Source organism: Pogona vitticeps, chromosome 3 (assembly GCF_051106095.1).
Source record: "Pogona vitticeps strain Pit_001003342236 chromosome 3, PviZW2.1, whole genome shotgun sequence".
Taxonomy (NCBI): Eukaryota; Metazoa; Chordata; class Lepidosauria; order Squamata; family Agamidae; genus Pogona; species Pogona vitticeps.
In genome coordinates, this window is record NC_135785.1 from 186,970,138 (window position 1) to 187,042,226 (window position 72,089).

The following is a 72,089-nucleotide window of genomic DNA, read 5'->3' on the forward strand; positions in this document are numbered from 1 at the left end:
TCATGAATCATGGAAGTATAAGCAAGAATTTTTTAAAATTACAAAATAATAAACCCCTTCTATTATCTGGAATATTATTTTGCATACATTCATTTATATATGAATTTACCGTACTTCATGGATCACATGCACAGGCACACATGGTGTGTGGAACCCGATAAGTAGACTGGGCTAGTTCTGGGGGGCAGGAATGGACTGCAGTGGCAGTTGCGCTGCTGTGCTTCATATTCAAATCCCCTGGATATTAATATTATGTACACATTTCTAGTTCCCAACCTTGGGTACCCACATGTTCTTGGACTACAACTACCAGAAATCCTGGCCAGGAAAGCTAGCAGTGAAAGGTGGGGGGGGGGTTAGTCCAAAAACATTAGGGAATTCAAAGTTGGGAACCACTGCTCTAGGATCTCCTTTCTTTGTTTTGGAGGCAGCATAGATGTCTGTCCTATGGAAATGCCCAAATTACAGCAGGCCTGTTGTCAAAGCATGTGCCTGATTGAATCCTAGAAATTGTCACATGAATACGAAATTGACTAGTTAATTTTACTTTCACAGATGTCACTTCTATTCAAATATGCTTCAGTTTGACAAAAGGGAGTGCTGAGTTAACTGCAAATCATGACAGTAAAACAGTGACATTGAAAATCAACTGAAGAGGAAAACTGCTTTAAAAATAAAGGTGCTTGAAAAAAGGAATGTATTCTCATGCCAACATTCTGTGCACTTCTTGCCTTCTACTTCTGCTGTTTTTCCTTGTTCTATTTCTTCCTTAGTCCCACTTTTTCTCTCAGGTCACATTGCCTCTATCTTGTTCCTTCTTTTTCCTATGCTCTCATGGCCTGGTCTGTTCCATGGAGCCCTTTCAGATTAGTTCCCATTCTTTGCTGATAAAAATAGTGAAAACATTAACTGGGTTATGACAGAGCAGTTAAGTGCCTCAGCAAATTCTCCTTCTTATTTCCTCTTTGTTCTATCTTTACTTCCTTTGCTGCTTTTTGAATCTTCTTACAGTTTGCCCCCTTTTAGGCTTCTTGATCTTTCTGTTCTTCTTCCCATGTCCCAGTTTGCCTTTTCTATAATTTTATCTTCTTTAGGTCGAGCAGCAGTACCTGATGGAGCTTGTAGCTTCTGAGCTGTCATTGTCACCACCACCATCACCACCACTATCTATGTGGGACAACTCTACAAAATATTCTACAAAGATTAAGGTAGAGTCAAATACCCTGTTTCCCCTAACCTGAAAATAAGGCCTAGTATGATTTTTCAGGATGCTCGTAATATAAGCCCTACCTCAAAAATAAGCTCCAGTTAGGTAAAACCGCACCCTCCACCATTGTGCAGCCACCAGAAGAAGATGACATGACTGTATTTGTATAAATGTAGATTGTTGTACATGAAAAAGAATAAAACATCCCCTGAAAATAAGCCCTAATGTTGGTTTTTTTTTGGAGCAAAACCTAATATAAGACCCTGTCTTATTTTATGTGAAATGTTATGTTTCTGGACTACAGCTCCCAAGATCCCACAGCCAACCTAGCCATTGGGTATACATAATTTTATAATTTTAGTCCACAAAATAATTCCTCCCTCCTGTAGCTGGAATTGGATGCTGCACTGCAGTCATTTCACTTTTCTGTGCTTTTACCTCTCTTACTCTTTTCTACTGTAGCACTGTAGCTGCCTACCCTACTTCCAGCTCTTCCTCCATTGGCTAGTACAGGGTGAGATGAAAATATTTTGCTGGCCTAGCTGAAAGACAAGATGATACTTTTGCCCATTCTGTGAGCAAGAGCCAACAAAACTGATGGTAGAATATTTTTTTTCAACATGGGTAATGTAATAGTATATGAACAATGGAGCACAGGAAGCTGCTTTGTCCTGTGTCAGACTATTGGCCCATCCAGCTCAGTACAACCAGTTCTGACTGGCAGCAGTTGCTGTCCAGGATTTCAGCCCTATCTGGAGATCCTTGGTGTTCCCTACTGGTCCCCCAGTTTCCTTTTCCTTTTCTGGATTCTAAATTATCCCATTTATTTCCTTTCTCCTCAACATTATTACATTGATATCTATGGACTATAACCACTTCTTTATATCCTTCCTGTATTTTCACTGCTCTGTAGCAATTTTTGACTGCAGGCAAGTAAAAGTACCCATAAAGAGATTTGGGAACCTGGTACTGTGGGTTACAGCTAAAGCAGTATAAAACTAAGGAGTGAATATGTCAGACTTGCGCCTTCTAAAAATAAGTTGGGTCGAACACTCCCCCTTAACTTATGTTTTTGTCAATAACAAATGAAACATGGTTTTTAATTTGGAGCTCAGCAGCTCAAGGCTTTCTCTTAAATTATCTTTAATTACGGCCAGTCTGAGAGTTTTCCTTACGATCCATAACTTATAAATGGCACTAGTAAATAAATAAACTGATGTGTTTCCAACTCTAGTCTTTAAAGCACATTAATTTACGGCTGTAACGCAAGCAGTAAGTCAACTTGATATTAAAGCTTGTGATAACCATTTTAAAAAGAAAAAATGACATTGTTTTATAGTAAAAATTGATCATCTCCTCTGACCTGAGGGACATCAAATGCTTCCTTAGTGCCATGGAAAACATTTCATCAGGGCTATAAATGTATCAAGCTGTCAGTTCACAAGCAGGCAAGAAAAGCATGATCAGGCTGCTAGATGAAGGACAGGGAATCTGGACCATGGTAAACTCTGTTTTCATTTATCATCATCATTTATCATCATCCTTGTCATCAATAAATGCAACATTTTCCTCTAAGGCATGCATTCTATTTGCTGCACCATTTTGGCAATTTGCATGAGCTACGAATTTGTATGCGATTTATATTGTGACTGTAGTTTATCATGATCCTTGGAACAGAAATAAGATAAATTTGCAATCCTGTGCATAGTTTACTGTAGGAGTAAGTCCCACTAATATACCTCTGAGTCTATATGTACAAGATTGCTTCTTGTACATATTTACCTGTGTTTATGTACCGGTATATGATTATGCATATTTACCTGTCAATAACTACTAAACACAGTAGGACCTATTTCTGAGTAAGCATATTTTGCTTATTTGATTTTAATGTAATCACTTTTACATAAGGCAAATTCCACTGAAGGACCTCCACCAATGAATGGCACTATCTGGTGCAAGCAGCATGGGGTAGTCCTTCTTCTTTACCACAGCCTATGTGCACACCAAAGCTGGCTACTGGGGCTGGGAAATCTTTTGGAGTTGTTATTAGGTAGTGTAGAGGATTGAAAAGGACAGAAATTGGATTTAGCCCATGAGTTCAAAAATCTTACAGCAATTCAGTGACAAAAAAGGCAATCTTGTATTCATCAACTCAAATGTGTATTAGTGGGACTCACTCCCATAGTAAACTGCGCACAGGATTGCATGCTTGAAATGTTTGCAAAGCAAATATTTTGAGGCAACATCGACCATGTTCTACCTGTGGAATGACTATGCAAGGTACCCTAAATTTTAAAATAAATTGGACCTAAAGTACAGTAGATGAAGTGAAAAAGTGTGCTACTGGAGTGCCTTCAGTTTCTCCTGTTGTACAACCAATTGCACAACCAGGTATCTGCAAACACAGTTGTCATTTGCACTTGCAAGTGACACCTCTGGCTACTAGCCTTTATATTTCAATGTGCTTGCCCATGGGTCTGATGCCGAACAGAGAAAACAGCAAAATGTTGTATACTGATACAATTCTACTAGAAGGGGCAGTATGACCAAATGTTGGGCTACTCTTTCTCTGCATGCTCAGCATCCCTGTCCTCTTATTATTTTGTATGTGTTGTAATGTTGACACAGGGCACCAGTGTCAGGCTAATCTGCAACAAGGGAAAGTGAGCTAAGTGCTGCTGACTATTGTTCTTGTGGAAGAAACACTTCTTTTTAACATAGCAGCTCCAACAGGAAAGAAAGAATTGAACATCTGAAATGAAACAACAACAACAACAACAAAAACTCTGCCTTTCTTTACTTCAACTCCTTCAGCAGATCTCCCATATGTACCCATTCACATATGTCCCTCTCTTTGCTTTTCTGGATGGTATTTGTGATAGGTATTGCCAAGTCCATCTGTTCCAGTATTCACTGTCATCCTTGGTTGCACGAGATCCACACATACTGTGAAATTTTCTGGTGGAACAGTTAGTTTCTCCTCAGCAGTAGTCTTCTTTCATGCTGAATTGATTGGCTCCTGCCCATCTCTGAAGCTGTGACCTTCTGGACAATCACAGAACCGTGTATATATTCCTTTCATTCTTTTCCTGTATTTGGGTGACTATGCCCTTCAGTGTGGAGGCAAACTGAGACCACTAAGAAGTAATGCTGTAGTTTGTACGTACTCAGGGAACTCCAAATGTATGTAGTATAAGCATGAGCAGATCTGGGCAGCCCAGTTTCACTAAGGATTTTGATCTCCCACTGTGCAGATGACTCCATACAAGTTTCCCTGACATATATAAATCCATGTGTATGTTTGGGGGAATTTTCCCTAAATGCATATTTTTCTACACATTTTTCAACATGTACAAAAGCATATCAATCCACATCTTAGGAATTATGTGCATTTTCTATACACATTTTGCAAATATACACATGTTGGCAAGCTCTTTTTTTAAAACTCCAGATAATGCACCATAACCCTGGAAATATGAGGACTTATTGCTGCAAATTCTGTCCAAGTTATGCTCAATTCTGTCAGGTGTAGATTGAGTAGATCTTAAAAAACAAAAGCATTACGACAAGAAAAACCCCAACAGAGGGACCTTTTCACACATCCCTAATATAGTATTAACCAAAATGTCATGATAAAGAGCTATATGTTCTGTGGCTTTGAACAGTTGGGAGCTAGGGAATGAGGATGGGGGAAAAGGGGCAGAACTGACCTCTTGAATTTCTTTACTGCTTACACTATCAAGAAATTATAACCAGATTCAAAAAGGGAACATGCACCATGAAATTAAGACATCTCTGCCCTTTCCTACATTAGAATGTCTGAAGAAAAAGGAAGAGATTTAATTTGTATTCCGTACTTAGAACCAACTTCAGTCATTAGGTGGCAGACCTCAAAACCAGTGGTGAGGGCCATAAGGCAGACCCAGTTCCATCATGGGCACAGCAGGAAGAGTAATTGGCTTGGTGGGACTTTTGCTTCCTTCTGCAGTGCACGCAAGCATTTCAAAAGCTAGGAGGAGAGACAGAAAGAGCCCTGTTATCTGCCAGCAGGGAGAACTGCTTTATCTTCATCCACTGAATGAGACCTGCAGTGGATGAAGATAAAGAAGGAAAAAAGTGTGGCATGAGAAAGGAAAAAGTAGAGGGAAAGAGAAGTACTATGGTGTAGGGAGGGAAAGATCATCCTAGTTGGGGGGGGGGAGGTAGGGGAAGACATAAGAACTACCTAAGAATAAGAACAGAAAAACCCCCTTGTTAACCAGTTGTCTTTTGTGATTTATATTAAGGAGAATGATAGCTGGAAGTAGCAGCAAAACAGTGCATGTTTACCATGGCATTCCACTAAGTGGTGTCCTAAGTGGGTAGTGTTACATACAGCACTGATGTTACCTGTCTGTCATGGGTTTGGAGGGAAAGTTCCATCCTATGGGGAGTGGAAGGCGGGACATCAGGAGGAGGGGCTGTACTGTATATATATGTGGAGTTTGTGTGGAGAAGTTAGGAGAGCTGAAGGAGGGAAGAAGAAGAAGCTGGAGTGGGAGTCTGTGTGTCAGACAGGGTACTACTGTGTGTCAGTCAGTACCAACCTGATAGGTTCAGGTGTCTGTATGGTTAGCCAGAACTGATAGGTTCAGGGTCTGTGCTTTATTGAAAGGTGTTCTGTGTGAACCAAACTGGTGTATGTATGATTGAGACTAAGCCACGTTACTGTATCTTATTCACTTGATCATTTTATTTTTCCCTGTGTGTTATTTAAATAAACCTTATTCCTTTATTTGTTAAAAATCCATTCCTGGTCTGTGTGACTCCTTACAGGGAATGGTTGGTGGCAGCTTAGTGAAACTGTGGCATGTCCCAGTAGGTCTGGGGTTGTCACATTGATTGGTGTCCAGCGTGTGGGATACGACTGGTCCAGTTGTCCAGTGGTCCAGCAAAGCCTTGGCAAGTGTGCCCAGAGCAAGGGGGATCTAGTCAGGGAAAATCTGAGAGCGCGTAGGTAATCTTCTAGGCTTACCTCACGGGGAGGTACGCTAGTGGAAGAACGTGCACACTCAGATTGGGGACTAGATTAGGGAGCTGTGAGGCAACCTGTTTTGGCGGGAAAAGGCTGAGGCAAAGCTGAGTGAAGTAGCAGTGATCTAGCTTGTCTGCTGAGAGGCCTAGCAGAGGGGGGTGGACTCTGGCTGGCAACAGTTGCAAGTTAGTGCTGAAAGAACAGCAGCAATCTATAGAAGGCTGGTTCTGAGGCAAAAGAGAAAAAAAAGTGGTCGCTTTATTTTGAGGCTTGACTTTTGAAGGCAGCCTGTTCTGGGGGGGGATTATGCCCTTGACTCGAAGCCAAATGGCAGAAATGGGTGAAGTGAAAGACCCACAGGTGGACCAAGGTTCTGAGGATGAATTTGGCTCAGTGCAGGATGAGAGCACGGGAGAACAGAACCCAGAACTCAGGAAAATGCTCATAGCCCAACAGCATGAACTGAGGGTGAGGGAAATGGAGGAAAGATTAGAGAGAGAAAGAATGGAGGAAAGGGAAAGAGAGAAACAAAGGCAATTTGCACTAGAGAGAGAGAGAATGGAAAGAGAAGAAAGATTGGAGAGAGAGAAAATGGCGTTTGAGTTAAGAAAATTGGAACTGATGAATCAGAACAATAATAACAATAGAGATTTTGGAGGGAAAACCAAAACAAGATGAGAAAGATTCAAAATACAGCAGAAAATGTTATTTCTGTCAAGGAAAGGGCCATCTAATCTCAGAGTGTGAGAAATTAAAGCAGCTAAAAGGAAATGTGCCTCATGATTTGAGTGGAACCAAGCCAAAAGCTGTGTTCTGTGTCCAGAAAGAGCAAAGCTCCTTGTCACTGAGGGAGCCTGTTGCCATGGCTACTCAATCTGGAACAGTTACATCTGCTGATCAGGCTGGGGAAAATGGTCCTCTTGTGGAGGTCAAGCGCTGCTTGCTAGTGAGAACAGATTCGCAGTTGTTTGAAACCGCAGGAGTGGACGTAGGAATACTTGACCATCAGTATAGGGGGCTAAGGGATACTTGTTCCCAGGTGACCCTGTGCCATCCAGATATTATTCCTAGGGAGTATATAATCCCGAATGAGAGCCTAAAGGTGGCAGGGATTGAGGGACAGGTGATCTCGCTGCCAGTAGCTGAGGTACCTGTGAACTTTCAAGGCTGGAGGGGAGTTTGGCGGCTAGCGATTTCATCGACTCTGCCAGCAGCCGTGCTCGTGGGAAATGACCTGGCTGAACATGTGAAACGGGTGCTAGTGATTACACGCTCACAAGTTACCACGGGGACAGTTCAGGGGGGTACTGTTGAGCCCGAGACGGAAGCAGAGGGGAGTTCAGAAGCTGTGGTGGAAACCTTAACCACAGACAGCAGATTTGGCCAAGAGCAAAGGGCAGACGCCACTCTCCAAAAGTGTTTTGAACAGGTGACAGACGCTCAGCTAACACCTGAAACCCCAGTGAGATTTCGAGAGAAAAAGGGAATTTTATATAGAGAGACCCTGAGGAATATCTCAACAGGGGGAGATGGGATCAGAAGTCAGCTGGTGGTACCTGAAAAGTATCGCCCCATGATCTTAAAAAGGGGGCACTCTGACATGTTTGCTGCGCACTTAGGGGTGAACAAAACACAACAGAGAATTACACAGAATTTTTACTGGCCTGAAATAGGGAAGCAGATCAAGGAGTTCTGTAAACAATGTGATGTGTGTCAGAGGCAGGGGAATAACCGTGACAGGACCAAAGCAAAGTTGTGCCCTTTGCCTGTGATTGACACTCCGTTCAAATGTATAGGGGTGGATATTGTGGGACCTTTGCCCAAGGCCACAAAGAGGGGGAACCGGTTCATTCTCACCATTGTGGACCATGCCACGAGGTACCCTGAAGCCATTCCCTTGACTAATATTGAAACTAACACAGTGGCAGATGCCTTGGTGGGGTATATGTCCAGGATGGGATTTGCCTCAGAAATAATCACAGATTTGGGCGCATCGTTTACATCGAAGCCCATGAAACGGTTATGGCAAATCTGTGGAATTAAACACAAGGAAACCACTGCCTATCACCCTGAAAGTAATGGGTTAACGGAGAAGTTCAATGGGACTCTAATGCGCATGATTAGGGCTTACTTGGCAGAGAATCCAAACAATTGGGACCAGAAGCTGCAATCCCTTTTGTTTGCTTATCGATCAGTGCCACAAGCCAATACCGGGTTCAGTCCGTTTGAACTTTTGTTTGGGAGAAGGGTGAAAGGGCCACTCGATTTAATCAAACAAAATTGGGAGCAGATCACCCAGGATGACCCACAAGACGTTGTGACGTACATAGACTCTTTAAGGAATGACCTAAAGAGAAACCTAGAGCTAGCAGCAGAGACCCTGCAAGCTCAAAAGGTCAGAAAGAAAGCTTGGGATGACCAGGAAGGCGGGGAGAGGCACTTTAACCCAGGGGAGGAAGTGCTTTGGCCTAAGCCCTGCAAAGAGAACAAACTGCAGCTGGGTAGCCCAGAAATAAAATACTTGGGTCACATGGTAGGGGGAGGAGTGATCAAACCCCTAGAGGCCAAGATAGAAGCAGTTCGTGATTGGCCCAGACCCAATACCAAGAAAAAAGTCAAATCATTTCTTGGGTTGGTGGGCTACTACAGAAAGTTCATCCCGAGGTTTAGCGAGATTGCGGCTCTGCTGACCGATCTGACGTGGAAGAAGACTGATGACCACATCCCGTGGACCAGCGACTGTGAGGAGGCGTTCCAGAGGTTGAAGGAGGCCCTCATCAACTATCCAGTGCTGCGTGCTCCCGACTTCGACCGGGAGTTCATCATCTACACCGATGCGTCTAACAGCGGGGTAGGAGCAGTTCTTTGCCAGGAGGATGAGAATGGTGACCAGCATCCAGTGTCCTACCTGAGTAGGAAACTCCAGAAAGGTGAGAAACATTTGGCAACCGTGGAAAAGGAGTGCCTGGCCATAGTCTACGCGATCCAGAAGGCCAAGCCTTACATCTGGGGAAGACATTTTGTTCTGTGCACTGACCATTCACCACTGCAATGGTTAAAGACAATGAAAACCCACAATAGTAAACTTATGAGGTGGGCTTTAAACCTGCAAGACTATGACTTTGAAGTGAAGGTGGTCAGAGGGTCAGTGAACTGTGTTGCTGACACCTTGTCAAGAAGACCCGAAGAATGAAGACGGCGAAAGAAACATGGACTATGTATATATTTTGGTGACCAAAGGTTAAATGTATCTGTTTATTAAATATGCCTGGTTTGTATGAATAAAGGTAACTTGATGTATTGTAAATGGTAAATGTTTAAATGCCTAATTGATATGTTTATCCTAGAGTAAGTATGGTATTGTATGTTAATGTATAACTGTTTTTGTATGTTTTGGATCCAGGTTGTTTTTTGGAGAAGAGCACTTTAGCTTTCCCCCTACAAAACAACTTATAAAGAGGGGAGGTGTTACATACAGCACTGATGTTACCTGTCTGTCATGGGTTTGGAGGGAAAGTTCCATCCTATGGGGAGTGGAAGGCGGGACATCAGGAGGAGGGGCTGTACTGTATATATATGTGGAGTTTGTGTGGAGAAGTTAGGAGAGCTGAAGGAGGGAAGAAGAAGAAGCTGGAGTGGGAGTCTGTGTGTCAGACAGGGTACTACTGTGTGTCAGTCAGTACCAACCTGATAGGTTCAGGTGTCTGTATGGTTAGCCAGAACTGATAGGTTCAGGGTCTGTGCTTTATTGAAAGGTGTTCTGTGTGAACCAAACTGGTGTATGTATGATTGAGACTAAGCCACGTTACTGTATCTTATTCACTTGATCATTTTATTTTTCCCTGTGTGTTATTTAAATAAACCTTATTCCTTTATTTGTTAAAAATCCATTCCTGGTCTGTGTGACTCCTTACAGGGAATGGTTGGTGGCAGCTTAGTGAAACTGTGGCATGTCCCAGTAGGTCTGGGGTTGTCACAGGTAGTAACAGCAATATATGTCCAATACAGAAAGATAAAATAAAATACAAGGAAATAGCAGTAAAATACAAAACAAAAGCTATAAAAACAAAGGCAGTTAAAATGTCACTAAGTTCAATTAAAAAACCACATAAAGCCAGTTATAATTTTTTTTTACCCATAGGCTTAGAGGTCAAGGGCATTTCTTAATAAAAATGTCTTTGATGGCAGGCAGAAGGTAATAAGAGGAGAAGAGCGACAGGGACGGGGACAAATAAAATGTCCTCCTTCTGGAAGCTTCTGTTCCTTCATTTGGCTTTGTGGTTGGCTCAGGACTGGATCCAAATTATAGCTTAGCAAAATTAACTTTTGGGTCTACAGTTCTCTGTCTCTTAGAGGCTGTATGGGTGTAGCTGGGAGATTCTGGGTTCTAAATTCTGGTTCAAATGCACAGAACTGTATTCTTTCCTTCAAATTCTTGTGGTATTTTTTTAAAAAAAATTCTATCCATACTAGCATTCAGATAGCAACTGAATTATCACCACCTCTTAGTAATTCACAGTATAGAATGTGTGACTACATTTTCATAGCTGGTTAAAAGCTTTCTTGTGAGGCTAACAGATTCCTAGATTGTCGTTTCACACCTCCTCCGTAAAAAACTATTAATAATCTAATCTGCATATTGGACAGACAGCTAAGAAAATCTCATCTAAACTAGCTCGTGTGACAGTCTTCCTTGCTCTCTCTCTCTCTTTTTTGTGTTTAATTATTATTATTTTAAAATAGACTCATCTTACTTGGTCTCTTTTCCTTTCTTTCTCTCACACATGGATGCTTCAGTTCATATTTCTTTGTGGAAGAAACGGTTTGTAACTGGGATTGTTTGAAATGCTTGATTGAAATGACACTCAAAAGGAAGATCTTCTCTTATGTGGTATCCATAGATTATAACCTCCTAAAAGCAAAGCCTATCACCTTTCAACCAGAAAATATTTTTCACAAAACACCCACTTATTCTAAGAATGCAGGTGCAAAATAGCTAACAATGCATTGACCATTTTATGTATAGACATAAGATCCCATAAAATAGATAGGACATTCCTGTTAATTCAGAAAGAATTCCTAGGTTAAAATAATTTAGGCTGTCATGCAAAGCATGCCATCCCTGCATGAAAAGCCTGTGCATTGGGGAATTCAGAACAAAAGCAAAGGAAAAAAAAAAAGCTAAATACACATCTGAGTATAGTTAAAGGTTACACGAAATGTTATGAGAAAACTAAAGAAGGAGGAGGAAGAAAGTATTTAACTAAGTATTAAAGCTACATTTGCTATGTTAGCTTTGCACACAATGATTCAGCAGCTGCCAACAGTGAACTGGGGTGAAAGCAAGTTACTGCAAATTTGTAGAATGGAAGTTTTCCATTCCTGTGCAGTTCCCAAAAGGCCATTGTAAATCCTGCCCCCCCCAACAGACACCAAATGTTAATTTATTCAGCAGGTACATGTTATGAACCACAAGAACATCCACCAAATTCAAGGTAACAATGTGCCTAAAATAACATTGTTCTTCATATGTGATAAGAAAGTCCTCAGTACCTTGGGTGACTATACCCAGATGGCAGTGTTTTAGCATACTCACTGTCTCTTACCTATTGGGAAATATTGAGGTTTTTAAAATGTGATAGTAATTTGTCGAGGCATGCTGAGTGGGACACAGAGTTGCGGGGAGTGGGAAAAGGAGGGAACAATTGCATCTGATCCCCTCCCCACAACTCTAGCCCCCAATGCCACCAAAGATTTTCTGTGAAGGGTAGGGGGAACTGTCGGAATACTATGTAAAATGAAGGAGGGGAATACATGCAAACTAAGAAATCACTAAAAATGGTCACTTCTCTTTCTCCTTCAGCAGGGAGTTAGTTCCCCTGGATCTCAGTTCCCTTGTCCAACCATTCATGGTAGGGCAGCTCTGGATTCAAGCTGTTATCAGAGATGGATGGATTCTGATGTGATATGAATAAGCCGGTAGGCTCACCTGGTGCTGGATTCAATGATGATACCATCTGATGTCCTGAGTGACTGGAAGAAAACATGCTGGCCTAAATTCAAATGTTAATCACAAGCGGACTCATTAAATCAATGGCATTTATACAAATATTGATTTATCACTGAGCAATGAGTCAATGTGTCAATTTTAGTTAGAACTCACCATTAGATTTTGACTGCTGATTTTGTTATACGACAGAATATCAGTTTATTTGTCATGTTATTTAATAGCCAGAATCATGTTGTGGAACTCTGCATGTGTAAAGGCTAATGACATACACTGGCTTTAATCTTTAATTTAAACTTTCCTAATTCCTCCACTCCCAGGTATTGAGGCTCCATAGGGATCCTTTTCAACCACGGGAAGCCTTTGGGAGCTTCAGGACCGGGGGGGGAGGGGGCAGGAGCTTCAATATTTGAAAATTGCTGCCAGTGGCCCCAATCCTGTTGGAAGAACCAACAGGGGCAATTTTCTGACATTAGCAGTCCGCCCTCCTGCTCTTAAACATGTGAAGCTGTGTCATCACCCTTTATGTCTGTGGAGCTGTGCAACAGGATTCCAGCCATTGTCCTTTTTTTTTTCTATTAGCAAACCATCTTGGCAGGCTGGCAAGGATTGCTGAGCTCCAAAGTCCCTTGAAATTGATGGACAAATGATTACACACACACATACACACACACACACACACGAGAGAGAGAGAGAGAGAGAGAGAGAGAGAGAGAGAGAGAGACTGAAATCAGGCTGGAGTCAATTTCGATATATATTGTGTGATCTCCAGGAAATATGTTGCACCAATTGCTCCAAAAGGGTTCCAAATTGCGATTTATTTCTCTGTGTGATCACATTCTAAGTAGCAATGAACAATTAATTAGGCTGAAAAACTATCTCCCACTGATACCCAGTTTTAGTACATCCATGACAGCTATTTTTCAAATAAAAGCAACCATCCTACTCCGCTTAACGATACAAAAGAATACAACAAAAAAGGGAAGTGGAGAGAGAGGCTGGAGGAAACAGATCAATTTGATAATATCGAAATGAAATTGCGAACTGCAAACAGGACAGGCTAATTTTCCTTAGCGGGTGTTTTTTAAAATCTTATTTGGACAGAAGCAGTGCAACTACATGGTAACCAGTTTTCCTCTAGCCAAATGACACCAGATGATGCTTTCCTTCATTTCCATAGCTGCTGGGCCAGTGGGAATTAAAGCATTTTCATATCAGGGAGTGAGAAAGCAAGTTTCTACAGCTGCTCCTTTTCCAGTTTCTATATGTGTGCGATGGTGGGGAATAGGCTACTTTTTCTTTAGTCATGGTGGTCTTCCTTGGAGGATAGCAGTGGTCCGTCATCCATCAGGGCAAGTGGGGCACTGTCTCAGGATTGCCCAGGCATCATCCCGCTCCTATCTGCCTTGTGGCGCAGTGGTTAAACTGGAGTACTGTAGACCAGACTCTACTCACAGCCTGAATTTAATCCTGATGGGCTCAGGAAGCTGGCTTGAGCCTTCTCAGATCAGCAAGTTGAGTACCCAGCTTGTGTGTGTGTGTGTGGGAAGGGAATGTGTAATCTGCATAATTAAATTGTAAACAACCCAGAGAGTGTTTTAAGTGCTATGGGGTTTGCTTTGCTTTACTGTATGTCTTCGGCTACCTTTGTATGTGTGGACATACATTTGCTTGTCTGCCTCTGTGCATGTGTGTGTGAGAAAACCCACTTTTGATCTTTCTTGTGCCCACCATTGTATGCGGTGCCTTCCACCCCGTGAACCATGATGGGCTACCACTGGGATAGAGGGGGCACACTTTCTAAAGGATCCTTTTTCTTTCACCCTGTGACAATTATCAGAACATACCTGTCCTTTGCTTCTACCATCTTTCCTATCTAGAAGACAGAATCAGAATCACAAAGGACCAAAAATGCCATCAATAAAACCTCTGAGTAATTACCAACAAACACTTTTAAAACCAAATTCCCTGAACCATTCCTTTTTAGGGCTTATCTAGATGGGGCAAAAGTTCAACCGCAATTTGTTGCTGTTGTTTGTGGTTCGGTGTAGAGGGGAATGGGGCTAATAAGGACTCATGCCCGTATTATACACACACACAAAAAGAGTCTCCACTTTGTTGGAAGGTGGCTCATTCTTAAAGAGTTGGTATCCATCTCCCTTTAGCAAAAGCACAAGACAAATGCAGGAAAGGAAGTCAGAGATGTGGGTGGGAATTGCTTCTTCCCTTCTTCCCCTACCTTCCCCCGGCTCCTACCTTCCTGTTTGCCGAAACCAAGTAGACCCTAAGGAACCCCAACCTTTTAGTAATAAGGAAGCAACATAGTGCTAATTTCATCTCCTTTTGGAGTCAGGGAGGGTAGCACTGGAATCATTTTTTGACAAAGAAAAATGAGAAGTAAACTCCCCTCAGCAAGTTTTTCCACCTGCTGGTGGCGGCAGCCACGGACATAGGCTGGAGCTACAGGCAGAAGCAACAGGAGGGCTAGAGGGTGGCGGGAGGGAGTAGGGACACTCCTATTGGAAACAAAGGGGGCGCTGTGGAAAGTGGTGGTGGCTGTGGCAGCAGGTCCATGGACTGGGGGGTAGTTCCCTTGCCCCAAGTGCTGGCAACCCATGCTTTGCCAATGCTCCCTGCTGCAGCTTTTCTCCTGGACTGATTTTACGAGGGAGGTGTACTTGAAAGCAATGGAGGATTCCCACAGGAAGCCAACTGCAAAAACACTCAGCTTTTCCTGGGTAGTGCTAAACTCTGCCCCCATCCCTTTCTGGAACAAACTGAGATGTGAAAAATGTCTCCAAAAAGCAAAGGGATGCAGAGTTTTGTCACTGTATTCTCCAAGACAAATATTGTGCTAATTGGGTGATGGGAAAATTGCTGAAACCATGAGCCACGAGCCATGTACTTTTACTGCAACCCAAGTTCTACCTGGACAAGCCCTTACAAATCTGACACGCTCTCTGAAAGCTAAACATTGCAGCAAAAAGGACCTTAACAATATCAAATGCTTGCCTGAGATTTGAAAATGTGAATGTTATATTGTCATGCAGAGGAAGGGCTTCCTTGAATTTACGTGAAGAGAAAACAATTACCACATTGAAATGAAAATTTGTGTGGTTGGAGCTGAAGCAAGACAGCCAATGTCTCTGCTGTATACAGAAGGTATTTGTTTTCCCTGAAATAAACCTAGCATAAATCAAGCACAAGGGCATTTGAAGGTGAAAATCTTTCAACTCCAACACAAACATGAAATATACGAATATCTGGTAGATATTTTGTGTCTGCCCTGAGCAATTCTTATCTGATTAATTGAAATGACATTATATTGATTTTGGCACAACAATGGTTTTAAAATATTAACAATATTAAGAAAGTCCTTTCAACATTTCAGTGAAGCTCGTTTTTGTTGTTGTTGTTGTTTAGTCATTACGTCAGACTCTTCGTGACCCCATGAACCAGAGCATGCCAGGCTCTCCTGTCTTCTACTGCCTCCCAGAGTTGGGTCAAATTCATGTTGGTTGCTTCAATGACACTGTCCAATCATCTCGTCCTCTGTCGTCCCCTTCTCCTCCTGTCTTCACACTTTCCCATCATCAGGGTCTTTTCCAGGGAGTCTTCGCTTCTCATGAAATGGCCGAAGTATTAGAGCCTCAGCTTCAGGATCTGTCCTTCCAGTGAACACTCAGGGTTGATTTCCTTCAGAATGGATAGGTTTGATCTCTTTGAGGTTCAGGGGACTCTCAAGAGTCTCTTCCAGCACCACAAATTGAATATCAATTCTTCAGCAGTCAGCCTTCTTTATAGTCCAGCTCTAACTTCCATACATAACTACTGGAAAAACCATAGCTTTGACCATGCAGACTTTTGTTGGCAAGGTGATGTCCCTGCTTTTTAAGATGGTGTCTAGGTTTGTCATCGCTTTCCACCCAAGCAGCAGGTATCTTTTAATTTCGTGGCTACTGTCACCATCTGCAGTGATCATGGAGCCCAAGAAGGTAAAATCTGTCACTGCCTCCATGTCTTCCCTTTCTATTTGCAAGGAGGTGATGGGACCAGTGGCCATGATCTTGTTTTTTTTAATATTGAGCTTCAGACCATTTTTTGGCGGTCTCCTCTTTCACCCGTATTGAGAGGCTCTTTAATTCCTCCTCACTTTCTGCCATCAGAGTGGTATCATCTGCATTTCTGAGTTTGCTGATATTTCTTCCAGCAGTCTTAATTCCGGCTTGGGATTCCTCCAGTCCATCCTTTCACATGATGTATGCTGCATATAAGTTAAATAAGCTGGGTGACAATATACAGCCTTGTCATATCCCTTTCCCAATTTTGAACCAATCAGTTGATCCATATGCAGTTCTAACTGTTGTTTCCTGTTCCACATATAGATTTCTCAGGAGGTAGATAAGGTGGTCATGCACCCCCATTTCTTTAAGAACTTGCTATAGTTTGTTGTGGTCCACACAGTCAAAGGCTTTTGCATAGTCAATGAAGCAGAAGTAGATGTTTTTCTGGAACTCTCTGGCTTTCTCCATAATCCAGCGCATGTTTGCAATTTGGTCTCTAGTTTTTGGTATTGATTTTGGTATTGCCCATCTCGTGATGTCCATGTGCAGATTCGCCTTTTGTGTTGTTGGAAAAGAGTGTGATGACCAGCTTGTTCTCTTGACAAAACTCTATTAGCCTTTGCCCTGCTTTGTTTTGAACTCCAAGGCCAAACTTACCTGTTGTTTCTTTTACCTCTTGACTCCCCACTTTAGCATTCCAGTCCCCTATAATGACAAGAATATCTTTCTTTGGTGTCAGTTCTAGAAGGTGTTGTAAGTCTTCATAGCATTGGTGAATTTCAGCCTCTTCAGCTGGTTGGTACATAAACTTGGATTACTGTGATGTTGAAAGGTCTGCCTTGGATTCATATTGAAATCATTCTATCATTTTTGAGATTGTATCTCAGTACAGCTTTTCTCACAGTTTTGTTGACTATGAGGGCTACTTCATTTTTTCTACGGGATTCTTGTCCACAATAATAGATATGGTAATCATCTGAATTGAATTCGCCCATTCCAATCCCATTTAGTTCACTGATGGCCAGGATGTCAGTGTTTATTCTTGCCATCTCCTGTTTGACCACCTCCAGCTTACCAAGGTTAATAGATCTTACATTCCAGGTTCCTATGCAGTATTTTTCTTTGCAGCATCAGACTTTCCTTTCACTTCCAGATGCATCCACAGCTGAGCGTCCTTTCGGCTTTGGCCCAACCACTTCATTAGCTCTGGAGCTACTTGTCCTTGTCCTCCGCTCTTCCTCGGTGGCATGTTGGACACCTTCTGACTTGAGGGGCTCAACTTCCAGCATCATATCTTTTAGAGTTTTGTTTCTGTCCATGGAGTTTTCTTGGTTAAGATACTGGAGTGTCTTGCCAGTTCCTGCTCCAGGTGGATTGCGATTAGTCAGAACTCTCCACTATGACCTGTCCATCTTGGGTGTCCCTGCAATTACTCAAGCCCCTTTGCCATGACAAGGCAGCAATCCATGAAGGGGAATGAAACTCACACCAAAGCCTAAATCAAATCCTGGGTTATTGCTAATTTTAAATATCTGTTAAAGCATTTCCCCAACATTATTTCCCCATTAGGCTTTTCTTTTCCTTTTTCTAGATTTGGTGTCATTCCAGTTACATTCTGAAGAATCCAGATGACATTGCTGATAAACCATGACATTTCAAAGTGATCCATGTCACTTTCGTGTCTCGCTGAAAATCTGGTTTCCGACAATTGTTCTTGCGATGAATGTAATTGGAGTTTTCCATGTTCCTGCAGAAAACGACAAATTCTTTTCACAGTTCTTCCAAGGGGGTACATAAAGATCTACATGTCTGGAGGAAGGGAGAGAAGAAATATAATCAAGGAGTTTATGCCATCATAAAGGCTGGAGACAAGTTTTCTATTTTATTATTATGTTGTTTGCAAGTTAGGGGTGAACTGAACTCCCTTCAGTGCCTTCAGAGAAAGGTGGCATATAAATGTAGTAAAAATTAACAGCCCAAACAACATATTGGCTCTATTCAGCCATTCAGAAGGGGATTACCATTCATACTTGATGAAAAATAGCCCTGATAATTGCTTTGTGTTTAAGTGAGAAATGGTTAACTGATGAAAATAGAGTCAGGTACTTGGATTTTCCCCTTCTTGGTGTCTTGTTTGTGAATGTAATGAGCAGAATTGGGTATCCTGTAGACCATATTGGCTGCTGCCATTGCTGTTGTCAACATTTAGGCTGCCCTTTTTTATGTAAAGCTTGGAATCCTTTTTCCTGCTGGCAAGACAGGCACAATATTGTGTAGCAAAACTGGCTCATTTCCTAGCTTTTTGAATCGTGGGTACAGAAGCACAATGTCCCACATTCATAAACCAGAGGTGTTCTTGAAGAATTGAATCATTAATATCAGAGCAATGTGTTGCCCTGTTAATTATATTTGGGTTGGTGGACAAAATAAATGATTAAAGAATACATTGAGGGAAACATTGAAAGATTATAATTTTGACCATGTGAATTGGGATGGTTTCATACAAAACTGAAGTGCCTGGGGAAACACTTGGGGAAACAAGGGGTGGAATAATTTGAAACAAAAACTTTCAAAGATGTACAAATGAAGAAAGAAATAAGAAAACAAGAAAGTAACATCTTGACAGCCCAACAAACCCATGCTGTTTCTGTGTCTTCTGGGATTACATTGGGCTTGTTAGTCATCTGCGGGTCCATCAACATGTGACTGCTCAGCCTTAACCATTCACTTCTTTTTTCCTCCTAAATGGTGATTCTGAGGGAAATAGTCATCTTCCAAAATAAAGGACAAACTATATAGAGTTAAGTCTGGATTACAAGAGAGTGGCATGGGGACAGAATGGAGGAATGGCTCTGAGTCCATGGCAGCCATCTTTTGTGTTGAACCCTCCAGTTTTTGTATCCCCTTCTGCCTGGGAAGTACCAGATGGTGCCCAATGTGGTTGGCAGGGTGGAAGGCAAGGTGCAGAGCAGTGGAGGGAAAGAAAGCCTGGGTTGTGACCCACCACAAGTAGGAGTAGGCTGGCTGGGGGAAACGTGAGTCCAAGATGAGCAAGCACCCTAACAGACCACCCCCAACTGAGTATATTACTACCATGTTTCCTGAAAAATAAGACAGGGTCTTATATTAATTTTTGCTCCAAAAAACACTTTAGGGCTAATTTTCAGGAGATGTTTTATTTTACAGTCATCTTCATCTTCTTCTGGTTGCTGCACAATGCAGCACAATGGTGGAGGGCGAGGTTTCATTTAACTGGGGCTTATTTTGGGGGTAGGGCTTATATTAGAAGCATCCTGAAAAATCATACTAGGGCTTATTTTCAGGTTAGGCCTTATTTTCACGGAAACAGGGTATATCCTAACATTTAATACAATGTTGTGAACATTATACTAATATTATAAACCAGTGCAGTACATAATTATGTTTTCTATGTTCTGAAGCAAAATGCATCATGCAGTTCAGACAGGATTTAGCCACCAAGAGCCATATGTAAATATGATTTTTCACAAATAAAAGAACATAGGTGGGCCATCTGTTTCTACCCTCTGCAACATTGCGTCTGTCTTCCAAGACCTTCCTGTGAAGATCTGTTCCTGCAGGCAGGAAGCAGGATCTACTGGGGAAAAGAGCACAGTATGTCAGGGTACAGAGGGCTGGCAAATGTCAGGCATCCCTACAGCAAGATTAAAACCTCTCCTTTTTCTCTGCAGGAGGAAAATTGATGCATTACTGACTTGTCACCAACCATGAGAAAGTTCTTAGTGTTCACAGTACAAGAGAAATGTTATATTCCACATGAATCACGGAGGTGCTGTGCTATGCATATCAATAACATTAAGAAATAACATGATACCAAATAATGAACAGTTGTTGCCATGCAACTGTTGATGTGAGGCACCAGGAAACTCAACCTCATCTTGTAAGTACCAGGCATCACAATTTTTTTTTGGGGGGGGGGACAAAGGCTGACGTTCCCACAGCATTCTTCTCTTTGTTATTCCATTCTCATTCACTTTATTCCTTATCATATGTTCATGTGAATCTGTGATATTGCTGGCATTTTTGTCAGTACACTGGCCAGAAACCTACTGAGTTGTGTGATTGTGTACCGGCAATGTAGGCAAGTGATGCGAAGCATTTTGTGAATGCCCACTGTGCATCCAGACTTCCCCTTATTGCAGAGATGCTTATGCAACTGGGGGCATAATCATCTGAGTAAAATAAAATAATACTTGCATGATTGCCCTTATACTTCCAATAGGGAATCTGACCATTATTTTTAAATGAGCCTGTCTTGCAGAATACTGCTGAGTTACACCTTTTTGAAAGGACAAAAGATACACAAGGAATCACAAACTCTACATATATACCCATTTCAGGTAACCAATACGAATGGCAAAGACAACATCTGCTTGTTTCCCAAGGAAGATGACTAGCTGGGAGGAGGTATGATGGCATTATACCCTAATTATTTCTAAATATTCCTGAGGAAATGAATATATCTAAGCATTAACACGAAAGTATTAAAAACAACACAAAGTAACTGGCCTCTTTCTGTCTCCCCTGCCTCCAGCTCCTTAAAAAAATTAACAGAGTAAATTAGTAAAAGTGCAGAACATTATTAGTTGATTGCTTTGTATTTGTGTATATGTGTGATTTTTTTTTTTAAAAAAGACATTATTTGTGATATATGTTTATGTTGCTTTGGATGTAAACCAACCATAGCAGTGCCCATCACTAAGAGGCATGGTACACAAACAAACAAACAAAAAAATAAACTGGTTGTTGTGGGGTTTTTGGGCTCTTTGGCCGTGTTCTGAAGGTTGTTCTTCCTAACATTTTGCCAGTCTCTGTGGCCGGCATCTTCAAAGTACAGGAGTCAGAACTCTATCTGTGCTCTGGTCCAGTTTGTTTGGATAGCTGGGTATTTATAGCTGTGGGATCAGCTTTTATCCTTTTTAGGAGATGGGTGATTGTGGTGATCAGTGTATTTTTTGTTGTGGGTGTATTGTTGTGATAAGAGGGAGAGATGATCTGTCACTGTGATTGTCATGAGCTGGTCTTTTGTGTGCAGTGATCACCAGTCCTTGTGGCTGGGTAGAGTTTGTTGACCTTTTGCAGGCTGTATTTTTCAGTGCTGGGAGCCAGGCTTTGTTGAGTTTAAACTTTCTTCTTTTTTGTTGAAGCTTTGCTGGTGTTTGTGGATTTCAATGACTTCCCTGTGCAGTCTAAAATAATGATTGCTGGTGTTGTCTTGTACTTCAGTATTTTGAAATAGAATCTCATGTCCAGCTTGTTTTAGAGTATGTTCAGCTACTGCTGATTTCGATTTTTCAGGTTGTTTTAGTCTGCAGTGTCTCTCATGTTCTTTGATTCTGGTGTGAATGCTGCGTTTTGTGGTTCCAATATATACCTGGCCACAACTTCAGGCATCCAGTATACTCCTGCAGTGGTGAGGGGCCTCCTTTTGTCCTTTGCTGACCATAACATTTGTTGTATTTTTGTGGTGGGCTTGAATACTGTTTGTAGGTTGTGTTTTTTCAAAAGTTTCCCCATGCGGTCCGTGACCCCTTTGATGTATGGCAGAAATACTTTATTTGTGGGTAGCTGTTTTTCCTCTTCAGTTTGGTGTTGTTTTCTTGGTTTGATGGCTCTCGTGATTTCATTTTTGGAGTAGCCATTTGCCTGTAGGGTGTCATGAGTGCAGCCGAAGATCCAGAACCTGAGGGATTAACTGTAGCTGAGGAGAATGCTGAGTGATTAGAAACACAAACAGGTGAATCGCCTCCAGTTTCTCCTCCCCCAGTAGATAGGCTGAGGGCCAGGCTTCAGGGAAGACTTATGACATAAAGGTCAGAGGATCGCTTGGAGGCTGCCCACAGAAACATCTGATCAACTAGCCCTGAGTTCTGACAGGATGAAAAGGCTTCCAGCAGTTCAAGGACTGTTTTACTATATAAACAGCTCTCAGACGGCTGAAAGTACCTGGAAGCAACAAGTGAAACTTCTGGCTTTCATCCATGCTCCTGACTATCTTGTACCTTGTTCTCTGGACCCTTGGCTTTGGACTCTGACCCTGGACTACGTTGTGTGAGTTGGCTTTGATGTTTGGCTAACAGCTCTGCATTCTCTGAATTTCTGACATAGGACTGGCTTATTGGACTCTGCTGTTGTAACCCACGGGAATGTGACATAGGGCCCAATTCAGATGGTTGAGTTTGGTGCTAAGAAACTGAGCTTCACAGTTCCGATTTGCACGGTCTACCGGTATTTTGATTATGCCTCTTTTTTTGCTGTGGGTGGTGGTTGGAGTTTTTGTGTAGGTACCGTTCTGCGTGAGTGGGTTTTCTGTAGCCCTTGTGTCACAATAGGAGGTCAGTTTTGCATATGACCATGACATCTAAGAAAGTGAATTGGCCCTCTATTTCATTTTCCATGGTAAATTGTATATTGGGGTGGATGCTGTTGAGGTGGTTTAGAAATTCTTCCAGTTTTTCTTCAGCCCATGTACGTTTGTCAGATAAAACTTGATAACTTTTAAAGTACAACAAGATTCTTTGTCCAGAATATTATAAACTCTTTAGTTTCATTTTGACACCTAAGCTAAAAATGCTTTATAAGAATATATTGTAAGGGGAAACAATGCCACCTTCTTGGAAACACTCATTAACGATTCTTATTCCAAAACCCAATAAGGATTTAACAGACCCAGGATCTTATAGGCCTATATCTTTAATAAATCAAGACACAAAGATTTTTACAGCTATATTAGCAAATAGATTAAATAGATTTATAGCAAATTAAAGAGGATAGATGTGGCTTATAAAGGGAAGGCAAATGGATAATTTAACTAGGCGAGTTTTGAATGTTATATATGAGATAGAAAAGGGAAAAACAAAGGCAGCTGTTCTATCATTAGACATATTTAAGGCCTCTGATTGCATGGAATGGCTAACATTAAAGGTACTTTTAAAGGGTTGGGGATTTGGTAGAAGATTTATTGGGGTTATAGATCAATTATATTTAGATAATGCTTCAGAAATAATAGTTAATGATGGTTTAACAGAACGGATTTTTTTAGGCCAAGGCACAAGACAAGCCTGCCCACTTCCACCAGTATTGTTTTGTGTGATTATAGAATTGTTAGCTAATGCAATAAGAAATGATGAATAAATTAAATGATTAGGTAAAAATGATACAATTAAGATTAATTTATTTGCTAATGACTCATTATTAATGATTAAAAACCCATTAGAAAGTATGGATAGAATTTAAAATCTTTTAGAAAAATTTGGGGAAATAATAGGATTAACTATTAATTGGCAAAAAACACAAGTAATGATGTTTAATCACAACAAATATGAACAAGAAAAGTGTGTAAATATCGTTATATTTAAATGTGTAGTTATATTAAATACTTAGGTATAAATATAGTCAAAGTGACCCAAAAATTAAAGGAGCAACATTTTAATAAATTAAAAAGCGATATTAAAGATAAATTCCAGGTGTACTCTAAATGGAATCTTTCATGGTTTGGGAGAATTGCTGTAGTTAAATTGAAAATATTACCAAGAATAACTTTTCTATTTAGGATGCTCCCAATAGAATTACAGTAAAAGAATTACTCCAAAGGGTCCCGTGGGTATGGGGGTGCACTGGGTTTTAGATTATTACTCAGCATTTTCTATTGTTTTGTATTGATGTATTTGTTTTGGAAAATAATTTAAAGTTTTTTAAAAAAGAAACAAGACTCTTCTGCGGCAACACATTATAGACAACAGATACACTTTGGACAATTTTGTTTGACATGTGCTGTCTACTCCTGTGCATCTTTGCTACCCTATTTTGTGCCACTCTGACAAAATTTGTGTTTCTGTCTCCAGAAACACACCCTGTCATCCCTGAATCAATCTCTGCTCTCAGTTCCTTTCCATGTCCCCTTGTGTATCTCCTCTTTTAAAACTGTAAGCTTGACTGCTGGCCAAGCTTGCATGGCATTTTATTATTCATGTGGTCAGCCTATGCTGATAGAATGTAGAGTCTGGCCATATTGACTGGGGGATTCTGACTGCTGTAGTCCAAAATGGTAGCTTTTCAGAACTCTGATACATTAAAATAATACAGTCAGTGTGATGTTGGTGGGTAAGTGTGTCACACATAAACCATTTTTTCCCTTTTCCTAGCTACAGTGGCAGTATCCCATAGAGATATGCATATTTATGTTTTTAGACTGGAACTCCCAGCCAGCCTGGTTACCATATATACATACACCTATAGTATCCTGTTATGTAGAATTCAGTGCAATAGAAGTGATGTTATCAGCCGTGGCTTCTTTTTCAGTTTCAGGGGGCACACAAGCTCACACATCACGATGTAAAGTCACATTTACCCTGAAGTTTTAAAAATAAACTCTTTAATTAGCAGCAATCTGCTGCAGCCAGGGACATCATTCCCATTGCTCAGGCAGAGCTATGCAGGCAGACATACTGGCCAATGTTTATTTCTGTCTGGAGTAATAGTTATGAAACACTTCTTTATTTTAGGAAAATCAGATTTAACACTTCCATTGAGTCCAGCACAGTTTTTTTTCTCACGCCAAGCTCTTTAAGTATGTGCCTCAATGGAAATTAACAGAGGCATATGGCATTTTATGTAGATGTCTAACCCTGTTAGTCCACAGTATCCATCATATCTATTATTGTTTCAGGGGACTTTCTGTAAGTAAATTGCTAGATACATCAATATTATAGACAGGGGTATATGTATTTGTATATGAATATGAATATCCCCGTGCAACTGGAAATTCAAGTAGACCCTTTCCCCTGCAAAGAAGCAATCCCTCAGCATGGTGGAAATCTCTTTTGAGAAAATGTGTAGACTTGTGTAGCACATTAACATTGTAACAGATAACTGTGTAGCTTCAGTTCCTGTTCCTTGCTAAAATTTGCTTCCTTGGAGTAAAGTAACAAAATCCAATTGAATTAATGGAATATATGCATGATGTTTCATAAATAACCATTTTTAATCAAGTACTTCTTCCCTCTGCATATTTCAGGTTTATTTTTCTCCAAAATAAAATAACAGGGCAACCCTTCAATAATTCTTGTTCTGATACACACATATTCCCCTTCCCCACCATTTTCTGCTCACAGAAACACATAATCTGCATTTAATAAAAGGCTTTGCTAAGCCTGGCCACCAGGTAGCTCACAAAAATCCTCATTAGTTTGTAAATTGCATATAACACCTCTGTGAGAAAAGGGTTTATTAGTATGCAGCTCTCATTTCCAGGCATTCTGGCTGCTTCATGATGTAACATAAATAACACATAATAAGGTGTTTTATGCATAAAATAACATTGATAAGGCTTTGAACTAAACATTGCTTGCTGGCACTTGATCTTGATTTAGTGGCAATTATGTAGAGTAACTTATAACACTGTGATCATGAGAAATGTTATACTGTATTATGTAATGAATTCTTTTGTGTTGTTGTGATATTTGGAATAAGTTGTTTTATATTATGATATTTTGTACTCTTAATGCTGCAAGGACGGTGCTGAATTATTATTACTATTTTACACTGGGGAAATTATTCCTCTTTCCCTCATAGCAAGCACTGGCTGAGTCATCTTCTGGTCTTCCTGTGTTTGAACACAGCATGGACGATATCTTTTCTTTGATAAAAATTACAATGAAATACAAAAATTGAAACCTAATTCATGAGCCTAGAAACTTCTTAGATCTCCATGGAATTCCTGTCCTTGTGTTACTGAGGTACCAAGGTAACAACAAACAAAAAGCATATAACAGCAAACGGAGCAGTTATGGTCTTAAATATTGCATCCCATCTCATTTTCAATTTCTTAGGTAGATTTCCAGGGTGGGAATAATGTGCATTAAAGTTGTATGATTTCTTCACCTAAAATATTATCTTCATAGGCATTTTTTTCAGCAGGCTAAGATCGGTCTAAATGGCTGAGCCCAGGTTTTTTAAAAATAGAATAGAATAAAATAAAAATTAGTTCTTATTGTTAGTGAAGTGTCAAGACTGTCTTTTAAAGCAGGTACCCAACCTTTTTGGGACCGTGGACTGGTTGGGGGCGCAGGCTCCGTGCACAGATGTCGGGGCACCCCCACACTTACGGGGGCATGTTGCACCCCCCTGCATGAGTGCAACATGCCCCTGCATGAGCATGACATGCCCCATGCAAGTGCAACATACCCACTGTGGTGGGGTGGAGATCTGTCTCTGCGGCCCAGTTCCGAGAAGCCCACGAACCAGCACTGGGCTACAGACCTGGGGTTGGGGACCCCTGTTTTAAAGGATGCAATAATATATATACGTATACAGTACTTACTCAGGAATTAATCCCATCAAACTGAAAGGGACCTGTTTCTGTGTAAACATGCATACGATTGGGTCAGGTCATTATATTATTGTACAGACCTAGAGAAAAGGAAAGGAAAATTAATTTAATCTTAATACTCCCTTCCATTTAATCAATCTCATTTAAGCAGAACATGGCCTTTATGTAACCATGTTATTAATGCTGTCATGGTCTGAACATATTTATTTACACGCAATTAAATTAGGTAGCCTCTCCATGGGGAGATTACTATGAGATTTTTTGAGGGCCTTGTAATCATTTCTAGCTGGAGGAATTCTTGGTTTTCTTTTCAACAGCAATAGCAGTAGCTTAAAAATGAAGGTGCATACATCTGCAGTTCCACACAGATCCTGACATTTGATTATTCTAGCCTTCCAAAACATTATGTAAAGCTGCACTGGCTTATACTGACTAAGAATTGTGCTGTATTTATTTGTGGGCTGTGGCATGACTGGACATTCTGTGAAAATTGTTCCCACAGCAACACAGCTGCTGCCCCTGAACTGTGCTTATTTTGGCTAATAAGTCTGGTGATTTGGCAGTGGCATTTTTTTTTGTCACAGCCAGGAATGCTAAATGGCCCAGTTGCAAAAAGGAGAGTCCTTTTTTGTCTTAAATTTCCACAGGAAAAGGATGGCAAAATGCCCCAAATTTAGGTTAAGAGGATATTCACCCTGAATAGTTTCATATTATCTCTGTTTTCTGTCCAAAGTGTACTGCATGTATGGGAATCTTGTGGTTTGCAGGCAGATTTCACCAGCATGCTCTAGACATTGGCTGTATATCTATGAAGATTCTTAGTCATACAAGTAAGGTTATCTGGAAGTTAAGTCATGGCAACTGGACTTCTTATTAGGTTGTAACGTTTCGCTACTCATCCAAGTAGCTCCTTCAGTCTGAGGAGAGCTGGTAGGAGACCCTTGATATATCCTCCATGATGGTTTTACTTTCCCCTGGTCTGAATAGATGGTCAAAGGCCGGTGGTGGTGAGTGAAATCCCACCTCTGCAGTCCTTCTCCACCAGTTGTCATGGGAAACCACTGAGAAGATAGGTGGTTTGAGAGAGGGGTGAGAGAGGACATACATGTGGATATAGAAAATCCCTCACTCAACAGGGGTAGAGGCCTTAGATACAATCTGCCTTCTATTGATCATGCTGCCCTTTCATTTGTCCCCATAAAGATCAGGACCACACATACCAGAAAGACCACTGTTAACGACTATTAGTGGCCCATGATAATGGGTGGAGAAGGACTGCAGCAGTGGGATTATCCTTCAACCCCCAGTCCTTTGTCCATTTAACAAGCCTATTCAGACCAGGGGAAGTGAAACCAATGCGGAGGATATATCAGAGATCTCCTATCAACTCTCCTCAGACTGAAGAAGTTACTTGGATGAGTAGCGGAACATTTCAACCTAATAAGAAACAAGTCCAGTTGCATGTATTTTCGAAGGCTTTCACTGCAGGGTTCCGATGACATCTATGACCATGAACCACTATTTTTCCAGTTTTGGAACCACGGTGAAGAAAAACTGGAAAAAATTTCTAAATGATCTCAACAGCATCCACCCAAATATATAATTCACCATGAAAAAAGAAATAGAGGGCCAACTGATTTTCTTAGATATCACAGTCATACGCAAACCTGACCTCCTATTGGGACACAAGGTCTACAGAAAACCCACCGACACAGACCGGTACCTACACAAAAACTCCAACCACCACCCACATCAAAAAAAAAAAAAAGGGCATAATCAAAATACTGGTAGACCATTCAAATCGAAACTGTGAAGCTCAATTTCTCAGCAGTGAACTCAACCATCTGAATTGGGCCCTACAGGCAAATGGCTACTCCAAAAATGAAATCACAAGAGCCATCAAACCAAGAAAACAACACCAAACTGAAGAGGAAAAACAGCCACCCACAAAGTATTTCTGCCATACATCAAAGGGGTCACGGACCGCTTGGGGAAACTTTTGAAAAAAACAAAACCTACAAACAGTATTCAAGCCCACCACAAAAATACAACAAATGTTACGGTCAGCAAAGGACAAAAGGGGCCCCCTCACCATTGCAGGAGTATACCGGATACCTTGCAGTTGTGGCCAGGTATATATTGGAACCACAAAATGAAGCATTCACACCAGAATCAAAGAACATGAGAGACACTGCAGACTAAAACAACCTGAAAAATCAGCAGTAGCAGAACATGCCCTAAAACAAGCTGGACATGAAATTCTATTTCAAAATGCTGAAATACTGGACAATACCAGCAATCATTATTTTAGACTTCACAGGGAAGCCATTGAAATCCAGCAGAACTTCAACAAAAAAGAAGAAAGTTTAAAACTCAACAAAGCCTGGCCCCCAGCGATGAAAAATACAGCCTGCAAAAGGTCAACAATCTCTACCCAGCTACAAGGACCGGTGATCACTGCACACAAAAAACAGCTAACGACACCCATCAATCACAGTGACAGATCATCTCTCCCTCTTATCACAACAATACACCCACAACAAAAACATGCTGATCACCTAATCTCCTGAAAAGGACAAAAGCTGATCCCACAGCTATAAATACTCAGCTGTCCAAACAAACTGCACCAGAGCACAGACAGAGTTCTGACTCCTGTCCTCTGAAGATGCCGGCCACAGAGACTGGCAAAACGTTAGGAAGAAAAACCTAACCACGGCCAAACAGCCTGGAAAACCCACAACAACCAGTCCAGATAGACATTGGCTGAAGTGGTAAAGGAAGGAGTTTAATAGTCCTCTCACTATATTTGTCTGTCTTTAGGATATCTCTAAATTAGTTCTAAATGATACCTTTATTATCTCACTAAAAATTTACAAAGAGAAGCTAACATTTGATCCCTACAGATGTTCCTCAGGCTGGGGAAGATGTGTGCAAGATGTATACAAAACACAAAAGCTCCAAACAAACAAAGAAACATGGGCAAATGTGAGTGTATTTGAAGTGAGGGGGAGGGGAAGGCTTCCCTGTTTACAGTTTCAAAATGGGTGCCTTTGCCTATAATTCACATTTTGAAACTGGCTCTAAGCAGTGAATCCTGCCTCCCACACGGGGCCATGTTTTTTAGAGCTTTTTTGTCCAACGAAGAGAACCTCTGGAGGGTTAGAAAAAGTTAAAATAAGGTGAGCCAATAAAAGTATTGCCTCACCTTGGACTTCGTTGTTATGGTTGGATCCCATAGCCATTTATTACTGTTGTTCATATTGCTGTTGTTATTGGTATTGTTTGCATTTGCTGCTGCAAATACCAAGATTAGCCATCTGGAAAGAATTCTACTGCCATGAGCTTTTCTATGAGGCTGTACCTCAGTGAGGATTACACCTCTTCCAGTTCATTAAGTACCAATTTGGACATGATTCACTCTTAGGCCCTGGTGACATGAGGGCCTAATGTTATGTAGCTATCTACCAGTTATATTTATATTTTCTTTCCTGGTCACATGACACGGAGTCAAGACAGAGACATTGTCCTGGCTAATGGTGTAACTGCAAAACATTTCCCCATTGCCAGGAGAGTTGTGTTATTTTGTGCTTTTGCTGTACTATTGCTTTCCTTATTGGAAATAGACTGGTACTGCTAAAAGTTCTTGGAATGTATGTCCTGGGATAGAAACCATTTGACCACAATTCAGTACAACAGAGGTATGGAAAGTGTCGGAAGAACTAGAAAACATTTCCCTTATGTGACCAGGACCTTAGTCATAGTGTGATAGCAAAATAGATTCTATTTTGCTGATATAATGACTAAGACTTCATCTTTTCATCTGTAAGCCTACAGTGAGGCAAGTGCTACTTCACCTAAGGTAACTGGTGGATCAGTGCAGGTGGGGTGGGAAACCAGCTTTTTTGTCTACTTTGGGGGTGGGCAGAGGAATCGCCAATTGACACTTTTGTCTTGTGTGGGATTTCAATGTCATTTCATTTTGTTGGCAGTGTGCTTCATGAGTCAAGGACTTTACACTGAAACTATTGGCCATAACCCCAAGCTTTATACCATCTTTATTCGATGAGGTGGTCTGGAGAACCTGAAGGCTTGTCTTATTTGTAACTGTTTTGCTGATCCAATAAAGGTATTGCCAAACCTCAAACTTTCTCTCTCTTATGGTTCTGTATGCAAATTATTTGACTCACTTTGTAATGAGCAATCTAGAATGTATGTATTAGCATTTTCTTCAAAATTTCCATTTCCCAGGACATTAGGGAATAGCTGGGGAAAAAACTGAGGATTATTATTATTAAAATCAGTTCTTAGACAGAAACAACAAGCAGAGGCGTTTTGCTGCAGACTGTGAAAAAACATATGTTAACAAAGGTGGGATAATGTGCAGTAAAACTGCTTGCCTTTGTGAGCTAGCACAAAATAAAATTAAAATAAGGAGCTTGACATCTTATGTGACAGAACCTGAGTAGGCAGCACAGCATTTATCACCTCCTGTTCACTAGCTTTTTCTTTTCATAAAATTAGTGAGATTTATCTTATATGACGCCTACTCTTGGGCTTTGGCATAAAGTAAAAGCAAAATTGAGGGATATAGAATAATAAATTGGACCTGCTTTCCACTCGTGCCACATATACTGTGGGAGGTTGTTTGTGAGAGTTTGAGAGCCTGGCAACACTGGCTTTCACGGATGTAGATCAGGAATCAATGTCATGCTGAAGCAAGTGAAGAAGGCTTCCTGCTCCCCTGAATAGCAGGAGCAGCACCATGGAATATAGAACGCTGCATTATACTGTGTAAACTTATTTCTCTCTTAAGCCATGTTTATTTATTTAATTTATATGCCACCCACACTACCCAAAGGTCTCTGGGTGGCTTACAACATGTTCTCCCCACTTTAACTGGCAACAGCTCTCAGGGGTCCTCGGAGTCTTTCCCGCCACTTGTAGCCTGACCCCGTGAAGTGCTGGATAAGAATGGGAAGTTACCTTTTTGAACGACAGCTTTCAGAACTTCTCAAGTCACCAGGGTTATGCTGGCTGGGCAGATCTTGGGAATTACAGTTCAATCCAAAAAGGTAACTTTTCCAAGTGATGGTATATGTTGAGACTGGAGTACTCCAGTTAATATATAAATATGAATAACATTACTGTCTGTTAGTGCAAGATGGAGATGCATTGCTTGCCGAGAGATCCTGGACTCTGGGAGATCTTAGATTCTGGGAAATCCCGGGAGCGGTGTGCTGCTTTGTGTAACTTTTCTGAGCTCTGGTGGAGATAGTAGAGGCTGATCCTGGGACCTTGTGTACACCAAGCGGATATTGTATCACTGACCTAAAGTCTTCCCCTGTTCAGATTACAAGTCACATTTTAGTGAGAAGGAGAAGGTACTGACTGTTTTTGAGGATGGGTTTATCACTGCTGAGACAGAGCTTGGAAATAACACTTTATGAATAACTAGTTACTTAGAATTGGGTTCTCCACACACACACCGCAATAACTAAGGTGTGCCAAAGTTACTGTGATGGTAAAATTGAAAGAGATGATGTCATCCCTTTTATATTTTGTGACTTTTGTAATTATATTTCTACTCAAAATGGAGTATCACACAGTTCATGTGGTGCCTCATGCTGCATCTTGCACTCTTGTGCACATTGATGCAGCACTGAGGTATATGGGGAAAAAGTGTATTTTGTATCAAATAGTATTGACTTGTAATGGTCAGATTATTTTGAAGAAATGAATATGACATTTACTTTTGAGAATGGGGAAAGCATTGCTTTTAAAATTGTAACTAGAGATGGGCACAAACCTTGGTTTGGGGGGTTCATGCCCATTTGTACATGTGGCACTACAGGTGCCACACATTCCCTTCTCCCTCCCTCCCAGAAAATGACCTACTCACCAATCAGAGTGTGCACCTCTCCTCTCCTCTCTTTGCTCTTTGCCTAGTCCCCAGTAGGAGCACAGGTTTTCCTTGTCTGAATGGTCGATCAGGCAAGGCAAGGATGCCTGTGCTCCTCCTGGAGACTGGATGGACAGTCAAAGAAAAGGGGAGGAGCTGACATGTGTCAGCTGGTGAGTCAGGGATCCAGCAGGGGAGGCAGGGGAAGGGAATCTCCAAACAAAGGTTTATGCCCGCCTCTATTTGTAACTATTAGAGTTACTAACCATGTTTAAGGTTTGGAGTTACAGCTTTGACAAACTACTTTTAGAAATTACCAAATTGGGCAATTAGTTGTGTTTTCATTCTTCCCACTTGATGGAAGGCCTTACATGTACAAGAGCAAGTGATACCTCTATTAGACCACGGAAATTTTGAACAAATAGCTATATTTCATCATTAATTTGTCCTTCTCAAGCTGTGCACAAAGAAAATTGTGAGTAGATAAATAGGTATCACCTCGGTGGGAAGGTAAACAGCGTTCCATGTCTAGTTACGCTGGCTACGTGACCACGGAAGATTGTCTGTGGACAAACACTAGCTCTATGGGTAGGAAATGGGGATGAGCACTGCCGCCTAGAGTCGGACACGACTGGACAAAATTGTCAAGGGGAAACTTTACCTTTTACAGAAAAAAAGAGTCCCACAAATTCATGGCAAATGATTGTACCAGGTCTGATTCTTAAGATGAGTTCAAACACAAGCTGCATGTGCCACTGAGGTGTATTTCAAACTCCACCCCATGTAGCTGTTGACTGGATTTCTCCTCTCAACTCTTCAAACAAAGAACCACCAAATAATCTGCATCCCCCCAGCTCCAAATGCCTTATTTGGAAACTCGAGATTCCTATTTGGCTGGAAAAAAGCAGTACAGAAAATTGGCAAACCTACATCAGAGAATTGTCACCGAAGCTACCAACATGAATCTGACTAAACTCTGGGAGGCAGTGGAAGACAGGAGGGCCTGACGTGCTCTGGTCCATGGGGTCACGAAGCGTCAGATATGACTTAACAACTAAACAACAGCAACAACATCAGAGAACTGGGATTATAATTTAGTCTACCCACATTGAAAGCTTTCTGTTTGTTCAATTTTTTAGTGGTATCTAATAAAGATATCTAATAAAGGATATCTAATAAAGTTATCACCTGCTCCTGTATTTGTATTATACAGTGGTGCCTCGCTTAACGAGCGCATCGTTTAACGAAGAATCCGTATAGCTATCCCTTTTTGGGGATCGCTATACGGATCTGCCCCAATCGCCGCACTCGCTTTGCGACGATTGGGGCGTCCGGCGGCCATTTTGGAGCCACCGAACAGCTGATCGGCGGCTCCAAAATGGCCACCGGACGCGAAAACATCGCTGGAGGGGTGAGTTTGGATGCTTATTGGAACGCATTAAACTAAGTTTAATGCGTTCCAATAGGCTTTCCTTGCCCGTACAGCGATGTTTTCGCATAGCGAAGGTTAATCCGGAACGGATTAACCTCGCTATACGGGGCACCACTGTATAAGGACCACACAGTCTTTTCTAATTGTTTCCTACATGTACATAATTCATATTGAAACCTCGGAGAACTCACCAGGGCTGGCCCTACCACTAGGCAGGCTCAGGTTGGTGCTTCCCAATTCTTAGATGGAGGACTCAGATTTTCTGCATCACCACGCCTCTCTGGCCAAGCAGGAACATAATCTGTTTCAAAGAAAGGCTAAATGGGGAGGCGTGGTGTGTAGGTGCATGTGGTTTGTGCTTCTTTTTTTAGAGAATCCACATCTGTTTCAGCTGCCACCATAAAGCAGCAACCATACAACTTCCGGACTTACATTTAAGGGAGATGTGCCTGGCGAATTCTATCTTGCCAAGAACTTTTGGATATTTGAGTTCTTCCCACTGGTACAAACCTGATGAAGTGGTGTTTTAATCCATGAAAGTTCATGTACTGTATGATGATGTTTTAGTGGTCTATAAAGAAATGGCCCATTTTTGCATTTGTGCTTGAGGCAAGAGATTCTGAGTGTCATTAAAGGGCAGCAAAGTGTTCAACACTACTGTATTTTTACTTTCAGAGACAGGAAGAGGAAAGGTGTTTGTGAGAGTTCTGCCTGTGGTGCCATATTAACTTGCTCAGCGTTGGTAATATATGCACTTCAACTTGAATGGTACAGAAGGGTGCCATTTGCAGCCCTGGGTCCCCCTTGCATTATTTGCTGACTCTAATTCCTTCATTCCAAGCTCAGAGCTATTTCTGTTCAAAGTGTAAAGAGGCTCAGACATTGCAAATGCAGAGGACCAATCATGTGGCCAGGATGCAGACATCACATTATCACTGTAATCAGGAACTGCCTCTGATTAGGCCTGAACAACCTGTAGTTGCATAATAATCAGGACTTGGCATTGCTGTCAGCTCACAGACTCTACATGTCGGCAGCTAGACTGTTAGTCTTGTCTTCCTGTTGTTTTAATTCTTGCTGGGGCAGCCATTGAGGTCGGGGTGAAACAGTCATTTGCAACAACACCTCTATTCAGTTTTGTGCAAAGAGTTTTAAATGATTACAGAATAGAAGGTAGGGCTTTTAACTGGAAGGAGATACAAACTACAAAGGTTGGATGGATGTCAGGAAGGAACGTATGTTCTTGTTTAGTTATTAAGTTATGTTCGACTCTTTGTGACCCCATGAACCAGAGCCCGCCAGACCCTCCTGTCTTCCACTGCCTCCCAGAGTTGGGTCAAATTCATGTTGGTAGATTTGGAGACACTGTCCAACCATCTCGCCCTCTGTCATCCCTTTCTCTTCTTGCCTTCACTCTTTCCCAACATCAGGGTCTTTTCTACGGAGATTTCTCTTCTCATGAGATGGCCAAAGTATTGAAGCCTCAACTTCAGGATCCATCCTTCCAGTGAACACTCAGGGTTGATTTCCTTCAGAATGGATAGGTTTGATCTCCTTGCAGTCCAGGGGACTCTAAACAGTCTCATCCAGCACCACAATTCAAAAGCATCAATTCTTCAGCGGTCATCCTTCTTTATGGTCCAGCTCCGACTTCATACATCGCTACTGGAAAAACCATAGCTTTCACTATGTGGACCTTTGTCGGCAAGGTGATGTCCTTGCTTTTTAAGATACTGTCTAGGTTTGTCATTGCTTTCCTCCCAAGAAGCAGGCGTCTTTTAATTTTGGGGCTGCAGTGATCATGGAGCCCAATATCTTCCCCTTCTATTTGCAAGGAGGTGATGGGACCAGTGGACATGATCTTTGTTTTTTTGATGTTGAGCTTCAGACCGTTTTTTGCACTCTCCTTTTTCTCCCTCATATAGGTTCTTTAATTCCTCCTCACTTTCTGCCATCAGAGTGGTATCATCTGCATATCTGAGGTTGTTGATATTTCTTCTGGCAATCTTAGTTCTGGCTTGGGATTCATCCAATCCAGACTTTTGCATGATGTATTCTGCATATAAATTAAATAAGCAGGGAGACAATATACAGCTTTGTCGTATTCCTTTCCCAATTTTGAACCAATCATTTGTTATATATCCAGTTCTAACTGTTGCTTCCTGTCCCACATATAGATTTCTCAGGAGGTAGATAAGGTGGCCAGGCACTCCCATTTCTTTAAGAACTTGCCATAGTTTGCTGTGGTCCACACAGTCAAAGGCTTTTGCATAGTCAATGAAGCAGAAGTAGATGTTTTTCTGGAACTCTCTGGCTTTCTCCATGTTAGCAATTTGGTCTCTCTGCCCCTTCTAAATCCAGCTTTTACTTCTGGGAGTGCTTGGTCCACATACTGCTGAAGCCTAGCTTGCAGGATTTTGAGCATAACCTTGCTAGCGTGTGAAATGAGTGCAATTGTACGGTAGTTGGAGCATTCTTTGGCACTGGCCTTCTTTGGGATTGGGATGTAGACTGATCTTTTCTAATCTTCTGGTGACTGCTGAGTTTTCCAAACTTGCTGGCATATTGAGTGCAGCACCTTAACAGCGTCATCTTTTAAGTTTTCAAATAGTTCGACTGGAATGCCATCACCTCCACTGGTCTTGTTGTTTGCTATGCTTTCTAAGGCCCAAATGACTTCACTATCCAGGATGTCTGGCTCAAGGTCAGCAACCACATTATCTGGGTTGTCCTGGTATAATTCCTCTGTGTATTCTTGCCATCTCTTATTGATGTCTTCATTTTCTGTAAGGTCCCTACCATTTTGTCCTTTATCATGTCCATCTTTGCACAAAATGTTCCTTTAATATCTCCAATTTCTTGAACAGATCTCTGGTTTTTCCCTTTCTATTATTTTCCTCTATCATCTTTGCACTGTTCATTTAGGAATGCCCCCTTGTCTCTCCTTGCTATTCTTTGGAAGTGTGCATTCAATTTTCTGTTCCTTTCCATATCTCCCTTGCATTTTGTTTCTCTTCTCTTTTCTGCTACCTTGTTTCCCTGAAAATAAGACTTAACCTGAAAATGAGCCCTAGTATGATTTTTCAGGATGCTCTTAATATAACCCCAAAATAAGTCCTAGTTAAGTAAAATCCTGCCCTCCACCATCGTGCAGCAACCAGAAGAAGATGACAGGACTGTATTTGAATAAACTTAGATTGTTGTACATGGAAAAAAATAGAACATCCCCTGAAAATAATGCTGAAAAAAATGCCCTAATGCTTTTTGGGGGCAAAAATTAATATAAGACCCTGTCTTATTTTTGGGGCAACATGGTATTTGCAAGGCCTCATTGGATAGCCACTTTGCTTTCTTGCATTTCCTTTTCTTTGGGATGGTTTTTGTTGCTGCCTCCTGTACAATGTTACGAGCCTCCATCCATAGTTCTTCACATACTCTGTCCACCAAATCTAGGCCCTTGAATCTGTTCTTCATTTCCACTGTGTATTTATAAGGGGCTTGGTTTGGATTGTACCTGACTAACCAAGTGGTTTTTCCTTCTTTCTTCAGTTTAAGCTTGAATTTTGCTAGAAGAAGCTGTTGATCGGAGCCACAATCAGCTCCATGTCTTTTTTTTTTTTGCTGACTGTATAGAGCTTCGCCATCTTTGACTGCAGAGAACACTATCAATCTGATTTTGGTATTGCCCATCTGGTGATGTCCATGTGTAGAGTCGCCTCTTGAGTTGTTGGAATATAGTGTTTGTGATGACCAGCTTGTTCTCTTGATAACACTCTATTAGCCTTTGCCCTGGTTTGTTTTGAACTCCAAGGCCAAACTTACCTGTTGTTCCTTTTTGACTTCCAACTTCAGCATTCCAGTCCCTTATAATGAGAAGAACATTTTTCTTTGGTGTCAGTTCTAGAAGATGTTGTAAGTCTTCATAGAATTGCTCAATTTCAGCTTCAGCATCGGTGGTTGGTGCATAAACTTGGATTAATGTGATGTTGGAAGGTCTGCCTTGGATTCATATTGAAATCATTCTATCATTTTTGAGATTGTATCCCAGTACAGTGGTGCCTCGCAAGACAAGCGCTCCGTTTCACGACGAAATGGCATTAAGATGAAGTTTTTGCGATCACAAAAGCAATCGCAAAACAATGTTTCCTATGGGGGAATTTTGCTTTGTGATGATCGGTTCCCTGCTTCAGGAACCGATTCTCGCAAAATGATGATTTTCCTACAGCTGATAGGTGGTTTCAAAATGGCCACCGGGTAAAAAAAATGGCTCCCTGCTCTTTTCTGGGACGGATTCCTCGCTGCATGGGCAGCCAAAATGGCTGCACTATGGAGGATCTTCACTGGACAGTGAGTTTCAAGCCCATAGGAACACATTAATCGGGTTTTAATGCGTGTCTATGGGCTTTTTAATTCCGCTTTACGATGTTTTCGTTCTACAGTGATTTCGCTGGAACGAATTAACATCGTAATGCGAGGCACCACTGTACAGCTTTTCCACTCTTTTGTTGACTATGAGGGCTACTCCATTTCTTCTACGGGATTCTTGCCCACAGTAGTAGATATGTTAATTGTCTGAATTGAATTACCCATTCCCGTTCACTTTAGTTCACTGATGCACAAGATGTCAATGTTTATTCTTGCCATCTCCTGTTTGACCACATCCAGCTTACCAAGGTTCATAGATCTTAAATCTAAGTTTCCTATGCGGTATTTTTCTTTCTTTTTCTTTCATCAGACTTTCCTTCCACTTCCAGGCACGTCCACAGCTGAGCGTCCTTTCGGCTTTGGCCCAACCACTTCATTAGCTCTGGAGCTATTTGTACTTCTCCTCCACTCTTCCTCAGTAGCATGTTGGATGCCTTCTGACCTGAGGGGCTGATCTTTCAGTGTCATATCTTTTAGCCTTTTGTTTCTGTCAAAGACACTGAAGTGGCTTGCCAGTTCTTGCTCCAGGTGGATCACATTTAGTCAGAACTCTCCCTGCATGGCATAGCTCATAGCTTCTCTTAATTACTCAAGCCCCTTCACCATGACAAGGCAGCAATTCATGAAGGAGAATTTGCAGTGTTACTTGGTTTTAACCCACAGGTCAGAAAAATGTCTCTCTATTTCTCTGTAGTGGCCATTTCTGATATTGCACCTGAGAAACACAAAAATGCAACAGAAAAACCTAAATAATACTTTGCTTATCATTTTGAATTCATAAGAAAATGGCCTAGAACTAGAAATTTCCTGTCAAAATGGTGGGAGTGAAACAGATAACAAGAGCTCCTTTTCACAAATAACAAGAGCTCCTTTGTTATCTCAAACATAATATGTGAGGAGGGGACCTAATTTGTCTCACACTACCAAAACATGAACATTTGAACAAAATAACATGTAGCTTGAAAATTAAACCATTACCACTAGTTGAACTTCAAAGGAAGGCATTGGGAGTAAGCTATGTGATAGAACAGTTTATAGTCCTTTCATCTTTTCCTCACATAAAGGGAAGAAGTGGAAATAAATTTAGAACAGGAGTCTCTCTTTTTCCCCCAGTGTTATACTTGGAACAAGCCTGATTTAGTGACAACTCTGTACCAAGGGAAGCAGCAAAAGAGGGAAATAAATAAACAGCAGCTTTTCGCTTATGTTCACTCTAGTGTTAGGCAGACTGAGAGAGCTGCCTTGCTTTCAATATATTAAATACTGCCTGTTTTTCAGTAAAGATGAAATGCCTGTTTGTTTGAAAGGTGAAATATATTTAACTGTTTATAAATGGAAGTACTTCCTTGCACAGCTGACAGTGTGAAACACTACATGCCAATGAGATACATTAAAATATTGCAGAGGGTTGAGTACTCTTCCACCCCCCCCAAGGAAAAAATGCAGTGAATTATTTTCTGCTGGGAGAAAGACAAAGATTTGATTAGATAATCAGCAATATTAAGGAATACAAAACAAGAATGTCATGAGTTAATATAGTTGTCATCAGCAGCAACAATAGCAGCAGTTTTTAAAATTCGACTAGACTAAAAATACTGTTCAAAAAACTTTGCCATGTGTTCAGTCTCAGCTGAGCTATGTTTACTCAGAGGTAAGACCCATTGATGTCAGTGAACATTTAGGCTGCAGAATTCATTTGCTATATGGAATAAGTGGAGGAGAGATGGGAGCTTTGTATTCATCTCCCAGGGGAGGCAAATATTAACCTTGCCACCATAGGTGGCCAGTTCAATTGGATGCTCCCCCTGAACTGTGTATCGACGTACAGCTTACAGCACGGTGCACGTGGCCGTCATCCTTCGCATTGCACCAATCAGAGAAGTAGTCTGTCTGGATCTTCCCCACCTCCCTGTGCTGCTAACCAATTAGCAGCTGAGCAGGGAGGTTTGTCATCCCACCCCCTCACCAGATTGGTCAGTAGTGCAGGGAGGTGGGGAAGCTCGACCCAGGCTACTTCTATGATTGGTATGGCTGGCACACACACACACACACACACACACACACACACACAAACAAACCAGCCCTATGTGCCACACTGCAAGTGGTAAGTGGATGCCTGTTTGGGGGTGGGGTGGGGTGGGGGGTCCAATAGGACTGGCCAGCTGTGGTGGTGAGCTTTGCATTGTCTCCCCTAGGAAACAAATATGAAGCTCCCATCTCTAATGATGGATATTTCCTGGTAAAAGAGACACTACTGGCAGCTTCCTGTGCAGACCTTAAATGCTCCTGATGGCTGGACCACCTTTTCAAGCAAACACATAAGATCACAGCTGAAAAGGGAGGAAGGTGGATATTCCCCTTATAGAGGAATATCCACCTGCATGAAGTTGGAGGGAACCCAAAATATATTGTAGGAATTGATTAATGAAGCAGGAAGATTTAGAAAGTTTGTTTCAAGCTCTGCTTAGCCAGCTCAGGTAAACCAGATGAATCTCAGCTGGAAAGGCTAGAGCAATATTTCAACAGATTTGTCCTTCAAGCAATGAACTTTGTTTCGCTCATAGCTTCTTCCACATTAGATTTTTTAAAAATAGACTCAATGTCTTTCAAGTTTTTGAAGAAATTTGTAAAATTTTGAAAGTTCTTATGAGAAATTAACTAAAGAAAATCCTCAACTATCTGTAGTGGCCAAATTCAATTAGTATTCACATTTTTTTTGGGGGGGGGGGAAGGATTATGTTGTGGCTTTCCTATATGAAGTTGTTAAAACTGCAGAATGTGCCATCAAAATAAGTCCAATATAGCACCCCAGGCAAGTTGAATATCCATAGATTCAAAACTCGCACATCAAAGAGCTAAGCACTCTAAGCCTTCTTCCAGGATGAGCAAAACTGTCAGTTTCACTTTGTCCCACATTCATATTTTTAAAAATTATTTCCGTCAAGTTTATGGGAAAATCTGAAAAATTTGTAAAGTTCTTGTCAAAAAGTGGACGAAACAAAATCCTGACCAATCTCAAGATCTGGCTCAGTTCTGAACAGCAGAAAAGTAATGAAATCTAATCTTGGCGAGTTTTGTTTTGCTGTCATTTTCACTTCTCTTACATAATATTTCCTTCAGCCTCTCTGTTGCAGGATACCTCTTCTGTACCAAATGCTCCCTATAGATCCTGCCCAGGAATGTATGTTTCCTACACCTCAAAGTTTTGCAATCTCATTCTTCTCTTTGGTACAAGCTCCCAGATTTTTCTGTACAGCACCATGCCATCTTGACCACATCCAGTCTCATCGGATTTCACAAGCGAAGCAGGGGCAGGCCTGGCTAATACTTGTATGGGAGCACCAGGGATGTCTGTGTAGGGCAAACCTGGGCAAAGTGCGGCCCGTGGGCCATATATGAGTGAGCCTGAGCTCCGATGATCTGATGGGAAAACCTGTTAGAAGGGAAGAGATAGAGGAAATTATTAATAAATTGAAATTAAGAAAACTCCAGGAAGGATGGGTTAGGACTGGAGCATTATATATTTCTAAGAAAAATGTTTGTACCTAAATTAATGACTCTTTTAAGTAAAACAATGGAAGGGGGAGATATTCCATCATTGTGGAAGCTTTAATTAGTTATATTAATTTGGAAAGCAAGTAATGACCCAACTGACCCTGGAGCTTATGGAGCTATCTGTAATAAATCAAGATGCTAAGGTGCTTACAGTAATATGAGCAATGAGAATGAATACTTTTATTGCTAAATATATTTTTTAAAAATCAATGTAGTTTTATAATAGGAAGATAAATGGTAGATTTGACCAAGAAAGTATTAAATGTAATAAATATTCTTTTTAAAAAAACCCTGTGAAGACAGGGAAAATAATAATAATAATAATAATAATAATAATAATAATAATAATAATAATAATAATAATAATAATAATAATAATAATAATAATAATAATAATAATAATAATAATAATAATTTGTAGATGTTTTAAGACATTTTATCACATGGAATGGTCAACATTAAAAATTATAATAAAAACATCAGCTTTGGGGGGTGATTTAAAGGTATGATCAATCAATTATATTCAGAGATTATTCCAACAGTGTGGGTGAATTATTGTATAACAGAACAGATATCCCTAGGCTGGGATACTAGACATGTAAGTCCCTTTTCCCTGATATTGTTTGCTTTAGTTATAGAATGGTTTGTGAATGTTATCAGATGAGATAAATTAATTTGCAGTATACATTTCAAGGATAAAGATTAGTTTATTTGTTGATGATATTTTATTAATAGAAAATCCATTAATGGTTATAGGTTGGGTAAATTATAATTTTTAAAAATTGGGGAGATAATAAGGTTGGAAGTCATACTTTATGAAAATGAAGTTTCTGACACATAGTGTCTAAGCCCAAACAATGCTTTGCCCCTCTTCATTTGGATGTCGTTTATCTGTAGGTGCCTGCTGCAATTTTGTACACATGGAAAGTACTTGTGTGAATTTTATAAAAAACTCCAAAATGTGGAAAAAGAATTCAGTGGAAAGAGTGACAATTTCCCCACTATTTCTACAACGCTTTGAGTGAATGATCTATTAATTTATGAAAAAAAAGATTGAACTGAGTTAATTGCAATGTCGAACAGTTGACATCTTAAGCATGCACATGATCTGTCACTTAGTGGAATACATCCTTCTGACTTAATTGCCTTTAGCACATGCTAATCGTTTGGAGAGCTTCCCAAATGGCTTTCACTGTATCTTATACTACAGATACTTGTTAGCAGATATACTACAACTTTCATACTGTATTTTCATTTTGTGAGAGGCTTTTTATGGGCAAACCACATACATATGATGTGCCATTATTAGTATTTCCCCCCCTTTTAAATGGCATGACAATGGTTATTCTATTGTTGGCACAATGTGCTTTGTTAGGGATGCTCCTCTTTCTCTCTCTTTGCCCCTGTTATGTCCTCTTAAAAAATGGCAGGTGGACAAAGTTTCAGTACCACTCTCTGCGAAGCCAAAACACCTGCTCTTCAGAGAGCCTGACTGCACCTCTGCAAGGCAGAGAGAAAAAGTGGGAGGTGTCCAGGTCATAGTGGGTCACCTAGCAGTTGGAAGGCTGCACAATGCACAGCATACGTCTCCCCCACCCCCATGGGAAGCCAATCAACAGCACTGATTGGCTTGCATGGCAAGGGTAGACAAAGTAGTTTCAGGGGTACTTTGTGTCTTCCTTTCTTCCATGTCCTCCCATGGCAATCAGGCATTTCCAGACTTAGTGTGGCCCATGATATGTTTTGTGGGTAAAAATTTGTGCGTCCCTCCCCCCCAAGCTTCCAGACGTTGCTCACCCTGGGACTTGGACAGGCTGGGCCTTGTTTGGCCCATCTGATCAGAATACAGCTTGCTCAGTTGTGTTGCTTGGCGTCTTTGGTCAGAGGACCATTCTGTTCTTTTCCTTTCCATCTATGCTAGTGGTTCCCAGCCTTAGGTCCCCAGATGTTTTTGGACTGCAGCTTCCAGAAGCCTTCACCACTAGTTGTGATGGCCAGGATTTCTAGGAGTTGCAGTCTAAACTTCTGGGGACCCAAGATTGGGAACCACTGCTCTGTGAGATACTATTTTTTTAAGATTTGCTCTGGATTTTATGAAGGTCAGAAAGAGAAGTTACAGATAGCTGAAAGGGAGATTGGAGGCCACAGACACCAGACTTCAAAGAATACCTGTACCTAAGTACAGACTTCAAAGAATACCTGTACCTATATGTGGGACAGGAAGCAACAGTTAGAACTGGTCATGGAACAACTGAGTGGTTCAAAATTGGGAAAGGAGTACGGCAAGGCTGTATATTGTCCCCCAGCTTATTTAACTTATATGCAGAATACATCATGCGGAAGGCTGGACTGGAAGGAACCCAAGCCGGAATTAAGATTGCCGGAAGAAATATCAACAACCTCAGATATGCAGATGATACCACTCTGATGGCAGAAAGTGAGGAGGAATTAAAGAACCTTGTAATGAGAGTGAAAGAGGAGAGTGCAAAAAACGGTCTGAAACTCAACATCAAAAAAACTAAGATCATGGCCACTGGTCCCATCACCTCCTGGGAAATAGAAGGGGAAGATATGGAGGCAGTGTCAAATTTTATCTTCCTGGGCTCCATGATTACTTCAGACGGAGACAGCAGCCCTGAAATTAAAAGGCGCCTTCTTCTTGGGAGGAAAGCGATGACAAATCTTGACAGCATCTTGAAAAGCAGAGACATCACCTTGCCAACAAAAGTCCGAATAGTCAAAGCTATGGTTTTTCCTGTCGTGATGTATGGAAGTGAGAGCTGGACCATAAAGAAAGCAGACCGCCGAAGAATTGATGCCTTTGAATTGTGGTGCTGGAGGAGGCTCTTGAGAATCCCCTGGACTGCAAGGAGAACAAACCTATCAGTTCTAAAGGAAATCAACCCTGAATGCTCACTTGAAGGACAGATCCTGAAGCTGAGCCTCCAGTACTTTGGCCATCTCATGAGAAGAAAAGAGTCCTTGGAAAAAACCTTGATGTTAGGAAGGTGTGATGGCAAGAGGAGAAGGGGACGACCAAGGATGAGATGGCTGGACAGTGTCTGCGAAGCAACCAACATGAACCTGACACAACTCCGGGAGGCAGTAGAAGACAGGAGGGCCTGGCGTGCTCTGGTCCAATGGGTCACGAAGAGTCGGACACGACTAAACGACTAAACACACACACACAAGTCCTGAATGCCAATCCCAAAACAAACCAAGCTAATTTGCCAATTATGAAAGATGAGGTGAGAAAACCCCTGTAGTGCACTCAGATACTTTCGGTAGCTAAGGAATTCCTGCTTCTAATTACAGACTATCTGCAATGACTGTGTTTGCCTTATTTTCTGGTTTATTTCAAGGCTGAGGATGCATTTTACTAATTACCTTAAATAGTATCCAATTTATAGGGTTTTCATTTCCGCCACAGCAAGTCACATGTTTATCTTTGGTTTATGCTTCTTCTTTTTTTTACAATCAGAGTTTTGCTGTGTACAACATTATGAGTGTTGGGCTGCATAAGTTTCTGGAATATGTAGGGCAGGTTTATGCAGTCTTTTAAAGAAATCTTGAGGATGGGGGCTCCAGATGCCCCTCACTTTTAAAGGCCAACATGCTGTGACCCCATTCAGAAAGAGAGACTCCACATTGGTCTGCATTCTGGTGGGCAGCTTATCCTGCTGCTCTCTCCCCCTCAGCATCTAACTGGGAGGTAGAGGCCTCAGCCAGCAGCTGGGAGATCTGATGGTTCACTCTGTGTCTTGTACTATTCCATTCACTGCATATGGTGACCAACAAGGTTGTGGCTGTTTTCTCCCACCATGGACTGTAGCAGAATATACCCTTGGTCTGATATCCTCTTCTTCTTTCTGACTCTCTTCCTCTACCCATAGCTGCTGGAGGTGCAACCTCATTATTATCTTTCTGACAGGAATAAGTGGGCAGCGTTTAGCCAATGGATATAGATTTTCAGCAGCAAAGAACACCTTAGGGCCTTATGAGCAATCTATCATAATCTCCATCTCCACCTGTTTCTGTGCAGCAATACTGATAGCAGCAGATGTTCCCGGTGCGCTGGCATTGACCCCTGCCATTGCAATTGCCATCCTGGATCTGTTTTAATTATGGATATTAAAGCAGCACTGCTAGTGTCTGAATTTAAGGCACTGCTGTGAATCTGTTTTCACTCTGAATTTTCAAAGGATTTTGACTGAGAACAGTTATATAATCCAAAGAGTCATGTTTGCATTTCATGACTCTGGCAATTTCAGAATGTGACAGATTCCCCAGGAAGCTCGCCTAACTTACAAATAGCTTCTAAAATGCACACAGTGTGGGGGAAGGGGGCAGTTGGATGAAAAACATACATCACATTTTCCATCTCACCATTAAAATACTTCTCACTCCTTTTGCCTCAAGTGATTTTTGTGATAGGCCAATCCCTTACCTAGACAGTGCCTGTTAGGAAGAGATATTGTGATGAAAGCTCATTTAAAGAGGATGACAGGTATGTGTGTGTGTGTGTGTGTGTGTGTGTGTGAGAGAGAGAGAGAGAGAGAGAGAGAGATTCAAAAAAGTCTGAAGGAAAAAGGCAAGACGTCTGATATATATAGAAGCTGAGCTTAGCCTTATTCATGCACTCTGTAAGTACATGCTGTTCTGATTATGTACACATCTTGTTGATTTCTGAAACGTTGAGGATTTTCAGATTTCTGGATTCATGTCCATTTTGGACTTTGTTATTATTTTCCAGAAGTTCTTGGGAAAATGGGGTGGAAGTCCACTCACTCCAGGTGACCATTCTTTTATTACCGTTTTAAGGAAATGGGCTCCGCCCTTGGCTCCACAAAGCAGCATGCAGCCTTCAAGGGCCATGTTATACCACGGCAGATGCTGTAGGTGTGGAAGCATGATGGTCTAAGTATGTGCAACCTGCATACTGTCAGAAGGTGTTTTCTTCATAAAGAAATGCAGCCTGGGTGCATTGTCAGGAGTATCAGGTGACTAGGATGGTATAAGATATTAAGGAACAGGACAGAAAGAGTTTTACCTCAGCCACAAGCCATGTACTGTATCAAGTGGCTGCATTGCCAAAATAGGATCTCCACCTACATACCTGTTCAGTTAAATTACTTGGCCTCTAATTCAATTGTCAGGCTTTTGAATATCATCTATTCATAGCAATTATTGAGGAAAAACCCCCTTTCTTGTGATGTGGGCATGAAAATAATGCTATTGTTCTGCCTTGAGGCAACTTAATCAATTATGGCACCAGTGGATGCAACTGAGTTCTGTAAAACTTCAGCACACCTGAAACTGGTGTACTATATGGACCTGGGGCTAGGCATAGAGTTTACTTAGGGAATCAGCAACCTGGTAGCCTCTAGATCTTTTGGCTTCAGATCCTGGACAACAGGGCCCTGGACAACAGGGCCAAAGGCCAGGAATTCTGATCCCTGCAAACCAAAATATCAAGTAGCCACCAGGTCGTCTATACCTGTTCCATCCAGTGTAACCATCAATGTTGCTATATTAATTAGGATCACATGCAACGTATTCTGGCCAGGCCTGTCACTGCTAATCAGCAGATATGAGCTTGTGACATCACACTTACAGAATATTGTGCTATGTATGGAATATCATGATAGAACATGGGTAGGATTAGGAACCATGCAGCTATATGGAATAATCTTGAAGGCAACTGTGTCAATGTTCCTAGATATTATCATGCATAACCAACATTTTCTAATGTTTTATTTGCAAGGGGCAGTTTAGTCCAGCTGCTTTCTAGCTATAAGCCAGTCTAGCATGTCCGGCTTGGAAAATTGGTTGCACACAATTTTGCTGTACCCGGACTCTGCTGGATGTTTCTTTCCATTGCTTCCTCAGTTCTCTTTGTAAGGCCAGTTTCTGCATGACTTGCCAAAATTTTAACATTCAAAGAATATCCTTATGAAAAGAAATCACACCCTATAGCCAATGTACCAACTTAGAACATCATCAAGTAGGAAGTGTGGGTTTTTAACGTGTATTTGCTAAAAATGAAATGTTTGCAACTGTCCCATTTTCTCCCAGACCTATTCTTGTAGATGCTCTTTTTACTTTCTCCTGCTTCTCCTCCTGTCTTTCTTTTCCCACCAGGAAGCGATAACACACATCAGTCAGCTTAAGGAACAAGAAAGTTAAAAACTTAGCTATTCAAGCAGGCCTTCCCTCCAGTCAATTAAGTTGTTGTGTGTGGGGTTTTTTTTTGCCATCTTGATAATGTATTATTTTGGAATTAATCATTATAATTGTAATTGTATTTTTAATGATTTTATACATGTTATTTTGATGTGTTTTTATCTATGTAAGCCACCCCGAGTAGACATTGTCTAGAGGGGCGGGGCAAAAATCTAAATAAACAAACAAATAAATAAATGAATGAAAGAAAGAATGAATGAATGAATGAATGAATGAATGAATGAATGAATAAATAAATAAATAGATAAATAGATAAAGTAGTCTATCCTTTTTTGTGTATTTTTCATAATAAATTTTCTCATAGCCTGTTCATCAAAGCCAAAGCAAAGCGAAGTGTGCTGCTTATATACCCCCTCATTGTGCTTAAAACACTCTCTGAGTAGTTTACAATTATACAGGTTACATATTGCACACACACCCCAAGTAATCAGTTTCCTGACCTCGGAAGGCTGAGTGAAACTTGAGCTGGCTACCTGGGATTGAACCTGAGTTTCGACTGCAGTACTGCCATTTAACCTCTGCACCATGAGGTTTCTTTCCTCACTGGTAGTGGACTAGATAGAGTATGCATATGCCAGAGCTCCAGAAAAGAAGCTGTGATAGCAGATAGTTGGTGGACTGTAGATTAGAGAAATGCAAATTGATGGATAAGAGGTTTGAGCTTTGGCGCTTCATTGTATTTGAGGTCCTGACATGAAAACTTTGTCAGATTACTTACTCACCAAGCTCTGTAGACAGTAAGGAGAAATAAATATTTGTACAACATTTGGAACCAGTGATACAACTGAAAACATTTATGGGATTACTCCATTAACAAAAAGCAAACAATTGTTGCCAGCTGGTTGCTTCTAGTGAGACATGTATAAATTTCATTGACATCGCTGGATGACAATGGTGGAAGACTAGGAATACAAATTAAGAGGAGACAGCTATTTTTCAGGTGGGGTAAGTTCACCAAAAAGGGGGGATAAGATAACAAAAAAGTGCAGGCTACTAAAGCAGGAGTGAACAAGTTAGCAACTAGAGGGCTTCAATAGGAAAGAAATAGTGAGGAAAGAAACCCTCAGCCTAATTCCAAATGTTCTCTGTAAGCAAGAAGTTCAGAATGCTGGCAAGAGTGATCTGTACCTTTCTAGTAATGCACTAAGCACAGAGGGAGAGAGAAAAGGAGAGGAATGGGGTTATCAGAAATGGAAAATCACCTGGTTTTGGCTCTGTTGCCCCGTGCCTTGGCCCCTTAGACCATTTATGTGTATTTAGGGTTGCCAGATGTCAGGCAAAAGGAGGACATGTCCTCCTTTTTAGCGTAATGTCCTCTGATAGGCAGGCAAAGGGAAAAAAAAACCTTTAAAATGCCAGGCTTTTGTATATTTTACGTTATCATTTTGGACGAGAGGGGGAGAGGTGGAAAGGCTCCCCTCCCCCTGTCTCCCCCCTGTCACCTGCCGCCAGCACTGGAACACAGCCCTCATTCCCTCCCACAGCAACCGCGGCTGCTGCTCAACGATCTGCCATGCCCGCCCAGCCCATGTGGAGCCCAGAAAGGCAGTGCGAGTGGAGCACCGCCTACCAAGCCAGACGGGAGCAAGCAGCGCCCGAGCACATCGATGGGAAGGCAATCCAGACTAGCAAGGTTGCCTCTGAGCCTGTGCAGAGTGCGAGCGGCTGGGGGATCCCACAGCTGGGCCGGGGTGGGTTTGGGTACAATCAGCTGTTTAAATAATGTTTTTGGTATTTTGAAAACAAGCCTCGATTGAATGTATTTTTATTTTTTAACATGATTGTTTCTTGGTTGGTTCACTAAGAGACATTTATTGGCAGCTATTGTAATAAAATTGTATTAATTGCGGGTTTAATCTGGAGCAATTCAAATGAAACATTCAATATGTCCTCCTCTGTCCTCTTTTTTGTCTTTCTATGTCCTCCTTTTGGTACCCATGTCTCTGGCAACCCTATGTCTATCCCCAACACAATACCATGAAATAATGTGGCTGTAAACAGAGAAAGGCTTCCTTGCCCCTGCGTGCAAAGGAAGATGGGTGAAACAGCTCCCTACAAACTAGACTTGGATCTGACCTTCTCTCCCTGGAGACAAAAAATCCCTGCCAAGTCAACCTAGCCAAGGCTCTTTCTGATTAAAATGCACTCTTGATTGATGGTTTGGGATGTGTCTTGAAGAGCAGATGGGAAATTGCAGCAAAAGCCTGAGAAAGGGAATATCATCAGGACATTTCTGTCCTTGAGACTTCATATTAAAAATGGGGGAGAGGGAAGAAGGAGCCATTAGTCTGGATAACACTTGGATGAGTTTCTTATGTTGCAAATAGCCACAGCCACAGTTGCTATGGAAGGAGAGGTGGTTCCAGAGGACAGAGGACAGCACCTTTCATTTAACACCTGTATTCCTCACCAGGACCTGTCAGATGTCCTATTTGCATCCAGCATTCTCTGTGATTAAGAAAAAGAGGCAATTTTCAGAATGATTCTAAGGGTTGCGATGAAACCGTGGTCTTCTGCTGCCAGGTGCAATCCTGACCCTGCTTTATGTATAACACAACAGACTGGCTAAGTTCTTTCTGCACTGTTCCTTAGAGAACAATTGATTTCTTATTTATTCTTTTTCTCCTTGCTTGTCTGTAGGAGCTTTTTAATAGGCGCAGCATCCCCAACGGTTTTAGGTCAAACCATGACAACCCTGCTGAGAACTTTTCTTAAGACCCAAAGTAGAAAATTCATTCTGAACAATTTTCAACTCCCTCAGGTTTCTAAAAATGGCTGTCTCCTGTGCTTAATTGCATTTGAATTGCTTCACAGGCATATTAACAAGAGTTCTTCCAACTTGCTAAGGCACACAGCAAGGAAGCAAATGTATATATAACTTGTACTAAAAATTGAGTAGGCTGATAGGTCTCCCACTACTATCTACCCTGTGCTAAAAATCAACTATATATTGGTATATATCTCATTTTGAACACAGGTGAGATAGTTGTAGGAGATCTGTGTATGTGATTTTCCTGCATGTAAGTTGTTGAATGAATGATGACTTGGTAATTGGTATAGTTGATTAGCTTTTTGATCCAAATCTTCTCTAGCACGAGGGAAGGATGACTCTTCCAGAGATGAGAACATGTGCTTCCTTTTAAAAACTGGACTCCCACAATACTCCACCCAATGAAAAATGACTTTTCCATCTCTGTGCTCTGCACTCCTTTCACTAGAGACATAGCTTTTGAGCATCCACAAGGTTGTAGTCAAGATGGACCAGAATGAAATGGTGGAACCACTATTAGCAGAGGAACCACAAGGTTTGCAAAATTACAGATCCTGGAAAGAGCTGAACTGCAAAACATCCTGAGTAAGACTGCATATCCTCAATGGCCAGATGATGCTCTCTTGGAGAGAAAAACCCAGATAGTCAGGATAGAAGACGGATGAAATATTATGGAGGAAGGCATGGATGGCTGGTGGACTGATAGCCTGAACTGGGACACTCCACACTTTAACATTTTGCCACAAGTCCCACTTTTCTCTATTGTGGGAGAAAACTCTAATCTGAACTTTAATTTCTGGTCCTTCCTGTCCCTCAGAGAAGGCTTTGTGCCCTGTTTGTAATCCCATAATACCTATGTTAACTGACAATATGGGTGGGCAAGGCATGGTTTCTTTGCCCTCTGCACTAGTAGGGCTTCTTGCTATCAGAAAGAACGGTGCACAGTTTCCAGTCAGAACATTCCCATGAAATGAAAGTCTCCACACATGTATCTGACGTGAGAAGTTAGGAGACATAATGGCCACCATCAGATCACTGACGGATACCTTTCCCCATCTGATTAGAGATGGTTTGTCAGCTTGTGCTGGTTTGTTTATCAGCCAAACAGGTGTTCAGTGCTTCAAAACCTCGCCTCCTTTGGCAGGCACTCATTCAAAGACAGTGCCTGGAGAAGGCAAGGCAGGGAAGCCAGGCCACCAAGTGGGCACCTACCAGATGATGCCCTTTCTCAGGCTGGGAGATGTGGTAGTTGTTCTGTCTACCCTACTAAGTAAGTCCTCTTTCTGCCCTTCCATAAATCTGGCTTTCAGTTTGCCTCCAACCCCAGGTACTTTCCCATCCTCATGGTGGAGCACATCCCAAGATAGCTGTGGAAGAAACTCTTGTATAAAAGGGAGGAAGATTCCAGTCTTTTTTGTTGTAAGGATGTCACCATGGAGGGAATTCAGGTAGTCAGAAACATAGAACTACAATTTTCTGAATAGTAATGCTAAAGCCATATTGAAGGTCAGTGTGCCCTTCTAGGCTGCTAAATGTGGATCTGATCAAAAGGTTATAACTTCCACCCTTTATATATTAACTGGATGTGGTTAAAACCTGCTTTCTTCTGTCCTCCTAAAAACATCTACATATATCTCTCCAGATTTTAGTCCTGCTAACTGGGTATCAGCTGGCCTCTTTTCTCTATCTGCACATTAAACAACTCAGCATTAACTGAAAAACTGCCTTTTTTTTTACAATTGGTTTTTTTCTCACTGAGGACCTGATACCACTTCCTCAGCCTTTTTGCCTTCGTCGTTTAGTTGTTTAGTCGTTTCTGACTCTTTGTGACCCCATGGACCAGAGCACGCCAGGCCCTCCTATCTTCCACTGCCTCCCGGAGTTGTGTCAAATTCATTCTGGTAGCTTCGAAGACAGTGTCCAACCATCTCATCCCCTTCTCCTCTTGCCTTCACACTTTCCTAACATCAAGGTCTTTTCCAGGGAATCTTCCCTTCTCATGAGATGGCCAAAGTATTGGAGCCTCAGCTTCAGGATCTGTCCTTCCAGTGAGCACTCAGGCTTGATTTCCTTTAGAATTGATAGGTTTGTTCTCCTTGCAGTCCAGGGGACTCTCAAGAGCCTCATCCAGCACCACAATTAAAAAGCATTAATTCTTCAGCGGTCAGCTTTCTTTATGGTCCAGCTCTCACTTCCATACATCACTACAGGGAAAATCATAGCTTTGACTATGTAGACTTTTGTTGGCAAGATGATGTCTCTGCTTTTTAGGATGCTGTCAAGGTTTGTCCTCGCTTTCCTCCCAAGAAGCAGGCATCTTTTAATTTTGTGGCTGCTGTCTCCATCTGCAGTGATCATGGAACCCAAGAAAGTACAATCTGTCACTGCCTCCATATCTTCCCCTTCTATTTGCCAGGAGGTGATGGGACCAGTTTTTTTGATGTTCAGCTTCAGACTGTTTTTTGCACTCTCCTCTTTCACCCTCATTACAAGGTTCCTTAATTCCTCCTCACTTTCTGCTATCAGAGTGGTATCGTTTGCATACAGTATCTGAGGTTGTTGATATTTCTTCCAGCAATCTTAATTCCGATTTGGGATTCCTCCAGTCCAGCCTTTCGCATTATGTATTCTGCCCTTTTTGCCTTAGAACACTTCAAGTCTAGTTGTCTTGGAGTATTTGTCTGTGTTTTTAGTTTGCTGACAAACTATTTTTAGGGGGAGAGAGATGAAATATTGAACTCTGCGAAAGTATGCAGATTATACTTATTTCCTTTGAGAAATACTTTAGGCAAAACTAGAGATTCTCATTTATGATTCTCAACAGACTCTAGCCACCAGTATTAGCTACAGCACTATACTAGTTAGATTGCTACTCAGTGTTTTCTTTATTTTCTTTTATATGGAAAGAATTATGAATATGATAATAAGGGCTTCCTTCCTTTACTGTTCTTATGGAGTCTGCAAATAAAATCTCTTTAAAGCCAGTGAACTGTAGATTTCCTGTAATACTAGTGTACTGCAGATGCATTTGGTAAGAGTTGACACTGAGGCTAATATTAAAAAAGAGAAAAGAATGATGACTGGTGAATTTTATAGAAATGGGAATCCTGAGCAAATTTACTCAGAGGTAGGTTGCATTGCTTTCAGTGGGGCTGATGCTTAGGTCATTGTTTTCAGGGTTGCAACCTTAATATTTTTTCCAGTTTAGCTACTAAAATATGTGGCATGGTGAGAAGAAACACAGTAAAAACAATACTTAAAAATAAAATAATTATAAAATTTGTTTAAGGAATTAATTCAATATCAGGGTAACTGATCATCTTACTTGTTGGAGGAATAATTAAGAATATGTCTGGATAATCGACTAATAGGTCTGTGGTGGATGGAGCTGAATCTAACAGTGGGAGCTTGGTGAATTTTAACAGGAAGAACCGTTCATACATGGAGTGCTGCAACAAATAAGACTATCCTTTATATCAGAATCAAAAGTCCCACTTGGTCCTAGCAAGGTAAATGGAGCTCTTTTGTTGTTTAGTCATTAAGTCTTCTCCAACTCTTCGTGACCCCATGGACCAGAGCACACCAAGCCCTCCTGTCTTCCACTGCCTCCCAAAGTTGGGTCAAATTCATTCTGGTAGCTTTGATGACAGTGTCCAACCATCTCATCCTCTGTCGTCCCCTTCTCTTCTTGCCTTCACACTTTCCCAACATCAGGGTCTTTTCCAGGGAGTGTTCTCATGAGATGGGCAAATTATTGGAGCCTCAGCTTCAGGATCTGTCCTTCTAGTGAGCACTCAGGGCTGATTTCCTTTCTTTAAACATAATGACTGCTGCAGTTTGCACAGTGGAAGGCAGACTCTGAACTCTGTAGGGTTTATAAGCCAAAAGAATCAGCATTCACCACAACACATGCTTTCCTGTAGGAAAACACAAACCCACCCAGGAAACATAAATGAGCTAGCTCCCATAACTGGGAGCCAGCTTCCTCTCTTTCTGGGATGCAGACGCAGCTGATTAACTCTCACCCAACCCATAATGTACCCAGTGCATGGCCACAAGGGATTCTAATGGAAAGGAGAAATAAAGTTCAGTGTCATCTGCATATTAATGCAGACCAACCCACATTCTCTAATGAGAGCCTCCAATTGTCTTATATAAATGTCATAAAGCAGTGGGGGCAAGACTGTGTTCTGCAGCACCCCACAGGGAAATGGCTAAGGGACAGCTCCATGGAAGATTAAGTGGACAGTAGAGAAATAGAAATGAATAGCCAAATCTCTCTTTCTCTCCCTGCCCCTGACACCCTGAGGCTAATAATAATAATAAAAAGGACAGTGTGAAAAAGCAATGTGAAGCTTCTGTTCATGTCTCCAACTCCGCTGGGTTCATGTAAACTTGGAAGGGTGCCATGATATTTTGAGGATCTCAAACATGGTAACCTGCCAAGAAGTAGACAATCACAATCTCTGTGTTACTCTGTGTAGCGGAACCCAAAAGATGACGTCATTCCTGCATGTCAATCAGAAGATAGAGCAGGAGGGACGGTGTCAGAATGACAATTAAGATAGCTGGAAGGGACAGTTAGAGAGACAGAGCAGGAATAAGACAGGGATAGAGAGAAGTAGGGACAAGACGTTATTGAGAGAGTGTTAGGGTTTAGGAATAGATTAGAGGGGTTAGGAAAGAGAATTGAACAGTTTACATCAGGCTTGTCCAACCTGCGGCCCGAGGGCCGCATACGGCCCAGGTCAGCTCATAATGCGGCTCAGTGCAATTTTTTTTATTTTTAAAGAAATTCCAAAGTTTTAAGTTACACTGCTGGCACTTGCGACCGGAATGTAGCCGGGGCATATCACAACAGTAGAGGGGGAGAGAGGGAAGGAAGGAAGGAGTGGGAGGGGACAGGGGGGCTGTGTGACTGCATTGCGCCGTCCCCGTCAATAGGTGGACCCCCTCCCGGCCCCATAAAGCCGCTGGAGTCGAAGCTGGTAGCCTCTGCTGTCTGAGATCGCAGCTGCCGGTAAGCGCGCTTGGAGCGGGGCTGCGGAGGACGGCTAGGGCTGCCCCCCCATGCAGCCCAAACCAATTGTATGTGCGGCCCAAACCAAATTTTCATCTTCTAATGTGGCCCAGGGAAGCTGAAAGGTTGGACACACCTGGTTTACATCATATTGAACAAGCAGGAATGAACGTATAAGCATAATATGAATAGTACCAGTGATTGAATACATGATTTAAAATAACTGAACACCTGAAACAGTTATATTTGATTCTCCTTATAAATTTTGTTCTTTAATAAAAGAAAGTTTGATCAAAACCCCTGATTCCTAAGTTCTTTGAGTAGCTCCTAAGTATGTGGGAATTGTATTGGTATTAAGAGAATACCTGGTGGCAGCGAAAAGGGTGTGTTCACTTTTGTGGAGCCCAAAGATATAAAGGGCGCAAAGGAGGATCGCCACACTCTGTAAGTTACATGTTTTGGTCATTTCTCTCCTTGCTCATTTTCAAATTAGCTTTCAAAACTTTTACCCTGCTATTAAAGCCTGAGTAGCCAATCCCATGGTGGGATGTGGTGGCGCTGTGGGCTAAACCGCAGAAGCCTGTGCTGCAGGGTCAGAAGACCAGCAGTGGTAAGTTCGAATCCACGTGACGGAGTGAGCACCCGTCGCTTGTCCCAGCTCCCGCCAACCTAGCGGTTCGAAAGCATGCAAATGCAAGTAGATAAATAGGGACCACTTTGGTGGGAAGGTAACAGTGTTCCGTGTCTAAGTCGCACTGGCCATGTGACCACAGAAGATTGTCTTCGGACAAAACGCTGGCTCTATGGCTTGGAAACGGGGATGAGCACCGCCCCCTAGAGTCGAACACGACTGGACAAAAATTGTCAAGGGGAACCTTTACCTTTACCTTTACCTAGCCAATCCCATAATCAACATAGAAAAGCCATCTGGATCTCTGTACTTAATGTTCAATTTTTTTCTGCTTGAAACATGGGTAAAATAACTCATTGGAACCGATGATGCTATCCAATACTGAAATTATCTGTCTCTTGCTTTTTTATATATTGAATTAACATTTCAGAGCAACAAAGACAATGTACTTATGCAACTGAAGGGATGCTCCAGTCCCTTTCAAAATCCAAAACTCAGCTTTCTGTCTACCAAGCAGAACTTTTCTGAAACGCAACTTCATATTTGGCACTGACAGATCTTGACATGATGGCAGCTGATGGCAGGATTAAGGGGATTAGGAAAGACATTCTGTGCACAGATAAAACTTCTACAGAAAACCCAGCCCTCAGATGATGTTATGGCATGTGTCACCTATTTATACACCCTGGTTGATTTCTCTTAAAATTCTGGCAAGTATCACAGGAACAACCCAAAACAAGATAACAATTTGGTGTCTTTGCCTAACAACTGTGTTGTCACTTTGCAAGGTTTCTAGCAGTTTAGGTTTTTTTTTTTCTACAAATAGGAATCTAGACTGCATGTTATGGGTGTAAGCTCATCATTTCACTGCTGTGCATTCCAGAAATAGCAGACTTCCCTTCTGTCTCCCCCTCCTCACCCTCATGTAGCAAAAATGTCTATAGATAGTTTCTGCATTGAAGACAGTGGTATAAGGATATGTGCTTGTCAGAGGATGCCATGAAGCTTTATTTAAGATACACTTACTGTACTATTGCTCTCTCCTTATTTCAGCACTTTTGTGGAATGGTGAAGGAAATGGTACTACTATATAACAGGGGTGGGCAACAACCGAGAACTATTTTTCAATTTGGCCAGCAGCTCAGGAGGCTCATTTCCTGGGCTGTGCGGCCTAAGTGTCTAATTTGCTTATTTGTTTACTTATTTATTTGACTAAATAATGCCCAATGTTCTATGGTCAGCATAAATCAAATGGTGTAACTTTCTCTTTCTTTCTTTCTTTCTTTCTTTCTTTCTTTCTTTCTTTCTTTCTTTCTTTCTTTCTTTCTTTCTTTCTTTCTTTCTTTCTTTCTTTCTTTCTGTCCTTAAAGCAAATAAAATTTTGAAAATATTGCCATCCCAAACACTGGCACAGGTCCTTGGTAAATACAAGATTTTCATTTTTAAAATATTGTTTTTAATTTGTCAAATGTCACTTATTCTGGTTGTTTTGGGGTTTTTTGGGCTCTTTGGCCATTGTCTGAAGACCCTCAGAACACAGCCAAAGAGCCTGAAAAACCCACAACAACCTTTAGATCCTAGCTATGAAAGCCTTCGCGAATACGTCACTTATTCTATCTATCATACTCATTCCTTCAGGTTAATGAATAAAATAAAGTTGGTTCTCACATTTTAAAATGCATTTGTCTATGTACTTTTAATGTACTTTTTATGGCATTTAGTTTAATAAGGTAGTACTGAGCAGAAGCAGTGGCAGTAAATTGCAGCTTTCATGCTTAAATAAACAAGACATCAATGAATGAGGAAGTCAGATTTTCAGAAGCATTGTTCCATGGAATGAAGAATTACCGCAATCAAGATACCGAATTTTATTTTTAGGAAAAAAGCCACCTTATGTCTGTTGGCAGCCAAAATTTTCCAAAAAACAAGACAAAACAAAAACAGTTGCAGTGCTTAGAGCTCCTGGGACACCCCCAAACTGGCAAACTTGCCCCCACAACCCAATAGAGGGCACAAGTGTTATTTTTTTTAAAAAATTAATAACTTAATTATTAAGAAGGGAGGGAGAGGAGAAACACAAAATATACTGACATCCAATTTATACATAATTCAATATCAACTCGACTTTCCACTTTCCTACTATTTGATTACCCTCCAGGTTTTAATTTACATTTACATCTTAGTTTAAATCTATGTTATTCAAATACTATCTGGTGACTCAAGCCATTTATATAATAAATCCCATCGTTCAGTTGCCTTTTGTATTGGACAGTCTTTCAACACTTCTGATAAGATATCCATTTCTGCCGCTTCCCATGTCTTCTCAATAAGTTCCTCTTGGTTCGGTATCACCGATTTCTTCCAATTCTTGGCATAAAGAATTCTGGCTGCAGTGATTATATATATATAACTAAGTAGTTCTTTGTCTTATCTATATTGTCTGGTATAATACTCAGCAGAAACAGTTCTGGGGTTAGTGGAACCCTACAAAGCAATATTTTTTGTAACAGAGTATATACTCCTATCCAATATTGTTTCGCTACTTTACAAGTCCACCACTGTGCCCATTGCTGAGGGAGGTTTCAGGGATAAAGGTAGGCCTTTATTGATATTTTGCTAAGGAATTTGCTTTTGTCTTTGCCCCCTGCACCACATGGTCCTAGAGGGGGCTGGGCCTGACGCCCTGAATTTGGGTTTTTTACTGGAAACTGTGCCCATTGCTGAGGGAGGTTTCAGGGATAAAGGTAGGCCTTTGTTGACATTTTGCTAAGGAATTTGCTTTTGTCTTTGCCCCCTGCACCACATGGTCCTAGAGGGGGCTGGGCCTGACGCCCTGAATTTGGGTTTTTTACTGGAAACTGTGCCCATTGCTGAGGGAGGTTTCAGGGATAAAGGTAGGCCTTTGTTGATATTTTGCTAAGGAATTTGCTTTTGTCTTTGCCCCCTGCACCACATGGTCCTAGAGGGGGCTGGGCCTGACGCCCTGAATTTGGGTTTTTTACTGGAAACTGTGCCCGTTGCTGAGGGAGGTTTCAGGGATAAAGGTAGGCCTTTGTTGATATTTTGCTAAGGAATTTGCTTTTGTCTTTGCCCCCTGCACCACATGGTCCTAGAGGGGGCTGGGCCTGACGCCCTGAATTTGGTTTTTTTACTGGAAATTCTCAAATTCCCTAACTCTTAACCCCAATTCTAATATGGTAAATATGAATTACCTGAGGAAGGGCAGAGTTTTAGCATTAAAGGAGGATGAGCCAGAGAGCATGTTTAATGGTGCATGAAGCTCTCTAATCCTATTTCTTACCCTAATTTGGGAAATAAGAAAGCCACTCAACATTGCATACTCCCACATTATTAGAGAGCAGGCCGGGTAGGTGGGGCTCGTCAGCCCTGGAAGGCAGCCCATCTAGGAGAAGGAAAACTCCGAATTTAAACCTCCACTGCCTTGTGGCTATATCCACTCATGGAAAGGGCTTCAGGAGATAACCTCGAGGCAAAATCCGGAGCTGGAGTCCCGGAGGCACTTTGTGTCACTCTGCCAACTCCTGCGACGTTGCTGGAACCAGTTGTATTGGCTCTTGCCTCTCCACTGGACCATTTCAGCGACGTGGAGAGGGGGGATTTGCTGCTTGGGTAACAGCCTATCCTCCATATTACTTTACCCAGGCTTCGTGCTCTGGAGAGGACACTCCAGCTTCGCATACAGCGTCGAAACAACACGGGAAGTAGCAGTTACCGGTTATAAGTCTTTGCTCAATTGGCGTAGAGCAGGACGCCAGGGGCTACTTCTGACGGTGGGAGAGGTCATTGCACCTCACTAGGTAGATACCGCCCGCCTTAAGCTGGGCAGCCCCCAGCCAGTAAGGTGCTACCTCGCCACGGTCTGTTAACTCCACGGGGTGCGTGGGGTTTAGGGTCAAACCCGACAAGCAGATCGATAACCGTGCACCATGCAACAATCGTAAGAAAACTTCTGCCCTAAAGCTGGGCACCTGGAATGTACGGACAATGACCCCTGGCTTTCCTGACTACGGCTTTCCTAACGACCTGCAAGAAATAGATGATGTGCGCAAGACAGCTGTCATTGATATGGAACTGAGTAGACTGCAGATGGACATTGTTGCCTTACAAGAGACAAGACTGCCAGACTCTGGATCTGTCAAAGAAAAAAACTTCTCATTCTTCTGGCAGGGAAAACCATCGAATGAGACCAGGGAATATGGTGTTGGCTTTGCAGTCAAAAATACTCTTCTGAGATGCATTGTTCCACCTACTGTGGGGAGTGAAAGAATCCTGTCTCTGCAGCTCCACTCATCAGCAGGACCAGTAACCCTCATTAGCGCATATGCACCAACACTGTCATCCACTCCAGAAGTGAAAGACAAATTCTACGACGATCTGGCAGCTACTATCAAAAAAGTCCCTGAAAGAGAGGCACTGTTCATTCTTGGAGACTTTAACGCTAGAGTTGGTGCTGATCATAATTCTTGGCCCACTTGTCTAGGCCGTTTTGGCATTGGAAAGATGAATGAAAATGGCCAACGCTTGCTGGAGTTTTGCTGCTATTATGGTCTTTGTGTCAGCAACACATTCTTTAACACGAAGCTGCAACACAGAGTTTCCTGGAGGCATCCAAGATCCAAGCATTGGCATCAGCTTGATCTAATCCTCACTAGACGTTCCAGCCTTCCTAGTATTACGATCACACGCAGTTACCAGAGTGCTGATTGTGATACTGATCACTCCCTGGTGTGTAGTAGAGTAAAACTACGAACAAAGAGAGTATATCACACGAAAAAGGAAGGAAGACCACGTATTGACATCAGCAAGATTTGTGATGAAAGAAAAGTGAAGGAATTTACCCAAGCACTTGAGGAAGCCCTTCCAGGTCCGGCTGATGCAAATGCATCTGAACGATGGGAACACTTCAAGAACACTGTCTATAACACCGCCTTGTCCACCTTTGGCAAGAAGACCAAAAAGATGGCTGACTGGTTCGAAGCCCATTCAGAGGAGTTAATGCCAGCCATCGAGGATAAAAGAAGAGCTCTAGCAGCATACAAAGCCTGTCCTAGCGAGTACAACTTGCAAGCTCTTCGAGCTGCTCGCAGTCAAGCCCAACAGGCTGCCAGGAGATGCTCCAATGATTATTGGCTCCAGTTCTGCTCTCAGATACAGTTAGCAGCGGACACAGGTAACATCAAAGGAATGTATGACGGTATCAAGCAGGCCTTAGGTCCAATACAGAAGAAATCTGCTCCCCTGAAGTCTGCTACAGGTGTGCTCATCCAGGACCGAGCACAGCAGATGGAACGCTGGGTACAGCACTACTCTGAGCTATATTCCAGAGAGAATGTAGTAACCGAAGAAGCATTAAATAACATTGAGTGCCTGCCTGTCTTGGAAGAGCTGGACAACGAACCAACCCTAGCAGAAATAAAAGCGGCCTTGGACTCCCTCACCTCCGGCAAGGCACCTGGAAAGGATAACATCCCTGCTGAAGTGCTGAAATGCGGTAAGGAGATCATCACCACCGAACTGTATGAAGTCTCTTGTCTCTGCTGGAGGGAAGGTGGAGTACCACAGGACATGAAGGATGCAAACATCGTCACATTGTACAAGAACAAAGGAGACAGGGGTGACTGCAATAACTACCGTGGCATCTCTCTTCTTAGTGTGGTAGGGAAGCTGCTTGCCCGTGTTGTGCTGAAGAGGCTCCAGGTGCTTGCAGATAGAGTCTATCCAGAATCACAGTGCGGATTTCGGGCTAATAGATCCACCACTGACATGGTATTCTCCCTCCGACAGCTGCAGGAGAAATGTAGGGAACAACAACAGACACTCTTAGTGGCCTTCATAGACCTTACAAAAGCATTCGATCTGGTTAGCAGGGATGGCCTTTTTAAAATACTTCCCAAGATTGGATGTCCACCGCGTCTCCTTAACATCATCAGATCTTTCCATGAGGGAATGAAAGGCACTGTAGTTTTTGACGGCTCAACATCAGACCCCTTTGACATCCAAAGCGGAGTGAAACAGGGCTGTGTCCTCGCACCAACACTTTTTGGGATCTTTTTTGCTGTCATGCTGAAGCATGCCTTTGGAGCTGCAACCGAGGGCGTCTATCTCCGGACTAGATCAGATGGAAAGCTCTTTAATCTCTCTAGATTGAGAGCGAAGACCAAAGTCCAACTGAAATGCATGCGGGACTTCCTCTTCGCAGATGATGCAGCCATTGTTGCCCACTCTGCTGAAGACCTCCAACAACTCATGAATCATTTCAGCAAGGCCTGCCAAGACTTTGGACTAACAATCAGCCTGAAGAAAACACAAGTCATGGGCCAGGGCGTGGACTCACCTCCCTCTATTACCATCTCCACACAAGAATTGGAGGTTGTTCATGACTTTGTGTACCTCGGCTCAACCATCTCTGACACCCTCTCTCTAGATGTCGAGCTGGATAAACGCATTGGGAAAACAGCCACCATGTTCTCTAGACTCACAAAGAGAGTATGGCTCAATAAGAAGCTGACGACACATACGAAGATTCAGGTTTATAGAGCCTGTGTTCTAAGCACACTCTTGTACTGCAGTGAGTCCTGGACCCTTTGCGCACGGCAGGAGAGGAAGCTGAACACCTTCCATATGCGTTGCCTCCGACGGATTTTTGGCATCACCTGGCAGGACAAAGTTTCAAACAGAGCAGTCCTAGAACAAGCTGGAATTTTCAGCATGAATACATTACTGAAACAGCGACGCCTACGTTGGCTTGGGCACATCGTGAGAATGGCTGATGGTTGGATTCCAAAGGATCTCCTCTATGGAGAATTAGTGCAGGGAAAGCGCCCCAGAGGGAGACCACAACTGCGATACAAGGACATCTGCAAGCGAGATCTGAAGGCCTTAGGAATAGACCTCAACAGATGGGAAACCCTGACATCTGACCGTTCAGCCTGGAGGCAGGCAGTGCATCACGGCCTCTCCCAATTTGAAGAGACTCTTGCCCAGCAGGCCGAGGCAAAGAGGAAGTCACATAAGCAGCAAAAGCAGGGAGCCGGACAGGGGACAGACTGGGTTTGTCTTCAGTGCGGAAGGGACTGTCACTCTCGAATTGGCCTTCTCAGCCACACTAGGCGCTGTTCCAAGCCCTCCATACAGAGCACGCTACCATAGTCTTTCGAGACTGAAGGATGCCTAACTAACTTTACAAGTCCACCACATATCACAAAAGCTTCCCTCAATTTTTCCAGAGTCATATGCCACCTATAAACATCTTGTAAATATTCTCCTTAAAATTAACAAATTTTGTGAGCTTTATATTATTTTGCCATATTTGAGGGCACAAGAGTGTTTTGATTCTATCTATCTATCTATCTATCTATCTATCTATCTATCTATCTATCTATCTATCTATCTATCTATCTATCTATCTATCTATCTATCTATCTATCTATCTATCTATCTATCTATCTATCTATCTATCTATCTATCTATCTATCTATCTATCTATCTATCTATCTATCTATCTATCTATCTATCTATCTATCTATCTATCCTGAAAGACTGCACTCTCTCATACAAGCCTGTATGGGTTGTGGGATTATGTAGGAGAGGCCTTCTCTTCATCCCAGCATCTTTTGAGGACATATCTATTGGCGCACGTGTGTGCACACACACACACACACACGGACACAGCCCTCTTCCTGTTTAGGCAGATCTTTCTGCTTGGGCCCCTGTTTTCAAACCGTAAGCCTGCTTGAGCCCCAGGTTTTTGTTTCTGTTTGTTTGTTTGTTTGTTTGTGTGTTTTGTTTTGTTTTTGGAGAAAAATGGCATAGAAGTCAAACCAAACAAATAGTTGGAATGATTTGGTGAGGTTTGGGGGGCATGTTTTGGTCCTTGAAGATTCTGCAGAGCCAGTGGACCCCACTTTGCCTTTCTCTCTCCATATAGTTAACATTTTCTCGTATTGGAATATTTAAAGTCAGAGTTTTATTTATTTATTTATTTATTTATTTATTTATTGAATTTATATCCCGCCTATCTGGACTATAAGTCCACTCTAGGCGGCTTCCAACATATAATAAAGATAAAATACAATTAAAAACATGTGCATAAACATAAGTAATAATTGCAATCACAACAGACAAAAAGGAATATAAGGAAAATTAGAAAAGGGATCAGGAATTGATTGGAGGGAAGGCCTGGATGTATAACCATGTTTTTAATTGAGTTTTAAAAACACCCAGCGTAGGAGCCGCGCGAATCTCTGGAGGAAGGTTGTTCCAGAGGCGAGGAGCCACCGCCGAGAAGGCCCGGTTTCGTGTCTTCTCCTTCCGGGCCTCTCTCGGCGTCAGGCCCCTCAGCCTCACCTCCAGACTCGCGCGGGTGAACCGGGTAGACCTAGGTGGGAGCAGGCGATCCGCCAAGTATCGAGGTCCTAAGCCGTTTAGGGCCTTATAAGTAAGCATTAAAACTTTGAAGTCGATGCGGAAACGGATGGGCAGCCAATGCAATGCGGCCAGCGCTGGAGAAATGTGATGGTATTTTCTCACTCCGGTAAGGAGTCTGGCCGCAGCATTCTGCACCACCTGAAGTTTCCGCATCAGCCTCAAAGGCAGCCCCACGTAGAGCGCGTTACAGTGGTCTAATCTTGAGATTACGAGCGCATGCACCAAGGTAGTGAGTGCCCCCGTGTCGAGATAGGGCCGCAGCCGGGCAATCCGCCAAAGATGGTAAAAGGCGGTACGGACTACCGACGCCACCTGTGTTTCCATGGTAAGCGTCGGGTCCAGATGTATGCCCAAACTGCGGACCCCACTCTTCGCGGCCAGAGTTACCCCCCCAAATGTGAGAGAGTCCCCCAAGCCGCTAACCACGGGGCCACCCACCCTCAGAACTTCCGTCTTGTCCGGGTTCAGCCTCAGCCCATTCTCCTGCATCCATCCCAGTACGGCCTCCAGGCAGCGCTGAAGGGACAGGACAGCATCACCTGTATCAGGTGAAAAGGAGATGTAGAGCTGGGTGTCATCAGCATATTGGTGACACGAAGCCCCACATCCCCGGATGACCCCACCCAGCGGCCTCATATAGATGTTAAACAGCATTGGGGAGATAATCGACCCCTGTGGAACCCCACAATTGAGACTCCACGGGGCCGAGACACTCTCCCCAAGCTGGACTCTCTGGGGACGGTCCTCCAAGAAGGAACGGAGCCAGGCAAGAGCCGAGCCACCAATTCCCAACTCGGAGAGCCTCCCCAAGAGGATACCGTGGTCGACGGTATCAAAGGCCGCTGAGATGTCGAGGAGGACCAACAGAGAAATTTTTCCCCTGTCGGCCTCCCTCAACAGGTCATCATACAGGGCGACCAATGCCGTCTCTGTACCGTGGCGCGGCCTGAAGCCCGACTGGAATGGATCCAAGGCATCTGTTTCATCCAAGTATGCCTGAAGCTGGTCGGCCACCACCCTCTCCACCACTTTGCTCATGAAAGAAACATTGGCGACGGGCCTGTAATTGCCAATTTCGTCCGCCGCCAAGCTAGGTTTCTTTCTTATGGGCCTAATGAGTGTCTCCTTGAGGGCAGAGGGAAACCTGCCCTCAAGGAAAGACCCATTTATTATTGCAGTGGCCCATTCAGTTGTTATCGGCCTGGCTGCTTTGATTAGCCAGGCCGGGCAAGGGTCCAAGGAGGAGGTGGTGGCACGACAGCGGTCAAGCACCCTGGCCACAGTATCAGGGATGACAGGCTGAAAGGAGTCAAAGGTCACCGGGCAAGACGGAGCGCTGGACATCTCTGCTCGACTCACTGTATTCAAAAACGGAGAGAGGTCCCGGCGGATGGCCTCCACTTTAGCTTTAAAAAAGGCTGCAAACTGGTCGGGCGAGAAACTAGGGGGAGGCCTATCACCCGAACCAGTTCCGGATAGGTCGCGCACTATACGGAACAACTCCGCCTGTTGATTTGATGCTTCGCTTATCCGGTTAGCGAAGAATGATCGACATGCAGCCTTTACCTTAGTTAGGTAAAGGTTAGTTGCGACCCTGACAGCTATCCAATTAAATTCCGTCGGGCTCTTCCTCCACCTACGCTCTAGCCTTCTCCTGTATCGCTTCATCGCTCGAAGCTCCTGGTTGAACCAGGGCGCCGGGCGAGTTCGGCGACGGAGAGGGCGCTTAGGCGCGATCATGTCTACGGCCCTGGCGGCAGCAGTGGACCAGCTGTCAACCAGAGCCTCGACAGGAGCGCTGGCCAGGTCAGCCGTAACCCCTCTCATAGCATCCTGGAATCCAGCCGGATCCAGTAGCCTTCGAGGGCGGACCATAGAAATAGATCCCTGCTCCCCACGAGGGGGAAGTGCCACTGAGAGGTTACATTTTATTAGGTGGTGATCTGACCATGACAAGGGGACCGACACGAGGTCAGTCACCATCAGATCACACTCGTTCCACGTAGTGGTAAAAACCAGGTCTAACGTATGGCCACCCACGTGGGTGGGGCCGATAACATGTTGGGACATGTTCAAGGAAGCCATGGTTTCCAGGAACTCAAGAGCTGGCCCAGTGGTCTCTGCCCCCGCATGCACATTGAAGTCACCCAAGACCAAAAGCCTCGGGGACCCCAATAATGCCGCGGAGACAAAGTCGGCCAGCTCCGGTAGGGAAATGGCTGGATCACGGGGAGCGCGGTAACCCAGCAAAATCCCAATACCATCCCTGGCCCCAATCGACACGTGGAGTGCCTCTAGACCCGGCTTTACCACCGAGGAGCGCCTAGTAACCTCTAAGATGGATTTGTAAACAATGGCTACTCCCCCTCCCCGCCCCTCCAGTCTACCCTGGTGCTGGACAGCATAACCGGGCGGGCAGATGAGAGCCAGGGGAGGGGAACCCTCCCCATTAATCCACGTCTCGGTTATGCATGCCAGGTCTGCATCCTCCTCCAGGATAAGATCATAAATCAACTGGGGTTTATTGGATACAGACCTGGCGTTCAGCAGCACCAGATTTAGAGTGGAGGGCTGACTGAGCTGGCCACCTTGATACTGAGGGTTGGTCACAGTCTCAGAACAATGAACAGCAGCCAAACATCTGTTCACCGTTCTTCTGACACGGGTAGGGACTGTGCCAACGCCATATCTCCCTCTACCCGTAATCACCGGAATGTTCCAGGGCCCCTCGCCAGGCGGACAAGCCTTCCACTCCATTTCCAAGGGGGGGAAAGGAAAAGAGAGAGGGAAAAGGCAAAAAGAAAAAGAGAAAATTAAAAATAAAAAGTAAAAAACAAAACCCTAAATTAATAGAACACACAAACTTAAACACAAAATTACTAAATAGCAAATACAATATTATTAAAAAACAATCCAAAATTATAAGACCCTAGTGTATACAATTAGATAGTTTAACAATCCATGTGCTTAAATCCCACGTATAGTCCTTGTCTTTCCTCCTCCTCCTCCTCCTCCTCCACGTAACCTTATCCTTTCAAATATTACAAGGTCCGATGTTATTTTTCCTGTTGTTGAGGTAGATGTTAATAATGTTGGTAACAAAGGTACTGGAGGGCAGGTGTTATTCTTAGAGCAAGCCGCAAAGGTCTTAAACATCAGCATAAAGGGAGGCAGAATCCAGGGTGTAGATGGTTCAGACCGAGGCCTTTCCCACCCCCAGGAAAGAGGCAAGGCAACTCTGTAATTAGTCCAAAGGCAGGAGACTGCGCAAACCGGTCTTAAGGAGGGTCCCGTCCCTTGGGGATCTAACATGGCGACCAGCCAGCCAGGGACCAGGACAAACAGTTCTCGCTCCCCATATTTACTCTGTTTGTGTTATGCCAGAGTAAATATGCAAGAGGAGTTCAGCCCATAAGTAATATTATATATACTGTAGATTACATAACACTGTCCGTATGAAGCCCAATAATTGTGCAATGCCTTCTTTGTGCAACATGTGAAGAAATCTTACATGTTTGTAATATGGGATTAGTGATAGACCATACATTGGTGTTATTTTCTTAATGAAACGGTGTATGGTAATTTGTGACATTTGTTTTACTAGATCAGATTTTATGGAACGTTATTTTGTTGTTGTTGTTGGTATATATGTGAGAAACAGAATAAGATTTGTAGTTCTGGAAGATTCTCGTCTTTTATTAGATGGCTTATAGAACCAATCATTTTGTTATAAAGAGACAAATAGTTGTTTTGGATGTATAAAATGGGCAACCTACTGTACTGCAATTTGTAAACAACCCAAATATGGCTGTAGTCTGTTGAGAGGTAAACAATATGAAACATTTTTCCCTTCCACTGTGCTAGATTTTGAACAGATGTAATATGCTGCATTCAGTCTTTGGCCTCTGCAGTTCCTGATCAAGGAATTTATATACTCAGCAGCAAGGTGGTGCATAACTAGGAAGACCACTGACAGAGCTAGGAAACACATAACATTTGGTCTACAACTCCCAGAATCTCTCATGCTGGCATGGGGATTCCGGGAGTTACACTCCCAGTCCACTGCTACAGTACAGCCCATTCCTTGTCCTTATGAGGAAGACTATCTAGGCAGCCCCTTTATATAAGGGCAGACTTGTAACATATATATTTCCCAGACTCTTGGAGAGGAATTAGTTGAAAAGATTGAAAAATAAGCTCTGGATGTTACCATAGAAAAGAGGGCCCTAGGAAAGCATAATGTTTAATTTGATACACTCTTAATCTCACCTTGAAATTCAAAACATCAGGAAATTGGTATTAGACAACCCTCAGGATCTGACTTGCAAATACATCCTTGTGTGTTGATTAAATCTGGAATTGCTTTCCCTTCATTTCAGTGACAACGTTTGACAGAGTAAGGCAACAGCTTCAGGCAGCTGATGGTTGATATTAAAGAAAGTACAGCAAAGTTATAGGTATTTAATTCATCATTATTGTGTTTATTGCCAAAGTGGAGAGAGGTACTTATTAAACTTCCCTGTTTTGGATATCAGAACAACTTGACAGCTACTTCCTTCATTTACCTGAGGGAGAGGAGTACTATTTGGTGCTGTATTTCTGGCTGCAGAGTATCTTTGACCAGCTGTGTTTCATTCAGAGCATTCCAATGTGGTTCCAGTATCAAGGAACAATGGTCTGATGATTAACTGCCATTGAGACACATCCCATGAATATTCTAGTCCAAATTTGGTTCCCAAACTTGGATGATGGGTTGCCACTGAGACACACTACCTGAATATTCTAATCTAATATTCTAGTTCCCAAACATGGGGCCCCAGATGGTGTTGAACTACAACAGAAGCCCTAGCCATTGGCATTGCTACTCAGAGTTGGAGTCCAAGAACAACGAGGGCCCCAAGTTTCAGAACCATGGCCCTAGACTTTTAACAGGACTATATCCAATTGCAAGATGGAATCCAGCATTGCTGCAAAACAAACCTTTGATTTCCAGTCACACATAACAACATTGAATATTTCTTCAAAGAAATTACAATAAAAAATAAAAATGTTTAAGAGAATTGTCTGCATCTATACATAAGATACATGAGAAAGATTTTGAAAGATTTTAAGGTTTCTCCTTACAGAATCTTTGGTTTTCTAACAGCAGACTTCACTGATAGATTTCATGACTCATTTGCCATTTAAAATCAAAATATGATGCTTCCCTGGGCTTTGGATCAATGCAACTTTCAGTTGTGTCCATTCTCTCTCAAGAGACTGTTGCATGTGATCAGTTTCTATTCTTTGCCAATCTTGCCCCAACCCCCTTCTCCCATTTTCAGAAGCTACAGGAGACAAGGTAAGTAATGCTAACAAAGATCTGGGTTTATGGAATATATTAAAAGCCATAAATAAGACTGATCACTACATGTAAAGAATGCAGTGCCCTGGGCAGAGACCTGTTGTCAGCTGTGTCTGTTTTGTGGACCAAATAAAGCTTGAAATTGTAGCATTATCTCTCTGAAGGCCGGGGGCTTAATAAAGAAGGGTGTATCCATATATAGTGCTCTTAATGCACAGTAGAATGTTGCCTTTTAAAAGCTTTATACTGAATATACGTACTGCCGCTGGCCCCGGATGTTTGTTACTGGCTCAGGAGTCCGTCTGCTCTCAGCAGAGCTTTCTTTCCTAGGAAGGGTACTTTGGAAAGTTTTATGCTCCATTCCATTGCTAATCATCATCCAGTCAGTTAAGAGTTATGAGGACCCTTTTCAAGGTTGTCCAGGTAGTGGATACTTAGAAGTCGTTTACCATTCCTTTCTTTTGGGACCAACTTGGGACTGTGCATCATGCCCTAGGCAACACAGACTAGCTCTAGTCCCAGAAGGCATAGTGATGAATTGAACTTCCAACCTCTGGCACCACAGCTAGATACTTAAATCACTGAGCTATTCAATCAGCTTCATTCCATCACTAATTCCTTTTTAGAGCCTATCCACACTGGCATATAGTTATGGTGTATAGAAATAGCACTGTTTGGCACAGAAAAAAAAAGACCTCATCCACTTACATTTCTACTTAGAATGATCCATCCTTCTCCTTTAAGAGCTGGCCTGTATCTTTCTAACACAGGGCTTCAACATGCAATCTTTTTAGGATGATTCATTGAGATGCAAAATTGCTCTTTGTTCTGCCTTTGTGAATGGGTACCAAGACTTAAAATAGATTGCACTGAAGATAAGGATTTTTTTAAAAAAAAACACTTTATTAGTTTTTCAATCTATCTACATTCAATTTGTGCTTGTTAAACATCATGTTACATGGGTTGCTCATAATTATTTGTTTTTTGAGTCTTGGTGTCTTCTTAGTTTTCTCTTCAAAATCTATACATTTTTTAAACATTTAAACCGTTCATGTGTGTATTTTAGCATACAATATTGGCTACTATCATAATATTACTCTCCAAGTATACAATGTTCTCAAAATCCTCTAGAAACATACATCATCCACCACCCCCACATTTCCTTGTTCATTATTCCCTGTGTCCTGTTGAATATAGTCCGTTTTTAGTTGCTCCTTGAATGATTTCATCTCTTCGTTATGGGATCTCACTGTTTCTAAGATTGCTTGAAGGGTATATTTTGTTTCATCCCAAAATTTCCCTTGTTGTAGCATTATGTCCCAAGATGCCAAGTACTTGTATTTCAAATAAAAGATGTCCAGTAGCTTAGAGCAATAAATCCAGTTCTATCAATAATTGCTTCAATAAGTCCACTTTAAATCAAAGTGCTCTTGGATTCCCTCGCTTCCAGCAAGGCACCTGGGAAGGATAACATCCCTGTTGAAGTGCTGAAATGCTGTAAAGAGGCCATCACCACTGAGCTGTATGAAATCTTTTGTCTTTGCTGGAAGGAAGGTGGAGTACCACAGGACATGAAGGATGCAAACATCGTCACATTGTACAAGAACATAGGCAACAGGGCGACTGCAATAACTACCGTGGCATCTCTCTTCTCAGTGTTG

At 42.2% G+C, this 72,089-nt stretch overlaps 2 long non-coding RNA genes across 2 annotated transcripts; both read left to right on the forward strand.

Moving 5' to 3' along the window:
• Positions 1–3,189: 3,189 nt before the first annotated feature.
• On the forward strand, positions 3,190–10,291 carry LOC144588174 (uncharacterized). The gene is made up of 2 exons (XR_013543552.1): positions 3,190–5,568; positions 10,201–10,291. It is a non-coding gene; the product is annotated as an uncharacterized LOC144588174 (long non-coding RNA).
• A 4,813-nt stretch (positions 10,292–15,104) lies between these two features.
• On the forward strand, positions 15,105–33,385 carry LOC144588175 (uncharacterized). Its single transcript, XR_013543553.1, has 3 exons — positions 15,105–20,211; positions 20,672–20,738; positions 30,651–33,385. It is a non-coding gene; the product is annotated as an uncharacterized LOC144588175 (long non-coding RNA).
• Positions 33,386–72,089: the final 38,704 nt, after the last annotated feature.